The sequence below is a fragment of the Helicoverpa armigera genome, chromosome 10 (assembly GCF_030705265.1).
Source record: "Helicoverpa armigera isolate CAAS_96S chromosome 10, ASM3070526v1, whole genome shotgun sequence".
Lineage (NCBI taxonomy): Eukaryota > Metazoa > Arthropoda > Insecta > Lepidoptera > Noctuidae > Helicoverpa > Helicoverpa armigera.
Genome location: NC_087129.1, coordinates 8,517,708 through 8,583,700, shown reverse-complemented (window position 1 = coordinate 8,583,700; position 65,993 = coordinate 8,517,708). Strand labels below are relative to the sequence as shown.

The following is a 65,993-nucleotide window of genomic DNA, read 5'->3' as shown; positions in this document are numbered from 1 at the left end:
CTATTCTCACTTCAATGGCGAATTACCATGGTAAATTGAACGAGGAAATTATGTGCCTACTCGCTTTTGGTAGTTGATGAATGTATCAAGTTTATGGAAGGCTGTATTTTTTGTAAAAATTAGGAGAAAATATTTTTCTGAGTCTGTGAAAATTTGCTGTGTCTTTGAACCAGATTTTTTTGGGTTGTTTATAGTCATTATCATATACTATCTTAAACAACAACTCAAAAAAACAGTTTACATTAGATATATACACTTATAAGTATGAAAAGTAAGCAATATTGTTAAAAATATATTACAAATAAAATTTTTAATATAAATGATTCAAACCACAAACTTTCAACTGTTTGTAACCACAACTTACAGAAGCCATAAAATGAGTGTTGATCATCAAAAATGATGACATCAATCCATCACAAAGACGTTACAAATAAATGTCACAGTAAAAGTTTGTTTTATTCGCATAATTAATCCGTACGAAGAAACCCACATTAATTAACTTTCCCATAAAGTAATTGTATTTATCAGAATGCGTGGCGTTGAGCGAAGTTTTTATATCGGCTCAATTAGCGAGGCAATTAACGGGGTTAGAGCTAAGTAAATTAATGGCTGTTAAATAGTCGAGATAAGATTGTTAATTTGTATTAAGAATATAGTCTTAACCTTGATAGTAAGCAGGCTTAGAAAATTGAGGATTATTTTATGGAAGATCTTATTATTTTATTAGGTAAGGTAAACTTAATGCTTAAAGTAATTAAAGAAACAATTAAAACGTAGGTATGTTTTGTTAAAATCCCGTTCTTGAACATGCGCTTCTCCTCACACCATCAAGGGTCCTGGCTGTATCAAAAGCTTTGTGTAAATGTAAAACCTTGCCCTAAAAACAACAAAACAGTAGACCATTTAATGAAAACAGACTTAATTTATTTACACAGAGGTCATCTAAGAAAATGAGACGACACCGAGCCAGAATGTTCGTTAGATTTACAATTTCTATTTTGCCTGTGCTTACACGGTCGTTGATTGCAATGCATGCTAGGAACATAACAGTTTACTGCATACATTTAGAGTACCAACAAACTGGAGACTATTTAGTCGGCCGACATATTTATCAGGGGCGCTTGATAAGTACGGAAATGAATGATAGTACGTACAGCATTAGCGCATTATCGGGTAAGCTTACTTGTACTGGATATTTACCTACCAAATAAGTTTATGTTGTAATTTGTCGAGATGAAATAAACGATTTTTTTATTGTTTAGCCGAATCAGACCGAGTAGAAATTTGGATTGGATTCTCGATTTTCTTAAAAACCAACTGGGCCCACTGTCGGCCGATTTTTTAGTCTTCAATGTGTGGTTAGACTTAGACTGTTGATATTCCAGCGATCTTTTAGCGGGAAAATGGCTTGATGTTTATATGCATTCAAAATGGCTGACGGCTGTTTAATGAATGGGCGGGAAATTGTTAGAATTGTGATAAATGGACTTTTATGTGAGGATTGACAGTGATAGTGAAGTATTGTTTCCAGTTGGATATGTGCTCTATATTTTCCTGTTATCCATATTTTCCGGTTAGAACTGACAGTGATATGTTCATCACATGTAGATTTTTGTATGATAAAATCAGGATAAATGAGTTCAAAATGCTGAATATTGAAAACAGCGCACTTAAAATTGTATTTTAGCACTGAAATTGAATTACAAAAATCGCCATGGTGCACGAAGGAATAATTGCTCCCGAAACAAATGACGAAACATTTAGAACTACGACTGAGGACTGGAAATTCAGTAAAGCTGAAACATTTTACATGAAAGGCTGAATAAGTGATGTCGTATTGTTTCATAATGTATTGTAATATTTTACTGTGTAAGTTTACTTTGGCAAATATAACAAAACTTACTCTATGCTGGATTTTTTGATGTTGGATTTTATACAATTTTAAAGCTACTATAAACATTATGTATGTACCATTTTCCACACCATAAAAACAAACACCAGTACCGCAAGAATTTTCGTTTGGTCTTTCAGGCGCTGTCTTCCCAACTTATTATTCGTACCAAACAGAGGGTGCCTCAAACACACCACTTAGACACCAAACAAGGGTGTATTAAGTGTGAGTTAAAATTTAAATTGATTCCACCCTCCTTTGGGAGAAAATTCAAATAGTGCATGGTGTGATCTGGAGCGGGTAACACTGTGTTTGTGGGATTCTTTTTCTGTAAATTGGACGCTTCGGGGCGTTTACACACAAAAAGAATGGGGAATTAGAATGTGTGTATGTGTGGGTGGTGGGATGTACAAACGGCGATGACACGCTTCATTTGGCGAGGGAGTTGGCATGTTGTGGCCAGAAACTAGCGTGGAATAGTTTTGGCTGTGTGCTGGGGTTACAAGTAAAGAGTTTGAGTTTTTTTTTACTGTATAAAAAGCTTTCCTTGCAAAATTTCTTTAACAAACTTATGACAATCTAAATGGTAAAGGTTTTCATGTCTGCCGTTCAGGAAAACAACAAATCAAAAAGACAGATAAACCCCACCAAACAAAGCATCGTGGAGTATTTTTGAATACAAAGCCTTACCATTAAGTTCAAATCAGTTCAAAAAGATTTCCATTCAGAAATACCGTGAATCTAATTAGCAATTCTTCAGTAATTCAAAGGAAAAAATTCAAATTTGTGTTGCGGATCGTTTACTGTACGCGAGGCTCGCTAGGCAGACGAGCTGTAATATCATGCAAATTTCCACAGCTTCAAGTAGAGAAGCGGAGATAAGTCGGAATCGAGTTGACCTGCTACAATCGTTTCTTGAAAATAAAATATGAAGTGGCGAAGTAGAGGGAAGGTTTCTAGATTTTTATTGAGTGAATTAATAAAATATGTTTGTATATTTATCCTGAAATAAGTAGGTATACTGTGCCGATTATGGTAAATTTTCTTCTAATTGTACAAACTCTGGATTGTTGCTAATATCTTTGATCGGAGAATCTAACGACTTAATTGGAAATAAGCTGTGTTCCGTGGCGGTGGTCAAAAATATAAGTCCACGTAAAATTCTAAATTCCCGATTATACAGTTTGAAATCTAGGACGCAATATGCTTAGCAGATCTTTTGTATATTTTATTTCTGTTTCATTCATAAGCATTCGAGTTGGCTCGATTCCGAAAGCAATATTTATACGATTCACGTCACTAAGTTTAAGTATGAATACCGTTTTATTTTTTCCTTTCATTTTCTTAGGGTTTTGGGTCATGTCGTAAAAATGCTTTTACACTCGTCTCGCTTACAATGTTAACAAAGGCTCGACTATTTTCCAAGCAGAATGCTTAATTGACTGAGAATTTTGGTACATTATACTTTTAAAATGAGGGCCTTAATGGTTCCAAACAGCCTGTAATAGAATATGAGGTTGATATTGTATTATATTTAAGCGGTTATCTTTTATGAAGGTCGTATGAAAGACTTTTTGCTACAGTAATTGCTGCGCTCTTAGACATACTTTAGAATTTGTATGAAATATTATTATATTCATTTGAATAGGGCTTACGTAGTTGAGTTTTTAATCCTATTTAACTAAGTTTAATTTGCGTCGAAGTCAAATTATAATACCTATGATATTTTCTTAATATCATAGGTATTATATAATATAATAATTATCTTAGGATTTCTGAAAGTTTAAAATAAATGTATGAAAGCTTTTCCAGCAAAAAAGATACATGATAAAAACACACACATAAACGCATTTTCCCTTTTGGAAAGACGATGCCCTTCAGCCATCTGCCCAAATCAATCTTAAATATTGAATTTGCGTCGTAATCTGATGGAAACTTTTACGGGAAACGAGTTCTATTACATTTTAACACAATTTGTATCGAGTTTTGCACCTCTCGGCGTGTAAGGTGGTACTTCAAACTTATGAACAGGGGGCTTCGAATTTTAATTGCAAACGTGAGATGAGCGTGATGTATTTAACTTTTATAAATGGATTAATGCTTTAATATTAAATTGTTCTGTGTTAAAATTTTGAAATACATTTTCTGCTGGTGCTTTGTTCAAATCTTGCAATTATATTTCTATAGATTCCAATATTTTTTTTGAACAAATTAAAAAAAAAGCATATAGCGGCCGGATTTTTACATCAATTTATAACGTAAAGCATCCGATCAATCTATAAGCATATTTCATACTTCGTTTATCGCATCTCATACATCATTTAAAAGCGATTTAACAATGGAAATCCTCCCGTCGATACATTGACAGAGCGCAGTATATTCGCTTGCATTATTCCCAGCTTACAGCTGTAATCCCAATTTTCAACGGTTGGCAACACTTTTTCGGGCTTCGACGGCCCCCGTTGGATTAAAGGCGAGTGTTGCCAACTTCAAGCCTTTTATACGGAGTTCTGTTTTTAAGTATACACCTTATTAATTAGTTAAACCCTTCGTTTTATGAAGTTTTGGGGGCGACTGATGTGCTTTTAACAGGCTGTGTTGTAAAGATTTGTGTTATTTTGGTAAGTTTGAGATTTATAATGGCTTTATGCTTAGCGTCATAATGTTGGATACGGAGACAGTACTTGAAGTAAGAATATATGTTATAAAATATTATAGGCTTTGCTACGCATTATTCTGAAATATTATATTTTAAATCTTACTAGCTATTTTAATATTGAGAAAGTTAAGTCTTTAATTGAAAACACTGTTGGCTTAAAATATACCTACATAAGTATTGTAAAAACATCAAAATCAACTAACAAAGCTACTAAATAAAGCCGTTACCTATCCAATAGGCCGTATTACCTAACTCCTAATCAGATTATACAAACGACTTAACTATTCACAAAATTACATTCCTCGATTGTAGCTATATCCGCACTCAATCCATTCTTATTTACCCTGTTAGCTATCATAAATCTTTTGTTATCTTTACCAACGTTTTTCCATTAACATTTTTATTCGTTATTTTATATTAACTTGCACTTTTACTGTTTTGATTGTTATGTTTGTTTCAATAAGTTTTTCATACCGATCTTTATTTCAGAAAAAAAAAAATTACTTCTATAACAAGGACGATTTTTTTGTTTGTTTGTAAAGTCTCCGAAACTATTTGACCAATTTGAAAACATCGTGCACTGTTGGGAAAGCTAGGCTATCTCCGAACGTTATATTTTTTTAAGATACGCGATACAGTTTCCCCGGAACGCGGGTAAAGCCACGGAAAAACAGCTAGCCTTTTATAAATAACGATGCAATTTTAGTGTAAATATTACGCGGTTAGACTTCTTAACTATTATTATGTATTCGTAGAAATTCTGCAAAACGAGCTTATTTCTATTACGAATTCTGGGAAATGCAGTGAGTTGAAAAACATTGTTAGTAATGAATTTCTTGAGAAAATATTAAGTCTTCCCTGCTTTGATCAAATAAAAGACTACATTTTAAAGCTTAAAAATGTATAGTCAGAATAAAATATTTACATATATTGTGAAAATGGCTACATTGCTTTGGGCTTGGTATGAAGACTAATGGAATCTTGAACATTCTTCTTGATTATGAAAACGTATTTATTTTAACTCAAAATTATTGGGCCGAAGATAAATTAAAATCTATAAAACTCCCAAAACGACTAGAGTTATCCAAAACGCGGTTTTCGGTCCCCTTTGTCCTGCCAGACAGTGTAATCAGAATAGGCTGTAACCGCCGGGTTACCCACCTCACTTTATATCCTAAACGAAGCAACCGTTTTACATACACCCCAGTGCAATGGAAACGGGATTAGTTTTGTGAATTTTTGAAAGTTTCTAATATACAATTTCCACGAATAAAAACAGAAAAAGCACTGTCTCTTAATATAAGTTGTTTTTTCATGATCTTCATATGCAGTTTTAGTGAGATAAGTCAATGAATCAGAATTAGTGTGGTCTGGAGCTTAATTGTAAAAAGTTACTACAAAAAAAAAACCGCCTTCAATAACATACTTAAAACCTTTTAATAAGACTAAGAATTACTATGCTGAAAAACACATTAAAATTGTCTAAATGTATATGTTTCACCCAAATATACAAACATACAACGAGTACATAAGAGACTACATAAGAGAGTAGATACATAAAAGAGTACATAAGAGAGTATAAAAGAGAGTAGATACATAAGAGAGTATATAAGAGAGTACATAAGAGAGTACATAAGACGAGTTCCTAAGAGAGTACATAAGAAGAGTATATAAGAGAGTACGTAAGAGGAGTATATTTGAGTGAGTTTTGTCTCATACACCGTTTCATATTTCCGGTATCAACATGTCAAACTGAGAACCTCTTATCGACAATACCCAGTTCATTAAAATATAAGAACATCGTGAATTCAGAATACCTTCTCAAATTGTCTTGCCTAAAATAGACTTAGGTACTGCAAATGTCTATAGCGAATCTAGAACGGTCGGGAGTTTAAGTAAATGGATTAAATGTCATTGTGATGCTGAAACGTAATCTACTCGTACCGTTTTAACGTTATTGGAGTTAGCTCGACTTTTTAACGTATTGAAAGAGGTTGGTTATTTTGGGACTTCTTTGTTTTTATGACCTATCTTATAAGACTAGATTGAAAAAAAAAAAAACTTTTGTGAAGGTATTTTGGGTAAATAAAGGCAGTAATACCTATTCAAAATTGTGAGGTTGGAAATTATATGTGGTTCTTTTTCTATTGGTGTCTAAAAGACGTCTCCTAAACTAAAGAGGTCATAAATTATTCAAAAAATAAAGTGACTTACGTCATGTTATTAGACTAAACGTTTACAATCCAATCCAATGAAGCAATAGGTAAAGTCAACTATTGCAAATCAGGATTGACTAACAGCAAAACCTGAATCTATTCACTTCTAACAACACTAACATCCCACGGAAAAACATAAAATGACAACATTACCGATACTTGGACACGCAACTTAACAAATGACTATCTACAAATCTAATTTCAAAATCCTGAAAGCAGTTCACAAAAGCAGACAACATAAAGAGATACCTCTTGTCCCACGAATGACCATTAAGGACCAGCAAAACGACTAATATACATAACTATAGTATGATAAAGTACGTATAACAATGGCAACCACATGAGAACGTTCTCCCATACAATTGTACTGTGTTAATTTTTTGTGTAGCACGGAGGCTTTTAGGGGACAGTGATTAATAGTCGTAAAAGGCATATGTATCTCACTTTTTATTACTCGACCAGTTTATCAAGAGCTTCCTGACCTCCCTCTGTCTTTCACTGGTTGAATGGAGCGGGGGTCTTATGAACTATGATCAGAGGTCAACATATGTTGGTCGGTAAGGTGTTTTCAAGAGCGCGTGCAGTACGGTAGAGAGTTCCAAAGGAAATCGCTTGTGTCATTGCCACATTATTAGTATTAAAGGCTTTTGGGAGATAGCGTGGTGTGTGGCTTTTATTTATTAAATTGTATTTATTTTTTTGTTGCATTTTTTCGCAAATTTTTCCTTCGTTGGTTTGTCTAAGATGATATTTTTTAGGAGCTAACTCATTCACTACCCATAGGTTCTTTCTATCATTGTCGATACTCTAGGCTGACTTCTTTAGGTCTATATTATTGTCACGGTCCTTTTAAAGAGTATCAGTTATAAATACCCCATTAACACGTCCACAGGTACACGCTTTATCCAAAAACCCACATTTATAAAAAGAGGTTAGTCTTAATGGGCAGAGCAAAATCCGTGCATAATATATATCATCAGTTGTATTAAATATAATTTCCAAGACTAATGGCCTGAACACAATACAACAAAAATATAAAAGAATTAAAATGGTGGAAAACATTTCATTAGGAAAAAAGAAAAACATTTAATGGTATGATGTGAAAACGTTGAGATATTAAACCTGAAACAGATTTATAATACGCCACTGGATGCTGGATTAAATATTTTTGGTGCTAAAACATTTCTTAATATTATATGGTTGTTTTGGTAGAATTTAATATAAGAAAAATGAACATACATATTTACATGACGTAAACATATGGTTGTTAGTTACACAAAGTTGTATCCGAAGTTGACATAATCGTTTTAGATATGAAACTATATGGTGTAGTTGTAGTACACGGTATGTTTAAAATATTGACGTTTCAAAATACGTATACCTTTATGGTTTTTTAAAGTGCGCTCTAGAAAGCATTTACTCCAATTTAATTTTACATCAATTTAAAATTAATGGCGTCCAAGGCCGATTTCGGCCACGGCGGCGGTTCCCATTTAAGGGGATCAATTTAAAACTACATAAATCCCAAATAAATAATACAAAAGTTGAAAAAAAAAAATAGTCTTTCCATAAGTTCGAAGCATATTCTCAGAAGCATGATTTCCCGTGGTGTAACGTAAATGTACTCTCATTGCGTCACTTTCCCCGTCCATTAAAAGCCGCAGATAAGCTGAGTTGCTGTCAACTGGTACATCGTTAATTTCTCGGGAACTCCAGTTTTTATTGTGCGTAATTTTTCCTTGCCCGGGAAATATATTGCCCGTACCGTCGACATGTGACACAATGTACGCATTTATCTTAGAGAGGGCAATAAAAATTATGCTCCGTTGATTTTCTTCGGGCGATTAATTAAGTGCTTAAGTGTTAGTGCTTGAACTAAGTTTCGCTTTTGTTTATTTTTCTTGTTATTCTTTTAGTGGGTTGTAAGAAGGCTTGTTAGTTTTATTCGCTTCGTTATGTTGTACGTTATTGTTATTTGGCTACATAAAACCTTTATTGATGTTCGAGTTTTTATAGATTTTAGTTAGTTTCTGTAATATAGAGATCGTTAGATTTTCTAACTCATTGCTTTTAAATAAATGTTGCGTGTAAACTTTATATTATTTAATTTTCACTTTATATGTATTCCACGCGTCTTTAAAAGAAATCAAAGAAAAGGGTTATTTTTATCAGTTTAAACAAAGCACAAGTTTTGATACCATTAACTAAAACCGCATCCAGTACTCCAAATATCTCAAGTCGACAGCTACCAACACCTTCAATCCTAAACTCGACAGCTGTTCCATTTTCGAATCCTGGCTACCTGATACCTAACATATGAAGACTCCTTGCCGTGTACTCTAGTTTAAGGTACAGACGCGCGCATCTGTGCTCCCGAAGTCCTGGTCCGTTTCCCTCCCCTCAGTGCCGCTTTGGCTGCCGAGGAGGGTGCACGCTTTTGGGCGGCAAATCCGCCCACGGAAAATTCGTAACGCCGGTAAAATTTTTGCTAGTGCTGTGTTGTGAACGAACGACTGTTGATTTGTGATTGGACTTGTTGGTTTTTTTATGGATCTTTTGGATTGGTGTGAGTATATTTTTCTTATAAGATTTTTTTTTTTTATTTATTTTCAACCAAGTTTTACTAGCATAAATGATGATCTATCGCTTGTGAATCAAACATTATGTGGACACTAATATTTTGTTTGCCAACTTTCATGTGTAGATATTTTATTTCGGTTAGTTTAAATTATTCCTGCGTTCTAATTAGGATGCAAATGGAAAAAATACGTAATGTAAATTCCAACTAGAAAAACGTAAACAAGTAAACATTGCGTTCAAAGAAAATTATTAGCCCCATAAAAGAGACGAGAGATTATTAAATAAAGAAAAACTGCATTTTATTGCTTGTACAAACAATAATTATAAAGTTTCGCGTGGTCACCACAAATAAAGGCGTAAAGCGTAGCGTGATATTATTTGAGAATGGACAGTAAAATATAATTTATAGCTCACTATTATAATTGTTTCTATGTTTAGGTAAACATGTGTATTTTTGAATGAATTAATTACATAATCAACACATAATGAAATTCTCTGACGAGATAATTAAATAAATTAAGTGACAATTATGGAGATTGAGAGACTTTATTCTTCTATTAAGTAAATACACACACTGCTTTATTTTAGGTTTCATGATAATAATATGGTTCCCTATTCTGTAGCTTTATATTACTTTACAACACACCTGGACCAAATGGTCAAAAATGGTACTGATCATTTAGAGCTCCAAATCATTTAGAGACAATATTTCCTTTAAGGAGTTTTCAAGAAATTTTTAATCCATACTACGGATTTATTCAACAGTTTATTTTGACTCTTCATTAAAATATTAATAGGTACAAAGATTTATTAATCATGAATAAAACGCTTGTTAACGTAATATTTAAATTAAAGATGTTACAATTTTTTTTTAATCTTGAATAAAGGGTTTCACCTTTTTTAACAATTTTTAATAGAAAACAGAATACAATAGATTTTTTAAACTACAATAGAAAAAATAACACCGATAGTAATTTAGCTTAAAAATTTGCCAAATGTTTTTCTTTAATTCAACCAACGACAACAGAATTAGCACACGGTTCACAGAATTTAATTTGAAAGGGTGCAAATTGTATCACTTAACTGAATAAAATGTGTGTGAAAAAAACATTCTAATCCTCGCTGTAATTATTTTGATAGAAATATCAGTCTTTTGTTAACCTGACTACGACCGCACACGAGTTACATGGAAATATGTCTTATACATAAAAGAAAAAAAAGACTTTAAAAATTAAAATAAGAACTTAAAAAGTAGAACCTCACGCAACAAGCATTTAACTCTTTCGAGAACACAAAAGCTAAGGTCATCGCCAAACAAAAATATCCCTCGGAGATCCGACTCACGATTATTCAAATATTATTCTTAGACCCTATCTGTTTCACTTGTACTAACATCGTATAACACGATTTTAAAAAGACGAGCATAAATAAGTGGGACGCCTTCAAACACGACAGTACCGGACACAAACCATCAGGGATAAAGTCATTTAAATCTATTGTCATCTTCGGTGTATCACTAAAGAAAACAATAAGGAAATGTAGCTCGGAAACTCTTTGCCATTCAAATATCACCTTAAATCTATGACATTTGAAGCCATGTAGTAAAAAAATGATGGTGTTCTAATATTTGTCGTGACACAAAGAGGTAGCGATAAAACAGATAGCGGGCACAAAAGGCTATAACAAAAGATATTATTGCGTATAAATATAGCCCACGTTTATGGATAAAACATTGTGTAGTATACATACGTAGTTTTACATAACAAGAATACTTTTAGTAGTTTTTTCCTGTAACTAATGATTCTGTTGTCAATCATGTGATCTCATAATTTTACCAGCATTTTAAAAGACTAAATAAAAAAATATTTGATCATAAAAAACATTTTCGGTTCTTTATTGATTATTATCTCATTATTTAAGTAAATATTAAAATTAAAGATAAATTAGGAACATGATTTTAATGTGAGTTCAATACAGAAAGCTTTTCAAATTGTTAATCTGTTCCTAAACGAATTTCCCATAGGACTACTTGGATTAGCCATTAAACAGTCATTTGACCAAAATGGCCGTTTCAATTTAGCGTAAATGAAGGGACAATATAGAACTTCTTATCATCTTTCACATCAAGCGGGTGGTATCTATTACGAAATTGCGATTTGATAAATCGCCAAACATTATTATGGGCGGCGAAAGAAATGGACTCGCTCAACTTGAAACAGTCTTGGGTACACCTCTATTTATAACCATAAAAGGAGCTTTATGCCATTAAAAATAAAGTCCAGTTTGAGTTAAAGCCAGTTGGACCACGTAAAATAAATATTATGAAAGTAATAGGAAAACATAATGCCACGGATACTGTGATGAAAGCGGGTCTCTTTAATAAATTGACTGAAGGTTGAATATTAGAAAACGGCTCTTACGCGCTTTGGGAAAGAATTCGGATAGCATTTTTTTCTATTTCTGTCCTAACAATGTACACTATTTTTATCTGGTAAAATATGCAATGAATTTTACTTTGTGTAAGCAAAAATACTTTTGTACGTAGAGAAAATAATAATCTAGGTGTTGCCTATTTTTGGACAGACTACTTTCATAAAATTCTTCGTGAGAAAACCTTTAAGTAATTGTACGGTTTTTCTTTTACGTAAGTGCGACGTTGAAAGGTAAATGGTTTACTTTATTCAATTAACTTCAAGAAAAAACGAGCCATTTCCTTTATCTTGGCAAATTAGTTCTCTTTTACTTTGACGGCAAATAAGTTAATGGCATTATTGTAATGGTACTTACTTATTGAAATACTGTGTCAATATGGTTGATAAAAAAGCTCTCATTCATGATAACTCATAAATGTATAATACCAATGAAAAGTCATTTTCACGCTATGACAATAAAAACTAAAACTAAAAGACACATTAATATCTAAAAAGTATTTATGGTACACGTTTAGATAAAAACTAGTTTAATATCAAACCATTTTTGGACATAAGATTTTCTTAATCCAATACCGTATCACCTCCACGGACCATACAACAGACCAGCTAAATAAAACACGTCACAAAACACAAAGAACAAATTATGATCCCACGCAAAAACCTACGAAATCCTTTCTTAGATAAGTAAAACATCCATTGGAAGCGTGCCATTAAATCATAAGCGCTTTCTTCACCAAAGAAAATGGGATCGCGTGAGGGACCCCGGCACACACGCGATACCAAAATTTTCTGCTACCCACATTACGTCGCAAGTTTTCTCACGATGGGTGGTATGTATCATGACGGTTGAAATATGGTCTTCATAGTTGTGTGTTAGTTTCGTAATTAATTGCCTGGCCATCTTTGAAGACAAGTTGAGGCTAAGGGCTTTATTAGTGTTTGAAAGTTTAGTTTTCTTTACAACACTACTACAGTTTACTATTTCATTTTCACTTTTTATTCTGTTCAGAACTATTTGACCTAACTGTTACTGAGGTAGAAAATGCATACCTATTATTTATTTGTTTTAAAACTGACGGGTTACTTAGCAAATCAACAACGACACTATTTGTCGCTATTCAGGAGAGGATACTCATTTTTGCCGATATGTTTATGCATAGCATGGGTATGTTTTGACTTTTCTCTTAATAACATTTTGAACCATTGAACTAAGCAATGTTCACTATTTAACTGTGAAAATGAAGAGTTTAGTAACCTATTGTGATTAAGGCGACTGTGCTCGTTATTACTCCTCACAAATGATTGCTCACTCATCCTGCACGGAGATTAAATACTGCTATTTCTGGTACAAAATATCCTATAGCAGGTACATGTGATCCCCTGTCCCCTACATTTACGACATTCACCAAAATTGCCAGGTACAATTCTAATTGGACCGTACATCAATTCGTTTATTACAAAACTTTTCTTGTGCACACACGCGAACTGCCAGAGGGGGCATAGATTGGACGATGTGTTAATTTGGCCTGTCATGCGATGAGTAACAACAATGTACGGATTGTGAGGGTCGTCAGTCCTCACGGAGGAACGTCACTCCTCACAAAAGGTACGCACGCAATTACGTTCTGCGTGTAAGCGAAAAAAGCGTTCGGCTAATCACTTCTGTTTTCTTTCCCGTTTCGAAAGTCTGATTGATTAGTGTTCTAAAACTGCGAGGGGATTTTTTTGCGCTGTCAAAGTCTTGGCTGTTTTGTATTTTTCTGATACTTTTTCACAATCAAATTAAATAAAACCGAAGCAAAAAAGCTCTCTTGAAATTGTTTTTTCTTCACCTTTATATATTGGTGTAAGTAAGTCAAGATACTCAACAATGAGGCCATATTTACGAGACAAGCATCTTCCGCTTTCTGCGTCAAACCCTTAACCCAATTGCTTTACGAAAGACTCTTCAAGGTGATCGTAATATAGCCTTCGTTATAAGATCATTGGCAAAATTACTTATTGTGGAGAAGGACCTATACCTACGTAAATTATATAAAAATGTAGAGTCTGTATCTCCATCATCTACCTAGCCTTTCCTCAACTATGTTGGGGTTGGCTTCCAGATTAAACTGATGCAGGTGAGTGCCAGCATTTTACATGGAGCGAATGTTTAACTGACCTGTTATTTGGATAATCCGATAACTCTTGGTTCTAACTAAGTTTGTTGTCCAGCCTTTTTAGCTCCTGCATATCCGTGGCCATAAGTCTTTAACTTACAGCTGACACCCAAAAATTTAACCTGCTTTCCGAAACACGTAGCTTTAGTATGTACCTCCATGGCGAAGTAATTAAGGTACCTCCCATTTATCCCGTTAAACTAACGCAGTTAACCCTTTTCACACATTTAATCAACGTTGAAAATCAAACAGGCGATCCTGTAAAATTTCAGCCGTAAAATGGCTTAATTGTCAAAAGGCAACAACATAAAACATACAAAATGCATTTAGGGAAGGTCAAGGCGACTTCAAACTATACGTGAAAGCGCCAATTAGATTAGCAGGAACGCTCCACGCCACGTAAATTGTCCAGAAGGGGTGTCTATCGAGTTGTCTCTCCCTCTCTTTTCCCTAGACATCGAGAGGGACGCAGGAGGGGTAATTAGGCTACGGCTGTGGTCAGGTTTACGAGTTTACTCAGTCGCTCGCCTTTATTACTGAAAATATTTACGTAAATTATCCTTAATTGCTTTTAATTGCATGAAGAAGTTGATCGTTGTTATTTTCAGTTTAGTATTAAATATCATAATTCTTTATTGCAATATTTTAGGATTTGAATAGCATGTGCCGTGTTATTGAAATAAATAAGGTAAAAATAAATGTTTCAAAAGAAGATTTATTGACACTAAAAACGTTATAATACCGGTCATAAATTCATCAATGACTATCTAAAAAGTCTTTATTCAAAAACCTTTATGTCTTTAGTATTACTAATGTGCATAAATCTCTTTTAGTACTTTCAAAAACTTTACTGCTTTACATCCTTTGCAAAAAGGAACAATTGAACATTCTTACAATTAATTCGTTCCGAGTCCGCGGTAACAATATTTTGTCCACTTTAGTCCACTAGCCCGCCATTGTAAAACGATTTAACACCCATGAAGCATTTTCGGGAATCGTATGCTGATACAAAGACCCAATAATTATGTTACCAGCGTAATAATGTTACATTGTAAACGACCATTGTTTACACAGAAGCGGTTAGAGTTGGGCATCATGATTTAAAAATTTATTTAAAGCGAACACGTTCAGAGGATAAGACATCTTATTGCGTTGAGTTGAAGTGTCGTTTTGAAGAGCAGCTGGCAGGTGTATTTGCATTTAGACGCGTGTACGGGACCCTTGTGATTTATATTCGTCTTTTGTTTTTGGCTGTTTAGCTAGCATCAGTATCAATGGTAGTGTCTCGGAAGGTCGTTATTCTTGCATTGTACCAGCACTATTGTCTCCAAAACGACATCGTTAGTGACTGCGACGGGTGGTCGTGTCCATTGAAATTCTATTGGCGTGATGATAAATCTTCTGTTATTAGAAACCATTCGTTTAATTATTTCCATTACAACAGGTGACTTTCTATGTAAATCAGATCATTTCTTATCACTGACAATTTTTTTTGAGCGGTAACGTATGCTTAAAAAATTTAAAGCACTCTTAAAATTGAATTATGAATGCAGGCAGCGATGCAAAAGAAACTTTTTATAACGATATAAATTGAAATCGTCCCATTCAATAATCGAACGTTTTAAACTATCGATTCACGTTCCAAAAAGGTTTCATTCACTTTTTTATTTTCGTTCAGAATTAAGTGTCAACCGTTGATATATCGCACTGAAGACAACAAAGGGATTTCACGTCCGTTTGTCAAAATAAAACGACATCGACCTACGCGTAACATGGGGACATCACACACGAAAAACTATACATGGCTAAAATAAATCAGCCAGTATATCAGTATGTATAATAAGGGCTATTTTACTCTGTGTTATAAGGAGTTTGGTTCGAAAAAGTATGTTATTGTTGGGATATGTATAGTTGTGATCGGTTCTAAAGCTTATTACAAACCGAGGTCGTTTTGTTGCTGAGAGACGGGTGATCGGTGCTGTCTATTGTCCGTGGTCGCTGTTGAACAATAAGTGACCATTCGGAATAGACTCTTTGTCGATGGCAGCTGTGTTTTTATAGAGGATGCCTATTGGACCGAAATGAGGTATGTCTATTGATATCCCTCTATGATTAAGGATACTGCTTTAGAACATTTATTAGTTTCCAAGTTGAATTTTAACTTGCGTCATAAAAACATGACTTTATAAACCAAGTTTTACACCGAAAATAATATAAAAAAATTTCATTTCTAACTTTGCATTCCGTACCCATTTAAAAAGCTGTAAATTTCAACTCGCAGACGCGACAGTCGTCTGCCGTCAACCCTCAAAATTTTAAGCACCCGCTATAACTCCACATAATTTGCTCATACGACGAAAAATAATGACCAGCCCTCTTCCTCAAAAACATGAGCCAAATAGCCTCTCGAGTTTAACGAAGTACGCAATGTAGAGACAGAATTAAAACGGGCAAGTGAAGTGCTCACTAAAAGATTTCACGGGCATTCGCTGTTAACACTAGTCGCATAATGAGTTGCTAGTGAAACTTTGGAAGGCTTCCAGGCTGTCTTGTAAACAGTAGACTTGACCGCTGCGAGGAAAATTGTGTTTACGTCCAACGTTGGCAGAACACCAGTTATTATTTTAATTGAGAAATGTTGCCTTACAAATGCATCAAGTGTAATTGCCCTTGAGGGCGTACTTAAGCTGTATGAAGTTTAGTTGTATTGTTAAGTAGTTTCTGTGGCTGGCTGCGTACCATCAGTCCCATATAGTGTATTTTTTTAATAGGGTACAACGTTCTAAATAACAAGTTTCTAGTATTTGTATAGCAAAATAGTCATACCTTTTTTCATAAAATATGTCTTTTCCCAAGTCACACCAACAAGATATGCCCAATGATGATTTTGCTTGCATTTTATCCAAAATGAATTCAGAAATAATTTATACTAACTCTAATAGTAGCTTGCATTTACATTTCCCAAAAGCAAACATACACCAAAAAGTTAAGAAGAAAAGCTTCATAGAAAACGGTATATCATATAACAAAATGTCCATGGTAATAAAATATCATTTTACATTTGCGTCACATAATAACATGTCTACCCGAACTGCTTTTACAATATTACAAGTATGCATTAGTGAAATAAAGGTAAGTAACTGTTTCAACGCAAATGTGACTTGGCACACACATTCGGAATTCTCTATTCACATTTTACTCGTAGCTGTGCAAAATCAGCTTACTACAATGAATAATCTAGCTCGAGTTGGAAACGCTAGAAGTATCCAACAAAGTAATTTAATTGAGTTTCATAGAGTACAAAGAAGGAGCAAAAATTATACTTTTATGAAAAAGTTTCTCAGTAAAATGCTTTCATACGAATCTCATGATTCCATTATTGCAATTAAATAAATAATACTTCATAACAGAAAAACAACATAATTTTCAATCCAGTTAAAATGTAACATTTTCTACGAAATTAATTTTCATAAAATACATTTCACTAGTTAAATTAACAACGCATGGAAATTTCACACGAATCAAGTCGAGCGCTCAAAGTATTCGATGCTGCGACTCGACTTTGAGCATAGTTGAGCATTACGCGGAACTTAGTACCTAATGCTCAACTTCGCTTATTGAGTCGCTACAGGAACGACGCTGACGCTTAGTTTTCAGTATCGAAGCGTGAAATTGCATTAAATAATTAGTTTGCTAATTAATTAACTAAAATTAAAGAGCTTTTAACTGGTAATTAGTCTTTTTATATCATGAACAGCGTCTAGTGTTAATTAATATTTAGTGCGTGGGCTAAATTAGAGCTGGGTCGAGAGGAAGTTGTGAAATTTTAATGATGGTTTGTCATAGCTGGTATGGATTTTATACAAAATCTAAATAAAGGTTCTCATAATATCAAAAATGTGGGATTGATCAATCAAGTTTGATGCCATTTATCTTACCAGATATTCAGATATTGCGTTATCCAAATATAAACATGGATACGCATAGACTACATAAAAAAATTGTGACTAGTTTCCGCCAGCAGTCTCACTATATGTCTTGGAACCTACTGCTCGCCAGTTCTGAAATAAGCGCACTCAACTAAACAAACTTGTCAGCTTTATAATAAGAATCAAAAACGCTAAATATATGGAAGTATTGCACTTTATTTCATGTTACCTTCATACAGATAGAGGTAATGTGGACGACGCCACGAGTCTCCGCTAGTGTATAAAGACATCAAAAAGTTAAAGCAGCTTATCTTGATAAATAAATCGTTCCCGCTTTCAGATTAGAAAATTTCGTCAAATTAAGTTTTAATTAACTTTTCAGGAAACATTAATTAAATTTATCCAAGCTACTTAGACTGTTTAATTTAACAGAAAATTTACCTGTCTCATTGAACGAAGTTTCGTTAATTCCGTGGGACAATGGACAGTCCTTTGTTTGATATAGATGTTTATTCTATTTCTAAGACAATCATTATAAATATATTAAAACATTTTCAGCTAGCTATTTATTTCATATTATGTCTATAATATTTTTTCACCATTACCCACCTGTATCCGGCTAAACTGGAAGTCGATTCCAAGAATTCCAACACATTTTGAGCACAGTTGTATAGTTTTGGAAAAAGGCTAACATGTCCAGAATATTGTTATTGGAATAAACAAAACCAGTTTTTTAAATGTTGATTTGACACCCTGACACTTACGCGAATATATGACAAATTATTTATGGATTTTATCGCAGTTATATTGAATGAATTTAGATTTAATAGATTCCATGATGGGTTTGCAAGCAGATTTTTAAATTCTAGAATACTCTAACTAAAGTATCTATTTATATTTCACCAATCTTACCTTATAATTTTTGTTATATAGAAAGAAAAAGTTTAACTTCAAATCAGTTTATTATAATTCTTAAATCTGTCTACAGCTGTGAAATTAATGGATTTAGGAAGGAAGTGTTTCCGACCGCGTCTCGGACCATTGTTTTATTGTCATAGACATTGTTGACTCTGGCTTGGCATAGACAACATTGTTTTCTTTTAAACCAGTGACCGATAATAATAGACAACTGTATTACGCTCGAAGATGGATGGTAAACTGAGATGTTTTAATGCAGCTTTATTAAGTTGAAAGTGAGGATATTTAGTTCGTTTTTTTCGAGTTTTTTTGTTAACATTTAACATGTAATTCGGTATTTATGTGGTGTGAACCTACTAATGAATTGCAAATATGCTTAATTGTTAAAGATACTTTTCATCTATGTCATAGTCATTCATAAAGTCAACGATAAATAATGTGTAGGTGTAACTGGAGTGTTAGTTAATACCTTAATACCTTATTTATAAAATAGAACTTCTCTACGGTACAGAAATTAATAAACTCGTTGACGGCTAGTCGATGAATAAGTGCCGAGATTGATTGATCGCATGCTTCAAACTAAAATTGCGTAAAAAATTGCTCTGCCTTCATGAATACACAACTTCAGTACCTACCTATATAGTTAATCGAGGCATATTTTAGTTTATCTGCGTAGGCTGCCTAAAAAACACATTTTTATAAACATCCTCATTAAAAACAAAACATAGGTAGGTACAGTCTAAAGTCTAAACAACCGTATGCAAATACCCACGTATGTTCACAAAAGATAATGCTATGTTCAGACAGGCGCCTGTAAGGCCGGCTACACACTTTATCTTTAGATTCTGTGAGCTTAACTCGACGTGGGGATTAACCAGTATTACAGTACTTTAAGCAAACTTCACGATTAAACCGTCTATTAGCCGTCACTATAGTTTTACGTAAACATTCCGTGTTGATTCTTAGAATAGACGCGAGTACGGAACTGTCGTATCGAGCGTTGTGATAAAGTTTTGTGGAAAGTCTGTACTTCTTGGACATTTTTTTGTTGTTTTTCTATGGATTTTATGAGTGACTAGCCGTTTACTCGCGGTTTTACCCGCGTCCCGTGGTAACTACTGCCCGTACTGGGATAAAATATAGCCTATGTTACTCGTGGATAATGTAGCTTTCGAATGGTGAAAGAATTTTAAAAAACGGGCCAGTAGTTTTTGAGCCTATTCATTACAACCAAACAAACAAATAAACAAAGTTTTCCTCTTTATAATATTAGTATAGAAGTATAGATAGTTAAGCAAATTGAAAGCAAAGTTTTTTGGCCCAAGGAAATGGCAAGTTTAAACAAACATAGGTATGACCCGTCAATTGTTTTCTAATACGCCTCTATGAATATCATTCTTTGCGTTATTGGCATAGTTCAAAATAATAATATTATTTGGTTTGAGCAGTAGACAATCACTCAGTGGTGTACAATCATTGGTATCGAATAAATTAGTGTTTAGTAAACTGTTTGGCAGTAGTTTATAAATAAATGATATAGGTATTTGGCTTGTTATAGTGAACTCTCTTTACTTCGATGACGAATTATAGTCGCGAAAAATAAATATGTTTTTAATTAGAATTTTCGTATATGATTTTACTGACGTTTATGTAAAGAATAATCTATATTTTACTCGACCTGTCTACCTGTGAATTTGCTGACGAGCGATAAGTAGATTTTTTGACACTAGAAGCCCAGAAAAGCAATTTTAAATTCCTTTCTCTAATTAAATCCAAAGATAGACAGGTTATCGAAATTCACTGTACAACTTATGGTCGTCTATTCTTTTCCCCGATAAAAACAAAACACAATCAACAGTTTTTCGTGGTGCACACCATCATATTCTTTATTCAAACATTGAATGCCGCATAGCTAACATACACAGAATTCTGCTCCATCATCACGACTCTATTATTCAGTGCTTATACATGCGTAGTCTTAAACCGACGCGTCATAAGTGCATCAATTTGTCATTACACCCGCATCTTCTGTTTGAGGTGTAACCGTGGATTAGGGCTCTAACTTCATGTTCTATTTTTAAATGTGGTTATAGTATAAATTTACATGTCTAGAATTTAGCATATCATTCATTTTATAATTTGTTTGAAAAACTTCTGCAAAATAGTTAAGGATTTTGTAGCTAGCTTACATATCATGAACATTTAGCCTGAAATAAAGATTACAGATACTGTCTTTAATCTGAAACTCACAAAAAGAAAAGCTTAACAACCTGTTAAAACTTCATCCGTCTATTTTAACACTTCTAAACTGTCATTAAAACAAAAAAGCTTAGATCGGTACACAAAATAAAAAAGCAGCTTCTAACTTCGTCCTTTATCCAATACACTTTTATTATTCGCTAAAATGTCCTTTTAAATACAAAGTAGCTATTTGTCTGTCCTATTACTTTAACAGGGGGCTATTAAAGGACACAGGACAGGACAGATAAGTCCAATAAGCAATTAGAGTAAAACATTACAGCTTCCAAACGGTTTTCGCATCGGTGTTCACGTGATTCTGCGCTCCGAACATTTCCTTTTAAGCGCGGAACTAAATTTAGACTCGATCAATACGGATTATTCTCAGTGCAACAATGCAGACATTTTATTAATAGAATATCTAGCTAATAGATAGGTATTTCTAACTGATGATAGCGTGGGCTTTAATAAAAATTGATCCGATTTTAAGTGGGGTTCGTTTTAGATAGCTTAATTTGATGATGGTTTTTGTGAATAGAATTTAAAGCTTTTTGTATTTTTTATGGATCTATTTTTGCTGGGGAATCAAAAGTGTAAGAGGTATATAATGTTTAATTTTGATGACTTGAAAAATTCGTTAGTAAGTAAATGGTTTTAGAAGCACTTTTTTCAAGTCCGATGCGTAGAAAATCAGTGTGAATTGATTTCTTTCAGCAATTTATTTTTGCTGATTTAATTCCATTCGCAATAAAACGTTCAGCAACGAAACTTTTATTGGACTGTTTGCTAAACAGAAATCAGTCAACTGTCAGAACGTTGATTCTACGAAGAAATAATAATATTTATGAGTTCTCAAAACTGTTTAGTTCCTAGTGCTCAAAATAATAACATTACACCATAGAAACCATCGTAACCATTAGTAATGCTTTAAAATAACTTCGAATAGGCTGTGACTTAGCTTCTAGAATTAGAGAAAAGGAATCAAATATAAAATCTAATATTAGATCTTATGCCTTAACTTCTATATAATATTCTGGCTTAAATTGAATGAATTTCATTTGTATGAAATATGTAATTTTCTTTTTTTTTTCTTTTGTTGCTAATAGTCTAATCACGTCTCACTGAGATTTATGTGCATACCTTAACCTAACCTAACCTTTGAAAATTATTGTGAATAAGTTATTGGTGTGCCTTATATAAATAAATAAATAAATGTCAGAAACTAGCTTTTGCTATCAGGCAAACGATTTCACTCACCTGTATGTAGCCTTTCGGTAGCCTTCCTCTATAAATGGGACGTTCAAACAAATAAACTTTTCAATATAAAGAAAACCTATAAGATAGTTATATTGTAATTACATATTGGCATTTTTACTAAAAACTACTTCACATAACCATTTTAGCAATTTTCTACTGAAAAATTCGCACATTTAGTTTTATTCCTACAGAATAATTTAAGAACTCAAATCTTCAACTGAAGAAACCATTGAACTTTTAATTGTGTTAATTAATTTTATTCTTATGTCCAAAAATATCTGTACCAACGAATGTTTCGGATCAAACTATGGAATTTGTTTATATTAAATGTTGTAAAAAATAATAAACAAGCGAAAAGATTCGCACTTGTTATTGTTACAGTTCAATAACTTTTTGTACACGCAGATTTTGTACACATAAAGATATTCTATTTCTAGTGTACTTACAGACAAAATATGTCTATTGTGTTATTTTCGGCTGAATAGACATTTTGGTGTTTGCGAAATTGCTGAAAGTGTTTTCTTTAAAAAATCTTAAATAATAGAATTTTATCAGTTTTCAAGATGATATTTACATAATACTAGTAAGGTTTTTAGGAGAGTCAACATAGGTTCATGCAAAACTTAAAAAATAAAGAATTGAATTTTTGTCGGGAAAGAAAAAACCGATCGTTTGCCCTTTACATCTCAAATATTCCCAAATTGTTTCAAAAGATACCCTGAAAACTGAAAAACAAAGAACGCAAACCGCCCCAACCGAAAAATAAATAAAGTTCCAACTTCGAACTTTGCTTACAGGCAAAAAGTTTGCGTTCCAATACCAAAACGCCTTAATTATCTTGCTTCGGTATCGCCTGCAGCAAATCTCTGTTCGGGATACCACGTCAAATGATTTTATCTAATTGAAGTACAAAGTCGTCGTTATTAATACTTAATAAGATACTTCCTTATTGATGTTTGAGCTTGGCCGTTTTCTGGGCAAATGTTGGCCGGGGTTGATTCGCCCTATCCCCTCCCCTCGCTCTCCTCAGCCGCCCTTGTCTAGACTGCCGACGAGACCGATTTAGTTCGTCCTCAACGTTCGTGCGGGGAGGGTGTCTCGCGCTCTGTGTCTTTGGCGCGAATTTTGAACGTCAGTGTGATTCTACGTGACTTTTTTGAATTTGGAATTCTAGTGGATCTAGAGAGTTGAGTGTTTTAGTGAATGACTGTACGCCGTTGTTTCTGTAATGGATTTGTTATTCGTGTAAGTTTTAATTCTTGTTTGTTTATTTTGCAAATTATCGTTATCTAAATTTTTGCAATACTTGCATATTTATGTTCCATGCACGTGGCTTCGTGAAATTATTTACGTATAATGAACTAATTGTTATACCTCAAGGTATTTTTTTATAAAATTCTAATTTAAATATTTATTGTATGTACATACTACGGTTTTACGGGTATGCTTATCACTGATGACTCTAGTCGTTAACAATTACAAACAGGATCTCAACAAACAAACATAACACACTAAATCCAAAAACCAACAGTACTTATCTTCGAAGTATCCTCTAATAAAGCAAAGACATAAAGCCGCAACCAGAGAAATTCTGTCCAAAGCCAATGAGTTTTACAAACATTGGCTCCAACATCCCAACACCACCGAACTTAAGTGCTGGCATTGTAAAAAAAAATGTTGAAATGTACTTAAAAAGAGAAAAAGTCATTTTGAAGACATTTTGCGGGGCTCTTGAGAGTTTGCGGGATGAAAAAACCGAGTTCCGGCCAAGCCGACCACTTATCGACGCCGAGGAGACGAGATGAATTAGCAAAAATGTACTGAAAATAGGTATGTAGGAAGGGAAATAAGCTTACGGTTAAAATTCGCATCCTTTGCAAAAAAAGTTTTTTTTGAAGGGTTTTGGTTATAATTAGAAATATTTTAGATACATACTCGTAATTACGGCAAATAAATAAATTTTAATAAACAGTCAGAAGATGTCGTTGTAATTGTCACTTATGTACTTATGAAAAAAGCAAAACACAAAATTAACTTGGGCTGCGGGATGTAAATGACATGTGTATATCATACGCTAAATGTAACATACAGTATGCAAAATATTAGTCACTTATTTTTACGAAGTATTCTCACTACAGACAATAGATACCAAATACTTAAATTAAGTATATACTGCAACACTATAAAATTAATTGCCCAGTCAATCACAAAACCTTATCCCTTCGACACACGCTGTATATCCAATACCTACAAGAATCCTGTTACAAGATACATGTACAAATGTACATGTATTTCCGAGCTATCGAGACAGTAAAAAGCAGGAAACACGAGTTACAAATAGATACATTAGTTCTTGTTACTCCAACATCTGATACATTCATTTTACGTTCACTTAGTGTGACGGAAATAAAAAATAAAATATGTAGCAGTTTTTTTTTATTAATAGTTTTTATCCTGAGGTAAGAATAGACTGCAGCTAACAGATGAAACAAATTTTACCGAAAATTTATAGAGGGTCAAATAAATTGCGTATTAAACATTAAAATTTAAATAAAGTGTATGTTTTAGGTAGGTACTTGTCACATAAATGAGCAGTTTGTTTTTTTCTATCTATCCCTTGTAAACAGTGGTCACAACATGACGACCAAATAAACATAGAGGTAGTTGAATTTGAATACGTTTGTTCAAGTATGAGTAGTGAAGGGTTAGATAAGCCCAAGCAAGGTGCTAGCTATAATAAATAAACACTAGTTGTAATACCCAACCGCGATATATTTTTGGCAAACTTATAAATATTTATTGAATATTCACGTCATATAAAACAAAATGATGTATTTAAATATAAAAGCGACTAACGATAAAACGATAAAAATAATAAACACTAAGTATGTCAATAATCACACAGTGACTCAAAATTACCAATGAATTATTCCATCTCGAGACTGCTATTGGAGTAATAATGGTTCGAGTCCGTCCCCCGATGCTCCCGGCTCCCAGCCTCTGAGGTCATCTGCAACTGCGCCCATCATACGCTTAACATACAATACTGATACATGCGCATATTTACCAGCGTCACCGTCAGCCCACTTCTCTGCTTAAAATCCCGTCCTGTTTGCAAAATGAAGGGGGAAATTAAGAAAAATATTTTGGTACGTTTTCATGCACGTGCGCCTCCTTATTAGTATTCATCATTGTTTTAACAGGAATAATTTCAAAGCTCTGCATACATTGGGAAAAAAATAAATTCTAATACCTACGTTGCGAGGATTCGCAAGAGTTCGCAGTTGCAATTCACTCGATTGGCAGCTTGTCGAACTTTTATTTCATCGTTACTTTTACAAAAAATATCGATGCCCACGGCATGCACTACAGTACGCGCTTTTGCGTGCAATTGTACACTGCAAAGCGCTTAGAGCGGTCTGCTACGCTCGAACATGGTGCACTACCTTTCACTACTCGCTCTAACACTAATGAATAGAGCCCCTACAGGATTACAGAATACCAGATCAATAAATTCCAAAGTAGCCAACAATTTAAACGTTATCACAAAAATAAAAAACCCATACAAACAATCAGTTGCGATAAACTTTTCACTCCATGAAATGAAACTTTTATCGTCGTTTTACGAGAATATTTGTGCTATAAAAGCGACCCTTATCGTCCATTGTTATCTAACACCCGATAATCGAAAACTTGGAATCCATTCACGAAATCCGATATCACCTTAACTTTGAAACAAATGGATGACTGGAAGTCCTGTCCGCCTCGAAACTTCCAATTTCAAGAGGTCACGTAATTATTCCACTTGGTATCAAGCGCCTCTCGTTTTAAAAGCCTATTCTTGTTACAGATAATGCAGAGATATCTTCTGACCTAAGTGTATCTTTAGGTATGTATTTTCAGGATAAGAAACAATGAATTTTAATTCGTTGAGCCGTCTGTCGGCTCGTAAATAAGACGCTTATCGTATAGGTAATTGTGAGTGCGGGCGACCGCTCCCATAGCGCATGGGTTATCGATACGGGGTTATAAATTAAATTATACTATCTGAAATCAATCGGGTGGTTTGGACAACTGATATAAATCCCTTTCATCCGCTTTATCTGACCTTGGGGGATGAAAATAATTGTGCGTTATTTTCAATAGGATATTGCAAAATTGCGTACCTTTTACACTTAAAGAAATATAAAAAGAAAATTTAAATATTCTTTAATAGGGTTAAGTCGTATGTAAAAGCTTGTGTTTATGAGTGCTGTAAACATTTTATATTCTCAACCCTTATCGTAATTGTCAGTTTGAATAATTAGTTTTTACTACGTCAAAGATCAATAAATTACTCATACATCATTGCTTTATAGACTTCGAAGTCATCTTTATTGTATGACAAACTTGACATTGAAACTGATACTTGTGATAGAGAGCCCATTGCGTTTGTCACATAAATTCTATACAGGACCTACTTTCTATATCGTCGGTTTTACATTAAAAGGTCAGTTTCATGAGGTCAATAGAGATAACATATAAACAAATAAAACAATTAGGCAAGTTCTACAAAGAGTTTCAATATCAGATTTTCATAATTTCATTATTACTGTTTGTTCGGAATCTCACTCTGGCAACTGCTCCTATTTAAATCTGAAATTTTCAAAAAGCAACCCATAAAAATATCATGATGCACATGAAATGATATAAGGTACTGCTCTAGTTAAATAAACTATTTACCTACTTTTTAAACCGACTGACATTTGAGCCGGGAGCTTATCTAAGCAAGACAAATATATCAAAATGCTACTTCAGAAGTTGTCCTTGTTGAACTAAGATAATGTTGTCTAAAAAAACATAGCTTTTGAGTGGAGGACACCCAAGGAGTGCACATCAGTTTACTTATTAAAATTTATTTTAATTAACCAGATTATGATAGATGTAGACTTTGTCTTAACTTATTTTTGATTAGGGAAACTATTTTATAGTTTATTTTTTTTGTCCACGAAGTTTTTAGTCTGTTTCTGAACTAAAATGACGCGTTATCAAAAACGTATCACAGCTCATCGAAACCCTTCAGTGACATCGGGCCTAAATCCACCATCCAAGTCTATCAAAATCGAATAAAGTACAATTTTCCTCCATTACCGCCCTTCATATCTTCCGTCATTTCACGTATCGCTTCCTAGCCCAAAAGAGGGTAAGATGTAAAGATGAAAATAATAAATCCGTATCGAATATGCACGGCTGGAGCGAATGAAAAAATTCTTCGCACGAGAATATTATATTCGCCCATGTAATTCGCCTGTCGGGGATTCATACCGATCCATCAACAATTAAATGTTGGGTTGTTGGCGATACATTATCGGGCGTATTGCGAACGTTCTGAATGATGGCGGCTGGTGCCATGAAACCATAGATGGTTCCCGCTCCATTGGACGCCAGTCTATCGAGACCAGTGTCACTGAGTGACCGATCACCGATTCCTGCTACTGTTCCATTCATAACTATCGACATCTACATTAATTGATGTACTGTTCGCATTACCACTAAATAAACACGAAAATATGTATTTAACCTAAACAAACACGTCGAAATTATTCTCCTCTGGGGTGGTCTTTGATAAAATTTGTGCAATAAATTTACACGAAGCACGCAGATAATTACCTCCATTTAACGACCAAACAATGTGCACCTGATATTATTAATATTTTAGAATAGAGCGGCTTTAATCACGGCCTCGAATTTGAGCTTAATTATTCTGTCCGTTGGATAATTAATTAAACAAAAGATGGTAGGCTAGGTGAGTATTGAAACTGACTTCCATTGTTGTTGGGATAACAGGGAAAAATCCGCGATGCTTCCGGCTGCGTCCCTGCTCCTTCATTGTTCGTCTTCCGCCTCATTCCAATTTACGCAGCTCTTTCATCGCGTGACTGATGCATTTATCATTCGTGTTTGAGAAATTTCTTTATCCCCTATAAATTGTTTACTGAACGGGCGTTTCTAATCGCGTCGCTACGTCTATCTGGATGTCTTTTTGATTCGGCCTCGTTCGACAGATTTGTAGGCATTTAGCGTGAGGTCGTGGGGTGGGTCCTTCGTTCCCATGGTATTGGGGTGTTACGCTATTTTAGTGCGTCGTCGTAGGGTAATTTACGAGCATGCAATGCACACAAGCAGCCCTGCTTTTAGGGTGATGGCCTGGTATAACGATTTTTCGTGAATTTATGTCTCTGTAAAGATGATAAGTGATGGCACTCTGATACTCACATGCGGGTTTCGAAGTAGATATTACAGTTTGAAATATGTAAGGTACGAAATTAACTGTGTTTTCCTTTTATAATTGTTGGATCTATATTGATAGTGATCGTAATATTGAATGAAATTACGGTGTTTAGTCGGGTAGGTGGTAACGCTTGCGGCAATTAACTAATATATCTCTATAATTAATATTAGACGGTTAATTGAATTAAGTTTTGGTTTTGTTAAGCGGTTCGTCTTTGAACTTTAACTGTTCTGCCAGATAATAGAGCTATATGACAATTTATAACTGTAGGACCAAAATATCTATGTAATTGATGCAATCTGTCATCTATGAGAGATTGTTATTTTTAAACAGATTACTAATGTATTTAACATGTCCAACCCACTCACTTTAAATACTCACAAAATGAAAATAAAAGTAAAAGCTTCATTTCTCCATATGTGGCGCGTGAAATATTTAACTACATAAACAAAGCCATTTAATAGTTGAACTGTTGGACCAATTTCTCCTTAAATTATTTGTCAAGACGTTCCATTCCGAAAATTGTTCCAGATTTAGAGCCAAAGGGGTTCGAATACGTCACGATGTTTCGGGATTTGTAACAATGTCAACTAGTCAAAGTAGGTAATACTAATGCCGTAGAATTGTCCATTTCAAAATATTAAAAAAAACTGATTATAGGAAAAGAGTTCTATATACTGACCTGACTGGATAAAGTCATAAATTAAAGAGATAGCAATGACTAATTATAATTAATAAACTAAGCATTCATAAGAGTAATTATGTCTCGCAATGAACCTAGTCTTGATAACCTTGACATACAGACCACCCGCTAGAATAAAGCTTAGTACAGTAGACTGCACATCAGTGGTAACTGTCATGCACCTTAAATAAATAGTAATAAGTACGATTTTCCTATAAAACTGTTACCACTGACCTGAAGTTGACTGTACATAAGGACCAAAAACTTCTGGTCCTTTTATCCAAAACATTAATTTTCATGTCCCATAGATAGTGTAATTTAGTGAGTGCAACAGAAACTCTCAAAACTATCATAAATCAACAGGATCTTTTGATATTATTACAAAAGTCAATATCTTTTATAGTATCGCGCAATGTCACGGAAAAAGCAATGAGGTGTGAGCTTCGCGCATCTGCCAGTATTATAGTCGATAATGATCGTTTGTTGCATGCAACGCACTGGTTTTAGCCGAATTTACGATACTGATAGCAATTGGCTGTCGGGGAATTAATATGCCCATTTATATATGTTTATGTTTATTAAGCAGACTATTAGCGTACTGGCTAATAGTGGGAGCATGGTTTGGTTTTTAGTCATTAGGCTAACTTATCAGTAGTTACTATTTATCAATTTAATTTCGTTTATTCGTTTTCGCTTATTATTTTGATACAATATTATTAAGTGGCAAAAGTGTTCCTTTTAGTTCAGATATACATTTTTCATAAAAATGACTCAATTTTATCAATTTATAAAACTTAAAAATACTAGAAAATCGCAGTCACCCAATTTCGTTTTGCCCTGTCTATACGTACCAAGGTCTACAACCTTCCCTCCGGGAATAGAACAGTAAGTTGAGTACATAAATTAGCTGTCAAGGCGCTAATCGCTCCGACAGGCCGCGATGAAACTTTAGAATCCATCAGTGGTCTTCTAAAAGGCCAACATGTTCAGAAATAGATACACAATAAACGCAGTTATTTATATTGTTATCCTTTTAGCGAAAGCCGAAGAGGTCGTTACTTTAACGCATAGAATGCGATTGTTTGTTCAAGGATTTGAACGACTTCGATTTATGAATTCGATGGTGTAAAGTCAATTTATCGGATTATTGCGAGATGTTGAAATGTAAAAAGTTTTTATTTTCATCTGAGATACTTTTTAAAATGTTATGGTGTTTTTGTTAACCGTTATAGTTGTGGTAATTTTTTGGTAGTTTAACTCATCATTAATGATTAAATCAATGCATAATTTGACCGCCCTCATGACTTACCCTTAAAATTATGCCCAAGCTGCATGACAAACAAAATTTTATACAAACTAAAATCACGGACACTTAAACAAAAATCTACGAAACACAATGTCAGCGATCTCCACGCAAATTGCGACCCCCGTCCTACATTCACACGGTTTGGGGCAAAAAAAGTGTCGTCTGCCGAACACTACAATAGAACACAATTACCGTCCGGCTCAGTAATGAGCGCGCCAATGAGATAGCAATAAAATTTCGCCACACAATACGGTCATAATTAGAATTAACTGTCTCATTCCCACCCACATCCGATGGCCATCTCTATTCGGTCCTTCGGTCTTTTGGTCCTTTCGCCCCATTGACGTTGGCCAGACTTTTCTCGGCTCTTTCGTTCGAGTTATGGTCCCCATTGAATTTGTCTCGCTTGCTGATCCTGAACTGTGATAATGACCTAGCCTTTATGAACGCGTGCTCCTGTGAATGGATAGTTAACTTTTGCATTTAAGTTTGCTGAGCTTTAGTATTTGAATTGCAGTTTATTGAATGCTTTTATTATTTAGAAACAGACCATTAAGCTATATGTATACACTGTGTATTATGTATGTGAAAAATATTTATTATTTATTTTCTAACTGGCATACCAAGATTTTAAAATCAAATGAACCTGAAGGTTTTGATGTTTCATTTTATTTATATAATTTTATTTATATAACGAGAACAAACAAAGCTACGCAGCTATGTCCAGATGCATCCGCATTGTAAGTACCAACGTATAAAAACAAAACACGGCTCTAAAACCGAGAGCTTGCTAAAATTACCAGACTAAAGTAGGCTACTTCAAACTCAACAAGACCATTTTGCTAACAGAATTTCACAAAAAACCTCTCAAGAAAAACATATGCGTTTTCTTAAACGTCCAGTAGCAAAAACATCGTAAACGACTCTCTTTGTTCGAACATCTGTTGTTGTAAAACACCTTTATGTTTCTGAGTGTAAGTTTTTGTTGAGCTAATTAAAACGATAGTTCTTGTGTGTTATTGAAATTCACGGATCACTCAAGCGGCCCTCATTTAGATGATTTAAGGGGAATTAGAAGGGAGAATAGTGCACGTATTGTTACGAACAATGTTCTATTGTTTCAGACTTAAATGTGGAGGTTTTGTGTTAATAAACTGTTTCATTTGGAGCTTATTTCACGTGGTATTGTTGGTTTCAGTTTGTGAAGAGCTCTTTATAATAGTGTTTCGGGTTTTATTATACTCGGAGCTGTGTTTACGTAACATTTCAATTCGAGTAACAGAACAAGTTGGCACTATGTTACTGTCTGGCTTAATGCATGTTTTATGCACATATATTACATAGAAATGTTAGTACACGCCCTTGATTTATCACACCATTTATTTGCACTAACAAATCGAACCTCGCCTAAAACATTAACCAAACAAAATCTAAATCAGATTATCGCCATCACTAAAGCTTAATCCGCCAGGGAAAAAACACACACACATAGAAAGCAGGAAATAAACGTGCTGTGGGAAAACAAACACTAAAATGCAAATGTTCGTAATTAGTTGTGCCATAAATACCGGTCGATTCGACCCATAAATAACATAATGGAATCTCTAAACCGAATTCATAAAGCATTGGTTGTGTAACCGGAGCCCTGAATATTAACAGGATTTGATTACGACTGAAACCTTTTTGGTGTTAAAAAAAATGTACTTTGTATTTTTTCTCGCGCATACAGATGTCGGTTATAGTAGGGTTAGAAGAAAACATTTTCCTGGATATTTGTTTGTTTAATTTATTTGATACAACCTGTTTTCTCTCAGCTGGGTAAAAAGGTAATCTCCATGCGATGGTTCCGTTGAATTCTTTTTACTAAATGCGAGTTTCTGTTCTTGGACTTAGACAACAATTGTAGGAGCTTTCGTAAAAGTAGTTTTTGAGCTTTGTGTTTTCAAGCTTCAAGATTGCATAGGTAAGAATAGCATAGTGTGCAAAAGTGAAGTATTATAAGACTTATGTATTCTAGTTTCTTTTTTAAATTAAAGTTTATCTAATATGGCTCTATCTGCGATGCTTTTTCATGCAACAACATGAAGTTTATTTGTTTGAGATATTAATAGGATTATACTTTTTTGTATCAAAATCATAAACATTTTTAGAGACCATCTCAGATATTATATTCTCACATATGTATGTAGTAGAAGACAAACTCCTTTTTATACTAATTTAGTAGCTACTGTAATTTGCTACCAAATTATGCGCTGCTTTTGTCGCTAACGAGGCTGCGTCTAAGCATGCGATGTAAAAAAGTCATTAAATCCATTACAAAAAGACTTTTATTGCTTGAATAATGTTTTACTCTTATGGCTCATAAACAGCAACATGTACTACAAAGGTTTTATTTCGAGTAATCCTCTTCATTTACAAGTAGTGTAGTATTTCTCAAAGAGAGTGCTATGTTTGTGCAATTGTCATTTAAGCTGTGTGAGTAGTCTTTAAGTGGTTTTTGCTTTGTATTGTTTGGGTGTGATGTATCAAGTTCCGTAAGTATTTTGCGGGCTCTTTATGTTATAGTAGTAGGAATGTATGTGAGTCTCGTGTAGCTTTCAACTGAGCGCATCTTCGCACAAGTGTTTTTTTTGGGATATAAGTATCTACTAGAGCCTGATAGAGACACGTTTTACTATATTCTTTTTCATTTTTATTCATTTTTAAGTACCTACTTCGCTTTGACTTAAATTCATTTTTATTGATTCTTATAGTCCAAGTCCAAATCACCATAAAAGATGAATAAAATATGTCTACAGATTATATAGGCATGAGTACTTTTATATTTCTTATCAATCCATTTGTTTAATAAACTCTTTAACTCCGAGATGAGATAGTGATTCAATTACAACGCCTTCGGTATCAATATCAAACATTTTATTACAGACTGTACAGTGTAACTTATCTTATGATAATTAGGCTAATAAATTCCGGAATTTAAATTTTATCCATTATCAAAAACACCACGTTAAGGTAAGAGCTATCAATCAAACCCTTTGAATTTCAATCTGTATTTTTAGACCCTTCAATTAAGCATAATTTAAGATAAGCCTTTAATTTTTACGTCACGGGTGGGCCAAGGAAAGTGTGGGGCGGTCATTAGCCAGTTTTTATGTGAGCTCTTGTATCTTTTGTCTTACACCATATTTCTCGAGCATAATCCATAATACATGAGATACCGTGCTCCTCATAGCAATTATGTGTAATAAATCTCACGTTAGATCAACAGCTGATGCCTAAATTTATTTTCCTTTATTTTCTACATCAAGCTTTTACACCTAAAATTCAGTTCATTTAAAAATATTAAATCATAATTTGATTTTTTTGGGACACCACTTTGCTGACCTAAAATCACTCGACGCTGTAACCGACGTTATCATCGAAAATAAATGACCAATTAAACAATCTAATTCATTTCGGTCGGGTCCCCGTTTGGGGTGGAAACATAAATCAACATGCCGTCGAGTGGCGATAAACATTTTGTGACTTCCAACCCAGGTGATAAAAACTGTCCACTTTTTTGGACACTGCACACGCGAAGAGCCTTTGAAAGGGTGACATTTTTTAACTCTAACGGCTCCTTAATTGTTGCAGCCCACCCTTTAGGGTTAAGCATCCCTTTTTTTGACAAAAAACTCATCCTAAATAAATGACCCTAACGAGCCGATTTGGAGCTTCGACAGAAAAAACAACTAGTAGGTAGCCGTAATTGGTCGTAATTCTCGTGTGTGATAAGAGGAAATTCCTTCAATCTTGTCGGACAGACGCCACTTAAATCAATATTTTTAATGGCAGATGCCTGAACATTAAGTACCCGCTAATAGGGTAAGCAAATAAAGAGGTGGACACACTTGTATAAAGTACCAATGCAACCGCGATGTGGATAAGAGGGTCAATATTTTGATAGCGCGCGTGGTACGATGATGGTAGAAACATGTGGTCAAACATTGAGCAAGACTGTATGGGTGTTTAATCGTTGCGGCGTGTGTAACTGCTCGTCTCGGCAAAACAAATGTAACCGCGCTTTCGCCACGCGCGTACGTAAAGTCATGGGGTTCAGGCGCCAGAAATATCCTCCGCGATGAATCAACCGCTAACTCGAGAAATTCCTCAACTTCAAAGGCGGGAGTTTCGCGGAACTCCATTTTATTTTGTACCTTATCGAGCGGTATGTCAGCTATTTTGATTGGGAAGATTTTTAAGGGCCGTTTATAAACATCTCATAGTAAATAACGTTATGAGGAAATACTTTATCTGAGTCAATATTAATAAACACGATGTTACCTGGAACATCCTGTTTATAATATGTTGTATTTCGATGAATATTTAATCAGCTACCTTAATTGTACCATCAATTTATAATAATCACCCAATTTCGCAATAACAGCATAACATGATTTAGTTGATTACGTGCCCGGCGCGAATCAAAAACCGCTTGTAAATTTTTAAAACTCTAATTTTAAAGTTAAAGGCATGGTTTAATGACGTGGAAAATTTGACACTTGGCCGAGGGCGGTGAGCGAGAGTCAAATTATTCAAAATTTTATTGACGGCTCGGAGAGATTTATACACGGCTGCCTCGGTGCCCGGCCGAGGTGCCTCGTGGCAACGCCAGTGAACACACAACCTTACATTTTATATCAAGTATTTTGCATATTACATGTTCTCATGTAAATGCCGTGAATAGGTTCGATATAGTTTTACATGGTTGTTAAAATTAAAAAGCTTTAAAAGGCACACGCGAAGTGTGCTATTTATTACATTGTAAAACGTTTTTTGTAGTTGTACTCATAAAACTTGTTTACTTTTAATTTATTAGGGAACACGGCATTGTAGTTAGTAGTGGCCTAAATTATTAGCATATTCGAAATTAATTTTCTAGAAAATATAAGAGCGGCCAATTACTTACTAATTTTTATCAGTTTACATCTTGAACATATATTTATCATCCTATTTTCCGGGATAAACTTTTTATTATAATAAAACAGTCATTCAGAAATGTATATTATGTGTACTTGCAGTAACCATACATTTTACTTATATTAATTGAACGATTTCAGACACAGATCTGCACAACAATTCGGGTTTGTAGCTCTAAACTAAAGTTTGCGAAAACAGCCGTAAATTAGGCAATAAGTAAACAATTCCTCTGGTTTTGTACAACCAGGTTATTCTCTCACCACACAATAGGTCTTAACTTTTGCGACTTATGAGTCATTCTGAAATTCACAAAATGTTCTCGCTGTATTTATTGACCGCTCTACTTGGCTGAACTCACAGCAGGATAATAAATAACAGTTTTTATTTCAGCTAAACTTATTTGAGATGCCAAATGAAAATATTTTATAGCCACTGTGCAATGTTTTTTGCAGCATTTTTTATTTTTCTTAATTACTTATATATGAATTTGATTTAATTTCCCTCTCCATCCTTTTTTTGTTAGAGGCAAATATGCAACTGTTGGTAGCGTATCAAAAGGCCTACAATTTAACACCCTTTCCAAAACATAACCTATTGAATTATTCAATTTACACCTAATCTTTACTTTTAAATTAACGACTGTCAATGACAGTAACAATACGATATTTGTCTATAATCTATCTACGAATTATTTCTTTCATATGAAGTGCCATGAAGTAAAAGTGTTTATTTACAATTTTATCAACATCTGACAGTATCTTGAATATACTTCAAGGAGCCTGATATATCGATGCCAGATGAACGTATATTCTTCAACATCCGGGAAAATGAAAGTTCCCATGGGAATATAAAACAATAGCAGGTGTAGGTACCTAATTGATTGATAAGAATAGGTTAGAAGCCTGAGGAATCGATGGTCCATTGAGAAACACGACCTTTTCTTAGTTTTTTGCCTACGTATCTTTATGGCGAAAGTGAAATTTTATGTTTGTTAAATTATCGCTAAGAAAAAAGCCTTTTAGAGGACAAGATAATATTTTTTTATATTAAATAATTCGTGAATAAGACAAAGAATTCGTGCTAGCTTATGTTCTTAAATATTCTAAATACTTACGGTTTATCTTAAAACAACAGCTTCTTATCTATGAACATTTCAATTAACCAGTCTACAATTTTGTGACAAAACAGATCAAGAATTCAACGATACGACAGATAATCGTGTCAAAAAGGTTATCAACACTTTATTAATTATTAGCTTATCTTCAATAATTAATGGGACATTTGTGACAGTTTCTGTTGAACCGTGTAAGCTCTCAATGGTGGCGTTTTGCGAAATCAATAAGCGCATTAATATGTAATGTATTAATAAGTACTTGCTGTTAATTGAATGCTAATTGAATCGCATGCAATGATAATAATTGGAATGTTGATGGTATAAAAGCTTGTTGTTTTATGTATCAATGTGAATTATTCTAGGTGGGGTCTGTTGAGTTTCAGTTTTAACGTGTTTAAATAGTGAATAACGAGTGTTACTTTTTCGAAGTGATGTATGAATAGAAAATAGTATTTACTGGATATCTTGTAGCTAATAGCTATACATTTAAATACACTTTATCAAACTATTCAACGACACATAAAAAATCTAAACGACAATAAAACACTAATTATACTTTTTACAGTCTCTCAGTCGTCAAGCAATGTCGCAACCTAATAAAATAAATTCAAACAAAACTAAAATCGTAAAATTCTTCAAATTATATTTATCTCGCTGCAGTTTCTGAGCCAACTGCAAAGGAATTCAGAACTTTGATCGGTATACCAACATTATAACATAAACTTTTGCTCCTTTAGACGTTTTGACATTTCACAACGACTTCAAAGTTGGCACACGTTATTCTATAATATTTATGTCTGTGGCGCTTCGATCTGTGGTTTTATGTCTCTTTCAAGTTTTGCTATATTAATATAATATGTATGATGAAAAGACGTTATTTTTTATTAGACTGTTAAATCAATGGTTAGTGATCTTTTTTATTTGATGCAGTAATTTGGCAATTCTAGAATGACAAACTTTAGTATAGATTTAAAAAAGGAATAAGTAGGTATCTGGCGCCAATGTGTGAAAAATATTAGTTTCGTAGATATATCCAGAAAGTATATCAATAAATGCGAAAGCATTGTCAAAGCAAAAATAACAACAAATGACATCAGTCACGACATTTTTACGGACGATATACTTTTGCTATATAAAATAAAAAATGAAAAGGTTCAAAGCATAAAGAATTGTCCCAGGTGCGACATTGATGTTTTTCTACGCCAACATTATAAAAGTTTGGCACTAACTTAAGCTGGGGGTGTTAACTTTGTCCCTTCTATTGTTATTTTTTTGTTACATGACGATTCTTTGACGCCTCCGCTAATAATCTCTTTTTATTTACTTACTAAATGGGACGGGGTGCTTTTGGTTTTTTTGGGATTGTAAGTTGCTTGTAATTCTGTTTTAAGCTTTACGTATTGGGTATCCTGTCGGTAAATTGAAGCTAGAAAAGTATTTATTCAACATGTATGATGTGTTTACTTATTTAGACTTATTTTCTGTGATTAGTAGATACTTATTTTATACAAGCTATAAAGTCATAAATGAAAAATCAAATCTTTGCTCTTCTTGTTCTAAGTACATATTGTGATCAATATACAGTAAATGAATTAATTATTTTGGTCCACATTCATAATAAAAATACACAAGCTTTTAGGGGCATATGGAGTTCAGCTCTACAATTTACCAAAACAAATGAGTAAGCTGATTATCCATTGCCAAATATTATATTTCAAATCCCCAATCATTCACAAGCATCCCAAATTCCCTCTTAACAATAATCTTTTAGGCTCTTTGTGAAGCCGCTTCCGCCGTTCACAATAGATGCATGCAAACTTTGTGAAATGGGTAAAAATAATCCTCTGCTCGAGCCCAATACATCACGCGAACTGTCAGTACCGACCGCACGAACAAAAATATACCATTGTGAACAACGAGACGCGCATTGTACAAAACTTTCGTAAAAACTTGTGCAATTTCGGGTACACGCACCGAGTGACAATACCCTCCTTACCATGTCGAAACCGCCCAAAAAACTAATCGTCCCGTGTCAAACACTTTTCACACGAAACGTCTATTTTGAATTCCAATTGTCCATTAAGATGGGTCGTTAGCTTGTAAATCAACGTCGGCTGAGCGATTGATGGTAACGGCAATTAAAAAACTGGCTGCGTTGTCGACAAATAGACATTTGGGACTGTTCTTAAATTGGAACAGGCAGGCACTCGCGTTTTGTACGCACAACTGACAATTAATCAATTCCAAAAGTAGAGCGGTTAATATTTTACGAGTTCGGTGCGATCAATCCCTCTTTGTGTGGGTCCACGCCTCCACCGTAAGCCGTTCAAAACAAACATTATTCAGTATGGATGTTTTCATTTATTTTTATAATAACACCCACGTTTACGGCAACCGCGTGTGATCGTGCGAGCGCGCAGGTTTCGTGAGACTTACCTATAAACTTGAAAGGCTGCAGTCAAAATATTTTCATATGTTATAAGCGTTTTGACATGACTTATAGGGCCGAGTATAGTAAATATTACACTTGTATTATATGGGCAAATTCCGTTGATATTTTAGGGAAATCTATGTAAGCTTTGTGTATACAAAGTCGCAATGTAACCATGTGAAGAATAAACATGTTGAAGTACAAGCATTTAGAACGTTTGCTGAAGCTATCTTTGGGTCGCGTTTTGAAAGTGAAACCTAAAAGGATAGGTAAAGTAGCGTAACTTGTAATGATTACACAATATCACTACTAAAAGAAATGCTTTCGAGAACATGCACATTTTTTATTAATAACTTACATACAGAAGTCTTTGTACAAAACTATGCAAGTTGATTAACACAAATAACTATAGCCAGAGAAATATTTTAATGACCGCAAGTACTTCTTTCTAAGGGCCCTTTGTTTATACGATCGGGTAATTATTTTCAAGCAGTGGCCTGTCATCGTTGGAGTGGCTATAAATTATAAACTTAACCTTGGTCACGTTTGTTTTCGTTGAATGTCTAGACGATGCAACGCATGTGCGTAGGCATGTGCACCGTGAGAATTTTGTATTAATTTATTTTTGGTTTTTGATTGTTTACTTGGTTTCTGGGTGTTTTTGAGTAGTCTTATCAGTAAAGGTTTGAATGGGATTTCTGGCGTAAATTAGATTTTGGATCCTACAACGGCTATAAAAGGCTTTACCATACTTATTTTCTTAATTATTGTACCTACAATTCAGTGTTTTTTTTTTCTAAAATAAGTGTGATAAAGTTTTATCGCAGTGTTAAATAACATTTGGTCAACAATTTTTCTTTCGAAGTAGAGAAGACTTTGTTTGCATATGTACATAGAACAATAAAAAACTGGTTATAAAACAATTTTCATTGTACACGTTTATGGAAAAAAAATCTATTATAAAAATCAATCATATTAAAATTAATCGAACACCAAACTAAACAACTGAAACATAACAGATTTCCGATTGAATTCCAAACTGCTAGATTAGCCATCACGATAATGCACTAATATCGGAGATTACTGCAACTGCTGCATCTATTTTGATGCAATCAGGTTTATTGCATGTTAACAGTTTCCCATTGCAGTGTAATGTGTCGTTAAACTGAATAGCATCCGTTGTGTTACTGGCTTTATATACTTCCTCTGATATAGGCAAAGACTATAAAACCACTTGACTGCGCATACAGTGCCCCGACGCTCGCCAAAAGTTAGTGATTTTGCGCGTACTATAAGGCTACGATCAGTACGATCCTTTAGTAGCGACCGTGAACTGACCAATAGTAGCCGCGGATTATGTCGCCCCCCCCTGCCCGCAGTGGTGAGTCGTGTTCTTAGAAGAAATTGGCGAGTGCGCTCTCTAGTGGCTATTTACTTTATGGATATAGGACACATTTTTAATGTCATAATATTATAAAAATGACGGATATGACATATACAATAGCGATTTCATAGAACGATATAGCGCAGATATGCGCGAGATAGCGTATATTTAAGCTTTTTATTCTACTTCTTCGTCAGTTAAGCCTTTTAATTCTTTGTAAAAAAAAACAATATTCATAACATACCAAACCAACTTTAAATCCATAGGTAAATAAGAACAATCCTAGTAAAAAGTTAAAACTATGAAACTCAATGATAATGTGGTGGCTGTCTTTCCCTAAAGTTCTATATACTCCTGATTAATAACACGAATTCATATCTCGGTTCAACAGCGCCCTAATAAAAAGCTTACATACCAACCCAATATAAACCCTTAATCCTTTTATTTACAACGCGTTGTCGGTATCTTATCTTGTCGGCCAAAACATCTTATTACAGGAGATTTTAATATCATAACAAAATGTTTTCGAAAGAATAAGTTATGGCCCCCAATCAACTCGCTCCACTTCGGATGTTTCACAAAAAATGGTACGTCGCTATAAAATTTGATCTCCATTTTATAGTAACAGAGTTACTTAGAAATATATGAAAAGTAATGTTTTAATTTGAAACCTTGTGTGACCCATATGTGTGACTTATTTACTATAAAGCACGCACTACAAATAATGTAACCAATGAATTATAGGCACATACCAAGATGCCTCATTTGTCTATATCGTAAAAAATAATAAAAAAACAAGTGAAAAATAGATTTATTCAAAAACTGATTAACAACAGTCAAAAGAATGTATTCTATTCCTGTTTGAGAAAATGGGCATGTACTCATGTATTACTAAGCCTCGTTAGATAGATTACAGAGACTCATCTTCCCCAGTTTCTCTCTACTACAGCTTCCGAAATATTAATGTCAGTACAACAGAATATTTTCATCAAGCAGCGGCCATTAACAAAAGGAAAAACACTAAAGCACGACATTAATTACACCGAGTTCCGAGAAATTAAAATTGCAAAACGCGATTTTATTCAAATCTGAAATTACGCTAACTTACACTGTCTTGTGCTGCCTTTGCATTGCACAAGAATTTTGCAAGCTAGCTACTTGTATACAAAAATTAAAAAAGTAAAAAGATAAAATATGAAAGTATGTTTCTGGTTCTCGAGATATATTAATATTTTTCTAAGAACAGAGTTATTAATATTGGCCTAAATCTCAGAGGCGAAGGTCAAAAGGTACAATTTAAAAAGCTACTTATTTTGTATTATTTGTTTCATAACTGTTCTAAAAGTAGTGATATAAATGATTTAGAAAACTATTCTTAGAAATATTCCAGTATATAATGAAATTGTTGCTTATTAATTCTTGTTTGAATAACAACAAATCCCAAAATAATCTATTTAGTTTTTATTTTCAGTCAAAATAATTTCTTAAAACATTTTAAATAAGGTCATAAAGCCAATTTTACGTTCCAGTAACTCACCTAACCAAACATTGCTTAAATCTCAAGCAAATATTTCCCATACCCAATCCGATCAAACAATATACATTACCAATTTAATTCGATATAATATGAAATCATGTAGCCAAGTGGTTGTTACCCGCCACGGAAGTTGTCAAGAGCACTTGTGTTCAGATAAACTAATTTGAACCAGTCAAAAGTTAAATCAGAGTCATACATTTGATAGTTTCGGAGTGTAGTAGAAGCAGTAGGTTAGGTTTGCTATTTATTGAAAAAAGCCTTTCTCGAACTTGCAGTTTTATAAAATTATTGATTAACAAAATTTAAGACACTCATGAAGGTCTCTAATTGAACTTATTTGATTAAGAAAACCCTGTCATGACGAACTGGTCAAAATACTTGAAGTATTTTGACCAGTTTATGTAACCTTCCTACCTAACCAAAAAAACGCCAAACAAAATTAAATCCTTCCTTAGTTAACATATTACTAGGTACCCGCAGAACATAATCGAATACTCTCGACACGCACAACTCAAAATCAACACTACCGCCCCATACATAAAGTATAAAATCCTTTGCCTCCAAACTAAGTATCAACACACAGCTTTTCACTTAAACACGAGAGAGTATTGGATATTTGTAACCAATCAGACATATCAATATTATTGGATCAATGAAGAGGCTGTCAGTTTTAATTGATACATCCTTGTCAATCATGAAATTGCTTTGGAAGTTCGACGAGATTTTGGAGTGGTTCATAGTGTTTACGTACTTTGGTTATTATGGTTGTACTTACAGCTTAGATTATTTGAAGGGTAGATTAAGTAGTTTGTGTTAACTAGGAGTATTGGTTGGGTTTGCTTGGCAATTTAATCTATTTTTGATTGGGAATTTTATGGCCATTTAAACCCTACTAATTTTATAAATGCGAAAGTAAAAATGTTACACTTTCACGTCTAAACCGCTGAACTGATTTTAATGAAATTTGGTAAAGAGATCTTTTTTTTTTTGAGAAGAGAAGGAGAGACCTTGAGAAAGATAATAGGATAGTTTTTATCCCGGACTTTTGAAGAATTCTCTTGGAAACGCGATATAACCGAACTCTACGCGGGCGGAAGCTAGTTAAATATATTGTCGGTGCGAAAATTTGTGGGCATTATTAAAAATAAATTAAGTAACACTTCCTTTTATGTCTTACGCGTAATAGACGAAAGTTATATACGTGATAATATAGTAATATCAGGTCTTAAAATCTACACACCAGTTGTCACTTGGTCCACATTTCATCCACAGCGGCTTACGCCGAGACGTGGATGACAAATGACTGGCGTACTTTTACGTGTCTCCTCTGTATTTACCAGTAAACCTTGGTATATGTTTTCTGACACATGACTCAAAGGATGTCAAGTCATAGTGCGAACGGATTTTCTGGTATTCTTCGGAAAAATATCAGCTATGTTGACTAAGTTTTTCCTGAAATAATGCAAGAAAAACATGATACTAGCATTTGTTGCTTTTAATAAAGCAAATAACGTGGATTGAAATCCACGTTATTTGCCTTATTAGTACATAATTTTTTATTTATTTATTTTATTTTACAGAAAGCTTACAGACTAATAACACAATTAAATAATATATACAAGTAGTACTTATTGCTAATTACATAATTACATTAATTTTTGCTTTGATTTATTTATTTGTAGACAGATTCCGCCTATATCATGCAGCGTACATAAATAACTGTCAACGTTGCACTAATTTGTCACATCAGACGCAACATCTAATATATTCCCCAATAAATTTTCAAAATAAACATCCATTTAAAATAAACAAAACTTCGCTAAACGTTGCCTAACGTTTCAAAAGTAGGTGAAACAAAATTAATAAAAATCATCATTTTTAATGTCTTCCGACTTGTGGCCGGTAACTCTTTTCGTGAATTTCATAAACATGACACATTTTCCGAACCGTCGTCAGAACTTCAAGACAGTTATTGAACGAATTACATGTTGTAACATGGATGATGATCGAGATTAAATGTTTCTAAACATTGATATTAATAAAGTTTTTGATCACAGCCAGTTTTAATAACTACATGTGTTGAAATGTTGTGTTTATTTTCTGGTAGCTGACTTTTAGTGTTACAAAATGAAAACTGTTTGATTTTTCGTGTGATTCGTGACCTCTTATAATTAATCAAAAAACTAATATCACTAAAATTAATATAACACTATGAACAGCACAGTCGTAAAAAACAGTTTTTGAGCTTTCAGCTTTACTTTTGCTTTCATTAGGTACCTTATTCAGCTCCTTATGACGATAATTTTCAACTCAAAACCACAAGCATTTTTTTATTTATATTTTTATTATTTAAGAGTCTCCCAGTCCCACATTACACTTAACATCATGACTCACAAAATACTTCCAGCCAGTCATTTCAAACTGATTTAAGAGTCCCAAATATTTCTTGACGGCTGTTTACAGTTGATAAATCCAAATAAATAATATGAAGTTGTTTACATTGATGCAAGGGGAAATGTCACCATATTTTGTTTACTGTATAAATTATATTATTATGAAGGCCCAGTGGTACTTGACACAGATGTGGTTGCTCAATCCCTTAAAGTTGTGTTTTGGATTTAGAATTTCAGATGTAAATGAACTTTGAAACCTCAAATTGGCAGATTGTTGTGGTTGAATTTGATTTAGTGAATGGTTTTTGTTGTCTATTGACACCGTTTTGAATGAAGCTTTGATGAAATGGAGTATAGTTAGAAACATTGTGAGAAGACTTGCGTAATTTGAAAATTAGCCGGAAGTATTTAAAAATGCCAGTTTGCCCAGGCTTTCAGAAGGGTTATCTTATTTTGAGTATTGGCATGTATCTCAATCAATACGCTGTAACAAACTTTGTTGCATACCTACAGACAGTAGACATATTAAAAGGTAACAAGTCAGACACAATTTATTACACATTCATACCTTTTGAAGCAGATACTTATGGCCCATATAATAAGAAGAATAGAAACATAGGCGGAACCATTCTTTCCTTAAATTTACACCGGACAGACCCACGGGCCCTCTTATCTCGTTATAGTATTATTGAATAAAGGAAGCAAGGGTTTTCTGAAATCCAACGTGTAACTAAACTAAATTACGAAAAGACCCTAAATTGATGAACTTAATACAATTACAGCGGATATTTGAATGAAAATAAAGGTGTTTATTTTGGGGCGAAACATTGAGTAATCTGTAAGGAGTAGTTTAATTTAGGTGAAGTACAGTTAATTTCGGATTTACAGGCTACTCGTCAATGTAATGAAGTCAATGTATTTGTAATAATTAAAATATTTTTAACGCTTATTACTAATTTAATGATGACTACGAGTGCTTGAAATTGGGTTAGGGCTAAGGCAAAATTATTAGTTTAAATTCTCAACAAGCTTTCATACATAACACATAACATAAATTACATATATTTTATTTGTTCCAGATGATAGAAAAGCGAGAAAATGTTAAAGAAACCGTTCGTTCAGGAACATCACTCGTTAAGCTGAAGATGTGGTAGTGGCCATCCACCATGGATACCTTCGCCGTGGTGACATCTTTACTTGGACTGATATGCTTCTGCTCAGGTAAGACTTTTATTAAATTAAACATCGATACGAGCCTAGGTTTCATGATACTCCATTAAAATAATATGATAAAATCAACACCGCCTTTTGTGAGCCTTGAAAAGTCAAGCATCCCCATAATTGCTCCTTATTACCTGTCCTAATCTATACTATCACGCAGATACTCTCAGGTACATATAGTGTATATAAAATACAGTAGGTATACGGTTATATCGACTAAATATCATGAACCAAATCAAGTCCATAAATAGCACGTTCTTAATCTCCGGCCGAAGAAAATTTCTCCTCAAATGACGTAACGCTTAACTTATTCAATACAAAATGTAAAATCGAAAGCAACTTCCTAGGTACAGTAGATCGCACATCAGTGGTAACTGTCATGCACCTTAACACAATAGTAATAAGTACGATTTTCCTATAAAACTGTTACCACTGACCTGAAGTTGACTGTACAAGAAGAAGCCATTGCTCACTTTGATTTAAGTGGTCCTTAGCATGATAATCGTCACGTAGGCGATGCTGAACTATTGTCCGACTGTAGCTCGTACTGGCCCAGTTCCATATATTGGACTCTCAGACTAGAAGCTTCTTAGTGCTTCCTAACCCATTTATCTTAATATTTTACTGTATAGTTGCCTAAGAGCACACTGTAAACTGTTAGTAGGTCGAGTTTGTTTGGGTACATAAATCAGTATGAAGATGAATAGTAATAAGCACATTACAAAGACCAGATATTCAGTCGGTATCAGACCGACTGAAAACATTGATATGAATCAATATTTACTTTTCACATTTACAAAGTCAACCATCGGGTCAACTGTTTAGTCTGCATGGTACTAGTAAGTCCTAGAATGAAATGAAAGACGGACGAAAGCAAGTTCCAAATAAATATTTCCCCATTTAACAAGAAAAACGAGAGAGGCAATTAGGCCAGCAATTTGTCTCTATTCTAAATTTGACTTCTGTTCAAAGCGGCCCTAATTCACCGTGATAAATAAAGCCAATAGAACCGTTGACACGGTTATTTCGGTGGCCATATTGCCACAAATCTAAGATGGTACCGCAAGGCACAAATGTATGGGGATCGCAACCCCATGGGACCAAGGCCAGCTATTACTGTTGAACCTTGACTTTGCTTATTCTTTTGGATAATTTTGTTGTTTATTTGTATAATTGGCTTGGCAAATTAGGGTTGTCATTGTCTGATTGAGAAAAAATATATTATTGTATTGATGAGTTTCTCTTTTGCATTTGCATATATTTTTTTAGTACAAAATGTATGCAGAATTTTTAGTTACTCATACTTAAACATAATTCAGTTATTGGTTCCAGGGTTGTTGTAAAATAAGCAGATGGAGCTACTTAAGACTTTTTTTAAACCGATTGTTAATGATTATTAGTAATACTATTCAGAACATACTCTTATAATTGTATCTTTGTCTTAGTGTGGAACTGTAACAACCCTACATTCAACTTCATAAACGTTACCCAACAAAAAAACACCAAAAAACCATTTTACACTCAATAAAAACGACCACTGTTTCAAAGCGGTAAAAATCGTGTTTTACAAAATAAACACAGTAAGTAAATGATACTCCCGGGGCTAATGGTAAGCGGGAAGCGTAACTTATTGACAAATCTCATTAGTGTAACAAAACACATGTGTGTGCCGCATCTGTCTGTCGCGTATTTTATACTCTATGGCGGTTTGGGATCGTATCTGGTCATTGTCGAAGTTGATTTTAAGGATAATGCTGTTTGGTCATTTGGGATAATTAATAAAAATAATTGCGATTTTTACATAAAATCGCAATTATTTTTAGTAATTCTCGTCACGTTAAATAATATCAGTCAACAAGTACAATTGGTGGTTTTACCTCTAGATAGAGAAAAATGGTTATCTTATGTCATTGTTTGATAAGTATAATGACAATAATATATTGAGGATTTTTATAGGCCAGTCAATCATACTGGTAGAGAATGCCCTTAGGAAATAAGTCTGCCAATGTACCATTTTTTGTACATAAATATAAATAAATAAATATTTACCATTCAAAGTGGTATTATATTATTATCTATCGAACTATCTATATCAAATCCATAAAAAAAACTCTCATTGATCACATTATCAGAATATCTTTGAAAAAATACACTAAAATCACAGCAGGGTTTCTCCACTACCCTACAGAACTTCAATACAGGACAGAATTTGCCCGGGGCACCCATCAAAGCGTAAAGAAGTTAAGCCAATGTTGTATGACGCCCATCTTTTGTAACTAATGCTTTGCAACAATATACGGTGAAAAAACTTTAACATGCATTGAAAGCGTATCAAAATGATGATTTATAGTATTTTTTGTACTATGCCATTTTTTATAAATATTGTTAGTTCAGCTAAGTTCCGACATCAACATTTGCCTTCCAAATCTGTAAAGATCTAAAATTACAACCTTTTTTTTCAGATGTTAAACACTTATATGATATGATAGGACTAAAAATAATTCTGAAATGTGAACATTAATAAACGTTTTCAGTTTTTCACAGTCACCTATTGTAAATGTCCATCTACACACTACTTATCTATAAATAGCCAGCATAGAGACTTTTTATAGCTATTTATAGATATAGATACATGTTTTTTTTCACGTCTAGACATATAGATATAGCGGTCATAGACAAGGTTACATCGTAGTTCGGACCTTCTTGTTTCATACACAAAATAATCTGTGCCCCGATTTACTTTATAAAAAATCCATTTGTTGTTTATGGATCGCCTAAAATTGGTGGAGTTTTAATGGACTTTTCTGTGTTCAATAGCTTCCGTCGATGGGGTTATGGGAAAATTACGTTATGGAGTAAAAATACACGTTCAAGCTTTATCCGGGTACAAAGGGATCTGTGACAGACCTTTTATTTTTTATTAGCCAAAAGTATTTTGCAAGGGTATTTAAAATACCCTGTTAATAAGATTAGCTTGTATGAAATCATAAAAATTGTCGTATCTGAAATAGTTAAAGTGGAGTTCCAACAACGATTGCGCATCAAGAAAAATTGGCTTTAAAACCTAAAAACAGTGCTAACACTGGCAACAGAAAAAAAATATAGCTAGAATACAAAGGGCTTGTTCGTTTAGTGAACATCATTGTTCGATATTTGAAATACGGTCGGTATCCCAAACGCCACTAGCTCAAACAAAGGTATGACGTTTATGAACGTTGACACGTGTGTGCGACCCCTAATAAAACTTCACTTTTTTCATAAAGTTCTAGAACTGAGTACCATTTTTATAGGCATGATGTAAATCAGTCTATATTGTGCTTTGTTCGTGAAGTTATGACCGAAATTGGAACTATTGATATTGCCTTGAACGGCTATTTTTCATAAATTGAATTGAATCATTGTTTCATAGACACCAATTTCGTATTCAATCTTTTTATGAAGCAAGACATTGACGAATATTTTGTTAATGCTGTACCTTGTCTTTAATCAATTCAGTTTGTTTTACTATCTTTTCAGATATTCTTGTTTTAAATTATACCTTTATAAAGAGAGATTACGTAATAAAAATAAAAAAAGCGTTGTTTTTGAAAAATTCGCAGCCGATTCTTATCTCTTTTCTAAATATAGTCGTTCGCTAACTAATCAGTAAGCAAGGAGCGGCTTTCGAGAACTTTTTTGTTTCGAAGATCAGATAGCTTTGAGTCTGCAAACTACCTTTTTGTATTTTTTGAACGAAGTACCTGGTTCTAAGAGTAATGGCTTCCGATTTTGTGTTATGTTTAGGCTTCTATTTGAGCCGACTTGGAAGTTGTCTTAAACAATTTTTTTTATTGTCCTCTTAGAAACGGTCTGTTTTTGGTGTTTGGATTATAGTGTTTCCTACTTAGTATAGTGATCTTTGTCTGTAATCAATTTACTTTATATTTGAGTAGTTGCTCTACATTTATTAAGTATTGCATCAGTTGCATGTATGTACATAGGTTCCTTGGTATTTAAAACTTTCTCCTAAAACAAGACAAAACGTATCTAATTCGATAAAATTCTAGTTCGATACGTTTAATTTATTATTTTTGTATAGTCTTAAACTTTAAAATAAAACTATCTGTGGGAGTAAACACAGCACTACAAGAAAATTCAACAGCAAATCGTAACTCCAACAACTTTTTGTGTAGTATCAAAATCTGTTATTCCATCTGCCCACGCGCCGATCTGACATAACAACAAACCGTTCCTTTTGAGACGGCGCGACTGTCGCCGACGCATTTCCGTAAACACGCTGTCAAATGGCTACACCTCGCGAAACCAAACAAAGTTTACCATCAAACATACATTTCACAACTTTAAGGCTACGTAATAAGGTTCAATTTTGTAAAGCAGGCTTTTGGATGTGAGAAATTCGGTGTTGTTTATTACACGGCTAGCTGCCCCAGTGCCAGCCAGGTATCGGTCCCTAAGAAAGATGACACTGTGTCAACAATTTGTCCCTTCGTACATTAGAACGCCTTACAAGACAAACATGGTAACTCACGAAAAACACATTTCAGTAATCCGGCCATCCGTCGAGCTAATTCTTAGCACATGTTCTTGCTTTTTTGCGCCATAAAATATAAGTGTTATTTCATTAAGCGTGTCGTTGGGCCGTTTGTGAGTATAGTTCATTTAGTAGTTCACGTGTTCGTGTTATGCTGAATGTGTCAAAATGCTACCAATAAAACACTAAAGTTAGATAATGGTGTTTATTGTTACAATTTTTTGAGCGGAACGGGATTTTTATGGCAGATTTACAGGCTATATTTTTTTGGATTGAATATTTCTGATATAAAATGTTAACGTCTTTTATATGCTATTGAGTTGCTTTTCAAAAGAAAAATATAGGGTTATAATGTAACATACATATTTTCATTTATTTCACCAGGAATCATAATTATTTCATCGAACTCGTTATAAAAAAAACAGCATGATTAAACTAATTAGACGCGTGACAACATTTGCGATAATAACTTCATAGAGCGTTGCCCAGGGGGATAGAACAAAAGCCAGGACTCGTTCGAAAAATATGTTTTAATTTCGCACTAATTACGTACGTGCAGTCAGTTGTAACGTCGCGAACGCACTGGCAACTAATAACGACAAACGCTTCATATTGCAAAGGGTTCCAAAATTGAACACGTGTTCGTTCGAAAAATCATGATTACCTCCTAAGGGAGCCAATCACTGCCATTAGAATTAGATATTCGAAATTCAAACGGCTATCAAGTTACTAGGGGTGACAGTTCTGGCAGTTATGGACATTTCAAATGTTCACTCAGTCTGTAATTACGTAATAACATGAAGCAATGTGATTTTTTCTGCGTAAATAAATTTAACTGCACACGATCAAAGGGATTTTATGACTTTGATGATATAACGAGCCCACTGACAGCTTTATTGGAATATCAGTGTACCATATCAAAAGTGGCGTTAGTTTATTATCTATAAACCCAGATCGATTGAACTGAGTGCAATAGTATGTTCTAAAGTTTATTAGTTCGTGGCAATACGAGAGCTATCAATTTCGAACCGACAAAAAACATTAACGGATCAGTTCAAACGGACTTGCAACGGTTTGGAGTTGGTTGGCCGCGTGTCGCTCGCCTTAAATGCGAAAGCCATGTCTCTATAACCGATTTTTTTTATTTACTTTTCTTTTGCGACGCGTGTCGACATGTGCCTGTAGTAAATTAGTAGGGGACACGAATCACCCTCGCGAACTTTTTTTTAACAAAGATGCTTGAACAATAGAGCGTAACTACTCGCGTGTGAGTTGTAAAGCTTGAGCAAGTTTTGTTTTCTCTGTAGCCTTAACACATACAAATAAGGGCAAAACTGAGACCGATATTAGGTAAAAGCATCATACAGTTTTAAAATACATCAATATTGACATCGTATCATAAAAGTTTATATCCTAAACATAAACCTGAGGAAGGATATATCGATATATCGAGTGTAATATATCTAATGATCGATACCTACATACGCAGAGTTCTAACGCACAACTAAGCGATAAAGTTAGTTTTATGCGCGATAAAGTAACGTATCGAGATAAACATAAACAATATTTTATGTTACTCGCAATCTGCTAAATCTTATTTTTATCTCTGCACGTTCAGGAATGTGGGGCTAGGAAATCAGCGATTTTCGAAATTAACTTCATCATACCTATCGACTGTGGAGAATTGTATCATACTTAGAGTATTGTTTCAGAACTGTGTAATTAGCTACTTATTCTTTTCAATTTTTATTTACGCTATCGCCAATTTATTGATTGCCACTTTTTGAAAATCATAAACATGCATCAGCACTAATTACCTATGTAGAGTCCTGGAAATATCTGAAGTTTGTAACTATAGAACGTCCGCTGCTGGCCATAGGCCATCTTCACTCATTTCCAAAAGGACTAGCAAGAAGTTTACATGTGGCTAAACCGCTCCCGCTAACTCTAAGGCCACTCACTACTATCTACGTAGTGAACCGTATCATATCCATGTTCTTTACGATGGCGACACCTAATTTATAGCCGTCACTGACGGTCTATAGTCGTCTATGGTCAATGTTTTTTGCTCTATATCCATTCATATGGTGACTCTTGGGTGCTATGGGTCGATTTTTTTTGTAAACAGCCTTTTAAAAGGATTTCTACGGTTTAATCTTAGCTGATTTGTGAATAATGAATAGGATTTTGAGTGTTTTCTACTTATTATTTTGAAAAGTAACCTAAGTGTAGCTTCTGCATAGTAGTGGTCTTATTTTTTCCAAACGTAATGATCGAACATGCTTCCTCAACTTGTTAATAATCATGTCTTATTATTTGTTTCTGATATTCTAGTTAAAATATTTTAGAAAATAGTTCACTATTCTGTTGTAAAAGAAACTTCATAAAAGAATGCAAACACGCGAACCAGCCATTATTTTTGTCACCATCCAGTGTTCACAACGACAGTTTTTTTTCCCACTTTTTGAGAGTTTTTGAAGGGTCTCAACTTTGGGGATCGTATTATGTAAAAGCTAAACATGTCGAAATACGTCAAGCTGTTATAGAGAAAAGGAAGAAATAATTATTGAAGGTTTTCTCCATTCACGATATTGGTATATTGTTTACTACTATTATTTTTGAGCAATACATGCTTTGTGTTGTTTTTTTTTACTTAGGAGCTTATTATTATTTTTACGTAATTGGGCCACCAAATACTTTCCCAAAATACGTAAAAATAGGGCTATCCACACAAATGCATAGATAGCAAATCGAATGGAGATTCAATTATAGATTAGCCCTTGTATCGTACCGCATGCACAACTCTGGGACACGTGAATAAATAAACACAATTACGACACACAAAAGCATAATCCCTATTGATTTCCTTCGCAAAATACAACATCGTCAATGAAATCGACTCACGTATCGATTATGAAGGTTCATTTTGCTAAAATCGGACACCGAATCGAATATTTTTTTCGTCGATTTTTTCTGCGCCACAATAGCGCGTAGTAACAATAGACATACATCAATTCGAGTGTCAAAAACTAACATCTGCGCGTTCGTTGTAAACAGAGTAAAATAGTAGGGTCTCGGGGCACAGCATCCTAGGGGGACCCTCAGCCATGGGCAAGCCTGTGTTTATAGCTCATTATTATTGTGCGACGCTTTAGAGTAACTGCAAATGACATACTCCACCTATTATTAAAATAAACCTTAGGTCGGAAAGGGCTTTTGTTAGGCAAAATTTTAAAATAAAGCTTGTGTGTTGGTGAGAAATTGCAGTGGGTGGGATCGAACGTCGCCTTTCATGGCGCTGGCCTAACACGCTACTGCATAAACACTTGAATATAAGTGTTTACACAGTAATTTATATTGTTAGGGTCGTTGTGACGCAGAAGTAGTGTGCTAATGTTTGCCCTCAGACAAAAGAATCTGGTATTTTTTTGCAAAACCATTCTAGAATCAGCAAAATAATCTGCCAATTTTGTTATTATATCCAGCTTTAAAACCTTCATTTTTGTCATCAGGTCCAGTAAATGGTGGCATGAGCGATGACTACGTCAGCACGGGAGAAGCGCCCTACATCATAGAACAGCCTATCGACGTCACAGTAGCGCGTCACCAGCCTGCGACCCTCAACTGCCGCGCTGGTGGTTCCCCCTCTCCCACCATTCGATGGTACAAGGGAGGCGTCCTCGTAGTCTCCGACACCCACAGGAGCTTACTACCCGCTGGAGGACTGTTCTTCCTCAGAACCACTCATGGAAGAGTACACTCCGACGCTGGCGTGTACTGGTGTGAAGCCACCAATCCTTACGGAACAGCAAGGAGCAGAAACGCAACTTTGCATGTCGCTGGTAAGTTAATTATTCAGTAATTTAGTAATTGTGCTGATTGCTGCTTTCTTCTTGCATGGGTAACAGTTTTATCTTGATTTGTAAGTGGAGCAAACGGTTTAAAAAAGTAGGAGTATGAACTTTTAACCTCAGTTTAGATGGTCATTCGCTCGTGTGATTACCGTACTTATCCACATGATTGCGCATTCGCCAAGCCATGTAAAGTGCAAATATGGGTCGTTGTTGACCTTTTTTTGTTCGAAGGCGCTGTGGACCTTTCGCATCGGGAGAAAAATATAAAAAATATCTATAGTTGAATTTATATCTTAACAGATAAGTTATTGGATGCTAAGGAATAGTCCATACAAAATAACCTAGAAGACTAATAAGTAATAACGGAATATTTTCCTCTAGTTCTTCGTGAGGAGTTCAGACTGGAACCAGTGTCGACTCAGTCGGCTCAGGGTGAAACTGTGATACTGGAATGCTCTCCACCGCGAGGGTCACCAGAACCTACCGTCTACTGGAAGAAGAATGGACAGATGCTGCATTTTGATGGCGACTCCAGGTTGGTAGTTTAACATTCTTTTTCAAAATCTTCTAGTTAGGATTTCAGTTTATTTTTTTTGTTAAAAAGGGACATCCATTGGTCATATACCTAGAACTTTAAATAATAAAAACTTATTTTAAAACAATCATAAAATAACTAGTCCAAAACAGTGCACAGTACCTACTTTAGTAGGTACCTAGATCTAGAATGCCGATCGAAGTAAAATCTCCACCTTCTCAAACCAACCGAACGAGCATTACAAGCCATTTCAAACTTACACTTAAAAGAACATGTTATCCGAAGTTACGGCGTCCGTGATAAAGGGTAGTTTGAAGCAAATTCGAGGGTAGCTACCGCTCATACCGAAGTGGGATGGTAGGAACATGATAGTCTTGAATAGCTACTCGAACAGTCGTTTGATATCGGATATCTTCATACCTTCTACCGTGTTCATTGGCATGGAGTAAGTAGTAAATGGAGGGCTAATGTACGAGTGAGATCTTAATGTTAGTACGTGGATTTTCAGACTGTGTCTCGAGAGTTCAAGTGACAAAAATGGGGATTGATAGCCTAAAACTTACTGAAAATAAAATGGTTAAAATTTTTGATAGTTCTTAAAGGCCTCCTTAAGAGCTCATCAAGATAAGACGTACTGCGATAAAATAGCGATATGAAAGTACATAATATATGATAAATATGAAGATAGCAACAAAAATAGAAACATCTTCATCATCATCATCAGCCTATCGCAGTCCACTGCTGGACATAGGCCTCTCCAAGTGCACGGCACTGAGATCGATTTTCGGCTTCAAACAAAAATAGAAACATAAAAATTTAAAAACAATTAATGAACATTGACACTCCATTTTTATTACTTAATAATGTTTACGGGCAATCAAACTAGGTACTAATTTATGCGTATCTTAGCCACGGGAGCGAACAATCTTTTACGAGCGCGACTTTGTAATGGTCGCAATTAACTGTCTGGGAATATTTATAGAGCTTTTGGAGACCTGATTAAGATCTTCAGACAATGATTTTTCGTTTGGTTTATAGGGTTGATAGATACTTTTATTTCGTTTTGCATCAATAGTTTGTGAATAGGTCCTTTAATCTAATGAGTCATAAACTAAATATAATTTATGAAATAGATAAAATTACTCAATAACGATCCCTCGATATCATTGTTAGAATAACGTCGTGTAACTAATACAAACATAAAGTTTAAAGTTGTTTAAACGAAATGAAATAAACCTTAACACGGTGAATTGAATCTCGCTCAAAAGTTATATTGCCAATTTTCACTTCGGTCTCTATGAATTTTTATGAGCGTCACATCTTGAGGGCGCGCAGTTACGTATGGTGGAGCATAAAAATAATTAACAGCAGTACGCGGAGAGGGAGGTACATCAAAGTTATAAAAGAAGGGGATATTTGAAGAGCTCGACAAGCAATCAAGTAAAAATCTCAATAGTTCTGACTCACCGGACCCTTTATTAAATGTTAATTTCCCATTGAAATATTCCGCCCCACATTTGAATGACTTTGTTACTATGCACTTTGTTCGAAGGAATAAAAAGCTTCATTATTAATATTGGAACAATTGTTTACTTTCAACGCTTATGATATTTTATTACCCCAGGATGCATTTAGTCGACGGTGGCAATCTCGTAATACAAGACGCCAGGCAAACCGACGCCGGAAGATATCAATGTATCGCGAGGAATGCGGCGGGAACGAGGGAATCGGCCATAGCGATGCTCCGAATACACAGTGAGTTACAATTCATTTCGTACCTCGAATTTGCAACTAGCGAAGATTTGTTGAATTCAATTCATAACTCGGTAATTTCTGTTTGCGACTCGACATTTGTGAGCCATTTCTCGCGAACACCTCTTTTGTCATGTAATTCAGCGAGACATTTCTCACTGCACAGTTAAGCCGTACTTAATCACGGGCCCGGAGGACGTGGTGGCGCAGACTGGAGGCAGCGTCACATTCCAGTGCCGAGTGGGGGGGGACCCCCTCCCGGACGTGCTGTGGCGGAGGACCGCTGGAGGTGGAAACATGCCACTCGGCCGCGTCAAAGTTCTTGACGACAGAAGCCTCAGACTCGACAACGTTATTCTAGGGGACGAGGGAGAATACGCTTGTGAAGCTGATAATTCTGTTGGCGCTGTGAGCGCTAGCGGGTACTTAACTGTTTATGGTTAGTACTAGGATTGAAATGTTTGATGTTCTACCTATTTACTAAACTTTTTTAGGTAATTAATTAATAATAATTTGTGTTTTTTTAGATCCACCTTCAATAACTTTAAGACCCAATTCGGTGAATGTAGAAACCGGGACAATGGCCACATTCACTTGTTCGGCCACAGGCAGACCAGAACCAACTATGTTCTGGAGCATAGAAGGCAATAGAACTATCATCTTCCCCGGTACATCTAGAGGCAAATACCACGCGACCACAGTACTAGATGGAGTGACTGTACTAACAATCAACGACACAAATAAAAATGAAAGTGGAAACACGATAGTTTGTTCGGCGGTAAACTTCGCTGGCAGTTCGTTTGTCAGAGGGAAACTAACCGTGACGTCAGACGATGACCGCCCACCGCCAATCATAACAAACGGGCCCTCTAACCAAACGTTACCTATAAAATCGATGGCAGTTTTCCCCTGTACAGCAGTCGGCACACCTGAACCAATCATCGCCTGGTATTTCGAAGGGGAAGCATTAATACAAAATCATAGAAGGAATGTTACTAATGACGGCACTCTCATATTGAAGGATTTGGACAAAATAGACAGCGGTACTTATACGTGTGTCGCGTCCTCGCATCATGGGAAATACGTGTGGAGTGGCGTGTTGCTTGTCGATAGCCCGATTAATCCGAATATTCATTTTTTTCGAGCTGCCGATGTGTCGTCTCTACCCGGACCACCAACAAAACCTCTAATATACAACGTTACAGAAACGAGTGTCACTATAACGTGGAATCAGAATAACAAGATTGGCTCATCATCTATACTCGGATATCAAGTAGAAGTATTTTCTAGAGAAACTTTATCCGGGAATAGCACTCCAAGGAATTCGAGAGGTTGGGTAGTATTGGCGAGGCGGGTCCATCATACACAATTCGTAGCAAAATCTTTAGTACCCGGAGTCACTTATATGTTCATAGTTCGGACGGAAAATTCCCACGGGCTGTCGGGTCCAAGCCCGGTATCCGACGCTGTAACGATTGGTGACGATGCAAACTCTTTATGGGAGACCGGAGTATTTTCAAATAATACGGAATTCAGAAACAATATTCTAACCGACAACATTGTAGAACTGATTGAAGCCACACCGATTGACTCGAAAACTATAAAGCTCATGTGGGAAATACTAAATTTTTACTACTTGGAGGGTTTATTCATTTATTTCAGACCCCTAGACAATATAACGACCGAATATGAAATGAAAACTATTTTGCATTCCAACGATGTCTCGGGATATGAAATAACGTCTTTGCGAAAATATACGAAATACGAGTTTTTCCTCATACCATTCTATAAGAGGTTTGAGGGGAAGCCCTCAAATTCCAGAGTTGCTCAAACTTTGGATGATGGTAAATATTCAGACTATTTTATATTACTTTCATTGACCGTCTTTTGGCATCTATTTAACATGACTAACGTATTATTTTTCTTGCAGTTCCCGACGGTCCACCAATTAACATAGAAATGTTCATTTTAAATACTACAACCGTTCATTTAAAATGGTCCCCTCCGGAGGCCCATTTGCAAAACGGAATTATTACCGGTTACAACGTGCTGGTTAATTGGCTGGACATACCTGCGAACAAATCCATGGTGGCCATCAACACGACCGTTCATCAAGCCACTAGTCTAATTATGACTAATTTGACGTCAGGTGTCAGCTATTCGGTCCAAATTGCCGCCGAAACTATCGTCGGGCTCGGCCCATTCAGCCAAAAAGTATATTTAAATATCGATTCTCGCTCCGTTGGACTCGACCCTTTATCCAGGTAATTGCATATCCCAAATAAAATCCGCAGAAATATAATAATCGCAAATGAAATGTCATTACATGTAACATCGGACGGACGTTCCTGACATATTTATTTTATTTCAGATACCCGATAAATGGGGAGGTGTCTATAGTGGCTGGGGACTTTGTTATGGAAACATGGTTTTACTTTTTGATTGGAGCGATTGTTCTGTTCAAAATAATTGTGATTGGCGGCATTATTTACGTGCGGAAGCACAACATTTTCGCCAAAAAGTCTGCTCTCCCTAACATTTATGGTAAGTGCTAGTTCATGATAGAGTGCACCACCCTACACAACAACGATTTTAATGAACGCTTCGGATATAAACCTTTGATTGTGCCGAGCACGTCGTTTTCACATAAAACAACTGACGATGCTAACTCGAAAATAAACAATTATTCAGCTTATCTCGAATCGCTATTTTTTCCAAGGAATCAGCATCAGAATTTCAAAATTAAAAACATTCCTCGGGTGTCGTGGGGTGGTGCAGGGCGCCGAGCGTTTGTTTGATGGAGGCTTTGCCGTGCGACGGTAAGGGAGGGGAGCTAGATTACTTTCGAGTTGAAAGGTAGCGCGAGCCCTCTCGTGAGCGCAGTGGATCTCTTTCACTTTGCATTCACGTTCGGGGTACAAAGGAATGATACAAATCCGAGAAATAAAGACCCAGTAAATGTAAATGTTTTCTATTTTGTTTTCTCCAGGCGATTCGTTTGTTGACTCACCCAGTTACCTTTAAGCCAATTTCCCCCGCTTTGTTTGTTTTATATTGCGTTTTACATCTTTTAAGTATTCAGTAAACGAGATCATTTGCATTCGGTTTATGAAATGGTTGTCAAATGGTATTACAATGAAGGAAATCCGTGGTATGCCTAATTGGAGATGTTGTTTTAGATTCCAACGGAACGAGCTTAGTGACTCAAATGAACATAAAAGCGGCCGTGTCTTTGTCTCATCCGCTCAGCAGTTGTTACAACAAGAACACGGTGACAAAAACTGAGTCACTGTTGTGGATGGAGAATCAGCCGGGATTATGCATGTCCGGTACTCAAACGAATCAGGGCAAAGAGAAAGCCAACTCAGAATACGACAAAGTTACTCACCAATTACCTGAATATGCTGAAGTGACGTCTTCTCGAGCGAATGCAAATGAATGGAACACAAGTAAAACTGCAACTTCACCGGCGGCGTACGCCTCGGTTACTTTAGTTGCCAATACCAGGCAATGTGTGAGTTCATTGGTAAGTGTCCAATTATATAATGCTCTCGATTTCGAAAATTTGATGCTCTGCCAACTTGAATTTGAGCCATTTAATTTATTCACTCAACTGTAGCTTCAAGCTGCATTGAATTAATTGTTTGGGATGCAATTAATATCAGGCAATCGACACAATAAAGTTCGATGTTTTGCAGGAATTAATTTTGTTTTTATTTTCAACAGGGTTGGTTTCCACCAACGGGGAAGAATGTTGATTCATTCGACAATCGGTACGCCCCTGAAGAGGAAATGTATCCAGCCAGCAATGGAGGCTACTATAACAGGAATGTCTATAGTGAAAAATACTTCCAAGGTCATCCAAACGTCCTTAAGTTTTACGACTTGCCTTCCTTAGAGAAGACTCAGAAGGCTCAAATAAGATACAATCAGAGCCTAGATGATAGAAAAGGTGATAAAAACTCAAAGACTGACGCCACACAGTCCCTAATAGGTCGCACTTATGGGATTAGTTCTAGGAAAAATTCCGAAACGGAATCGACTTATAGAGCGTTTGGTGAAGAGGAGACAGACGAGGAGAATTATCCAGAAGACGGTGGTTATGACGAGCTGCAAGCGATGCAGCCGCAGCGGCAGAGACCACAGCATCAGTACGAGAGGCCTAACTTTGACAACGATGCGACGCGGACGCTGGCCAGACTGACGTCATTCAGACAGGGGCAAGGGCTGACAGGTGCCAAGCCTAGCCTGGCCCCCACCCATCCTCCTCCAGCGCCTCACCCCCGCGTCGACTCTGTAACGCGGTAGTATCACGCCTTGCCGGTTTTCGGCGACCTGTGCCAAACGGACGTATAGACCGATATCTTTCCTAATAGTGTAGTGACGTCACTAAGATCGCAGTTCTTCCTCACGTTGTACAGTTGCAGTATACTCGTGTAGAAAGAGAATCGTGATTCGTTTGTTTTTTTCAAAGTGAAAATGTGACAGTGAGTGACTTTGTTTTGGATTCCTGCGGACTGAAAAGGCCTATATAAAATATGTGATTTGAAAACTGAATTGGCCTATTTAACAGCGCACAATAACTGACAGTGATTTATTTGATGTTTTTTTAATCATATATTTTCAACTATTCCTAGTCTTTGTATCTATAGAGTATTGTAAATATTGTAAATAATAATTTAACGAATACGAATGTTCTTGAAGTAACTAAACTTGGTGAAGTTAATCAATTCTGATAAATGTTTACAATGTTATTATTGGAATTGGAAATTCAATTGATATATCCGTCTGAATATCAATAAACGAATTTGTAATCCTATATCATTAGTGTAAGTGTAAAGAATTAAACTAGAAACAACAAATTAACGCTTGGCAATAATTTGAAGTAACATTACCTTATTCAATGATTCATAGCATTGTAAATAATAATACTAATAGATTTGAAACTCGAACGATAGTGTTTTGTTTCGGTACTGCATTTAGATAACAATAATTTATTCGAATAATAAAGTTATATTATTAGTTCTATTAATCTGTATTTAATTAGTATTATTATTTAGTTTATTTCATGTGCCATATGTAGAGATCATAGCTAAATAATAAATAAAGTAACATTGGAGTTGTGAGATAAAATTCAAATGAAGCTTTTACAAAACTAAAATTATAATCTACGTAAGATCATGTGATATGAGTTTATATAGCCACTTGTTATAATATTAAATAGCACGACTTGTATTGCATATCAAATGTATTTAGTCATGTAATAGTTAAAGAATGTTATTATTATTAGGACGCTTCCATATCTGAGAAAAAAAAAACGAAATTACTCTAACATGTTAATAAAATTAGTCCTTCATTTTGTAAATAAATAAATAATGTAAAATGGAGTTGACTCGCCTTCCTCACTTCGTAATGAATGTATCAAATGTTGTTTTGTTCTGTCGACTGTTAAAGAGACTATTTTAGGCTGAGATCACAAGATCGCGAGTTGCGGTGACAAAACCAAATGCCAGAGACATTAATCTAAATGAGAAACGTTTATAGAATTCTTCAAAGAAAGTTCATCATGAGACTTCACGTGTTTTCATTTAAATGAACGTAAAGACTATATATAGGCACATCTTAAAATGTAACAGCAACCTAGATACCAGACTGGAAAAAATACAAAAAAAAAATCTGTGTCTTCGTCTTTTTTCCACTTTGGTTTCTAGACCTATAACTCTCGTAAAATAACTTTGCCGTTTTGAATATAGCCACTTGTTTGCTTATTCAGAGCTTCTTACCGTCAGAGCGGCAAAATCTTTACATAGAAGCTGTTATACCATTGCAATTAGGGTTCACATTACGTATAAAATCTGATAATTTTGGTTTCCGATATTCGCGATCTTGTGTCCTCGCCCTTATTTAGATACCTTGCCTTGCTATGTACAGCAAATTCATATAACGTAGGTGTTAGACTGCAGGTTCTTAACAGAATTCTTGGTAGTTCCTATTTTCGCACTTTTCAAAAATATCAGAGCAATAGGCATTTCACGTAATAATATTAAAACATGTTTGTTATTAACAATAAAAAGCCACATTTTTTGTTTATTCAAGCAGAAAAAAACTTTGCTTTTATTAAATAAAATTGTAAAGAGATCGCAAAATGTTATGTTTTAAATCGTAAATCAATATTTATGCAACGTCATAAAGGTTTAACTACTCATTTACGTTTGTATGCATCCCACTTTATTTCTTTTGCGTATCGCAAAAAAATGCGTGCAAAATGCACTGGTTTGTACATTGAAAACTATAAAAATGTTATAGGAATGCGCTCGATGCAAACATATAGGTTTTATTTAAATAGCCAACAAACGAAATGTGTAGAGAGACTTTTAAATAACGAATGCATTAAAAACAAAACAGCAAGGTGTCTATTTATGAAATTGAAACTAAAATAACAAAAGAAAAACATTGTAACAAGCCCAAAGGCCTATTTTTATGTGCGATATGATACGACCATTCATTGAAATAGATGGCAACACAATAATTATTGTAAACTTGATGGATTTTAATTTTTGTATTAGTCTTTGGATACCTATTTTTAATAAAATAATTTAAATACTAATAATATTGGATTTTATTTAACCCTCACTATGGGAGACGATGTATGTTAGCTGCCCAGAAGGATTGATTGATCTCAAATGGGTAGTATTTAAACGCAAATCAAAAAATATCCTTTTTCTATGCAATAAGATTCCGAATTCCCATCAAAATTACTGATTGCACAGCAAAATATGCAACTCAAAATATCACTAAACACACTACAATTTATTTTCGCAGCGTACAGCGTTTTTTCCTAAAGCAAAAGCTTTTTCATCAATGCAAAGCTAATAATCTTAATGCACATTATACATGTTAACTCTTTTTTTTTTAAATATAGCTTCTATTTTTATATTATTTACAGCAGTTTTTCTGAATAAAACAGCTTTTTATTAGTCACAGTCATCTTATTATTTATTAATTACGGCATAATGAGATCAGCAAAAAAATATAAAATTAAATACAAAATTGTAATTTATTGAATTATTTATAAGCGTTCACGCTTCCTTTTTTGCCCAATAGGCAACATTTTTAGCTTCTGCAGGTGGCGCCACGTACTTGAGTCGGATCGCAAGTCCGATGATATGCTTGCACATACATACTATAGTTCTTAAAAAAAATGGGGCTGGTGCATTGTCAGTCATTGTCAGTATTTCCTTTTGGCATACATTTCATATAAGTAGTCATTAAAAGGCAGAACTATCATAATTCAGAATGTTTATAGTCAGAATCATCTTTTGGCATAGTTTTGGAATTTTTATTTTCCTGTAAGAAGCAAACAAGCCTGAAGCATGCAAGCAGGCATGCAGCATGTAAGCAGGCATGCAACATGGAAGTAAGCATGCAACATGCAGCAAGCATGGCTTCTGTCACGGCTCCGGCGCTGCGGGGCTCCGGCGGTCCCATGCGAGCTTATCGTCGCAGATGATTTTCACGCTCACCACCGCAGCTTCGGCTTACTGGCCGGCAGAGCCGGCCAGCCTCAACCGCGTCGGCGAGCGTTAAAACTACCTGCTCCTCAGCTCGCAGGCCGCCTCGCCCCTCCGCGCCTACGCGGTTTTGAATTGCACTCTAGGGGTAGGGCAAACAAGACTACGTGGAGTCGGTTTTGCAGCGATTCGTTTTCGTTACTAGCTTCAATTTTTAATACAATGTTTTTTAATTGAACTCTATCTTACTCGATCGCGCCACTCTGTACTCCAGTGACGAAAAAGCGCGCGAAGCCGCGAACCTTTTCAGTTAATTTGTTCTGTTTTTAATTAGAAATAATGCAATGTGACAGGATTTTTTTGTTATAATAATCATTAAATTTGCCGAGCATGGCTTCTTGAAAATTAAGACAAATATGATGAATAGGTTTTGTTGTACTTACTGGTTAATATGCGACTGGGATAGTTATTTTGCTATGAAATATGGAAAATTTGCTGTGCAGTCAGTATTAATGCTATGTATGTAGTATTTTTGTACAAGACTAAATTTAACTGTATTGCATTATAATAAAAAAAGCAATGTCATATTGATGTATAATTTCGAATTATCTGCAGTTTGAGTTTTGTTAAACATTTAGTTTATTTGTAGTGAAGTAAGTTATTTGATGTAAAAAATAATATAAATGATGAGTATTTATTGATAGGCGATTATTTATTTGATATGCAATTTATAATATCCCATCTCGAATTATCTAAATTTTAGGGATACCCTATAGGTAAATCTTTTCAGATGTGAATTAAGTCACTTAATGTTTAAAGACGAAAGCTTTCAGTAGGTAGATATCGGAAGAATATTGTGTTGAAAATATTGCGCTAAAATAAAATAGGCACATAATAAAGAGGGCCGTAACCAATAAGAAAGTAATGATAAACGAAAAGGTATATTAGTTTGATTTTAGTTGCAAGCTTTTTCCACTAGCTGCACCTACGTCAGTAATTTAATGGGTCAGAATAATTAGCTGATTTGTTCTGGGGGCGTTTACCTACCTTTTGGGCCTAATTACACAGATCAATGTCAATACGGCAGATCTAACCACTAACAACGAAGCTATGCGAGTAATTGTGATTGAACTGCATTTGCTTAAAAGTTTGTTTGGTGACCAACTACTATTCAATAAATACTCGTTTAAATAAAGTTTTGAAAGAAGTTTAGACCGTTCGCGGTCCATAGGATAAAACTTTTCCATTGTGGTAATAGTCAACTGTCATTCGCAGATAAAACGACAATTTAATCGAGTCGATTGTATTTCGATACATTTTTAAAACATCGATTCAAATGAATGCACAGTGTATTTCAGATTTCGAAATTCATTAATTTGGAAGTGACACGGGTAAAAAAGTAATTAATATTCTCGTAATACCGTATTACCTACACTTAATTAAATGAGTGCGTGCACATTTTAATAAGATAATGTCACTTTCAAAAACAAAAAAAACCTCATTAATTCGACTTAAAAACACATTCGGCTTTGACAAAAGCGCTCACGCGTCACCATCCACATGACACTCAAACACGATTAAAAATATCACTTCTGTGCCAGCAAACCCGCGGTCAAAAGCCATCATTGCGAACCTTATCTAACTGCCATTAATTAAATTCAATGGTAGCCAACAAAAGCATTACGTATGAATGAGAATTTAAATCGGGCCAAACATGAGCGTGTATTGTTGGATGGCTCATTCAATTTATGGCCGCGAATCTCTGTCGTGCACTCTTCCTAAGTATGCTCGCATTATTGGTATTCAGCAGGCTTGCGGCCAGTTGCCTCGTCTGCGCAAGGCAGATAGCTCACATACATTAATACACATGCCGATTGGATTCCGCTTTGTCTTGTAGTGTGGGGCGCTGACATTGTATTGATGTGTTGATCTGTATTGTAAACTGCTGTCATTGAATTTGATTTTAATTAAGCTTGTTTGGAGTATATTTACCTACTATAACTTTGTAGTGGCTCTACACAGTAGAGGTAACAATATTAATCAACATTTTATATGTAAAGAGGTATATAATAACAAGTCTTTATTTCGTTTATTACTTCCAAAAGTATTAAGATTGTATTTACGATCGGCTTTTATTGGGTCCAGTAGATAAAACGATATTGATTTCATCCTTTACTGCACAGAACCACATAAGCATCACAATTTCCCAAAAGACACAACCCGACACACAGTT

The 65,993-nt window shown here is 34.8% G+C and overlaps 1 protein-coding gene across 3 annotated transcripts; it reads left to right on the top strand.

Annotated features, from left to right (window-relative positions):
- Positions 1-9,172: 9,172 nt before the first annotated feature.
- On the top strand, positions 9,173-62,859 carry LOC110378356 (roundabout homolog 1). Of its 3 annotated transcripts, none has more exons than XM_049840823.2 (12): positions 9,173-9,332; positions 26,130-26,168; positions 45,436-45,577; positions 53,621-53,950; positions 54,344-54,497; positions 56,122-56,252; positions 56,416-56,688; positions 56,777-58,093; positions 58,180-58,513; positions 58,621-58,793; positions 59,429-59,775; positions 59,976-62,859. In XM_049840823.2, the coding sequence occupies exons 3-12, from the start codon at positions 45,523-45,525 to the stop codon at positions 60,555-60,557; spliced, it is 3,696 nt and encodes a 1,231-aa protein (XP_049696780.2). In that variant the 5' UTR covers positions 9,173-9,332; positions 26,130-26,168; positions 45,436-45,522; the 3' UTR covers positions 60,558-62,859. The 3 variants fall into 3 exon arrangements, with proteins under 3 accessions (XP_049696780.2, XP_063892590.1, XP_063892589.1); XM_064036519.1 differs by lacking the exon at positions 9,173-9,332 and adding an exon at positions 23,466-23,524; XM_064036520.1 differs by lacking the exon at positions 26,130-26,168.
- The last annotated feature ends 3,134 nt before the right edge of the window (positions 62,860-65,993 follow it).

Excerpts from the sequence above, each read along its gene's own strand:
- LOC110378356 (XM_064036520.1), top strand. The coding sequence starts at position 45,523 with ATGGATACCTTCGCCGTGGTGACATCTTTACTTGGACTGATATGCTTC. Across the intron at positions 56,689-56,776 it reads CGGGTACTTAACTGTTTATG|ATCCACCTTCAATAACTTTA; the intron begins GTTAGTACTAGG and ends GTGTTTTTTTAG. Across the intron at positions 58,794-59,428 it reads TGCTCTCCCTAACATTTATG|ATTCCAACGGAACGAGCTTA; the intron begins GTAAGTGCTAGT and ends ATGTTGTTTTAG.